Source organism: Eretmochelys imbricata, chromosome 18 (assembly GCF_965152235.1).
Source record: "Eretmochelys imbricata isolate rEreImb1 chromosome 18, rEreImb1.hap1, whole genome shotgun sequence".
Taxonomy (NCBI): domain Eukaryota; kingdom Metazoa; phylum Chordata; order Testudines; family Cheloniidae; genus Eretmochelys; species Eretmochelys imbricata.
In genome coordinates this window covers 2,095,508-2,165,582 of record NC_135589.1, presented here as the reverse complement: position 1 = coordinate 2,165,582, position 70,075 = coordinate 2,095,508, and the positions used below count along the sequence as shown (strand labels likewise).

General features: G+C 53.6%; 1 protein-coding gene across 1 annotated transcript; it reads left to right on the top strand.

The window, feature by feature from the left end:
* The first annotated feature begins 23,857 nt into the window (after positions 1 to 23,857).
* Positions 23,858 to 69,230, top strand: TRIM62 (tripartite motif containing 62). Its single transcript, XM_077837470.1, has 5 exons — positions 23,858 to 24,265; positions 44,255 to 44,350; positions 64,318 to 64,574; positions 65,125 to 65,240; positions 68,680 to 69,230. Exons 1-5 carry the CDS (start codon positions 23,858 to 23,860, stop codon positions 69,228 to 69,230), a joined length of 1,428 nt encoding a protein of 475 aa, XP_077693596.1.
* The last annotated feature ends 845 nt before the right edge of the window (positions 69,231 to 70,075 follow it).

Here is a 70,075-nt window from a genome sequence, read left to right as displayed (position 1 = left end):
CCCAGCATCACTCGCTGGGGTATGCGGGGAAGGGAGATGAACCCAGGCAGCAGCCCAGGCCCACCATCATCTGCTTTCCTGGACCCCATCCTCCCCCTCCTTGCTTGCAGCTTCCCCGACCCTGCCCAGCCTCTGCTTCTTCCCTCCCCATCTCCATTCTCCCCGGCCTTCATGTGTCTCATTCCCCCTCCCCCCCACCCCCTGGCCAGGCAGGGTACCCCAGGCCACACCCAGCATTGTGGCACACACGCTGCCCTGGGGGGGCCAGCCTGACATTCCGGGGCCTGACCCAGCAGATTCGTCACTTGTCTCTCCCCAGCGTGCAGGGAAATGGGGGACGCTCGCACCCACAGCTGGTCAAGGGATGCTTCAGGCCCGGATTGAGCCTCGGAGGGGATAGATGAAGGTAGGGTGACCAGATGTCCCGATTTTATAGGGGCAGTCCCGATTTTTGTGTCTTTTTTCACATAGGGACCTATTACCCCCCACCTCCTGTCCCGATTTTTGACACTTGCTGTCTGGTCAGCCTCGATGAAGGGGCTGGCCCCAGGGGAGTGTTAGCAGCGCACCGACTCCTTGCAATCTCCCCCGGGCCAATTCTGCAGGCAGGAGCTGCTCCAATCAGCCCTCGCCACCGCAGGCACCGGCCCTGCTGGGGAGCCAGAGCTGTGAATAGCAATTTGCCTTCAACAAATTAAACACCAAAAGCATATGTTCCCGGTCACCCTGTTACCTCCGCTCTGCCACAAATCGTCTGCCAAGCCCTTTGCTCTCTGGAGAGCTGCCCGCGATCACAGTGATCCGTGCCACGCGCCCTCTGCACAGCACAGGCAGCTGGCGCAGCTGGCAGCATTCGAAGTCGCAGCTTCCGACACCAGTAACTGCCAGCCCCAGGGACCCGGCCGGCCGGCCCTGAGGAGCCATTAGAGGGGAGCAATTCTGGCATATTCCAGTAGAAGGCCGTGGGACATACACATTAGAGACCATTATCCCTCAGGAGTGGGGTCACAGCATGGTGCACAGGCTTCACGCACCACCAACCCCACCAGAAATACTCCACGAGTCAGCCAGAGATTCCCACTAGGATCTGAACTCCGCACCATGCCCTCCAACCACACAGGCTCTCAAGTCAGGAGAGCTAAAGCAGCCAGGGCAGGCTGGGGCCCTGTGGAAGTCAGCGGGTGCGACTGACACACAGCTCGGCCTTGCAGCAGGTAAGGATTATTTTGTACCACAACAGGGTAGGCACCAACCCCACTGCCTGTGGGAAGGGTCAGCCCTGCCTGAGCTCAGCAAGCAGTGGGAGCTGGTGTATTCAGCAGCAGGCCCTGGACTGGATTTGAGTTCCTTGTGTCAGCTGCAGGGCGGGGGCGGGTGCGGCTCAGACGTTGTTCCCACTATGCAGCAGGTGTTCGGGACACTGAGCCCAGCCAGTGCTGGCCCTCATGTTGCCAGGACTGGTACAGCTGTCCCACTGCTGGAATGTGGGCACTGATTTGGCTACAGGGCAGTGCCCAGGTACCCGCCCAGGGATCTAGTCTGCTGACTATTGTGTAGTCACTGTGGGGTTTCCATCTCAGCCTGCTGCCCCTGCCTCTGGAGTGGATTCTCCGGCCCCTCCCCTGGCATGGAAGGGATCCCAGGATGGCCCTGCCCTGCTCAGTGCTGTTTAGCCCTTGGTTTCTTAGTGCCATGGGTGGTGGGAGTCTCTGGCATGGCGCAAGTTTGTGGCCTGGGCTCTGCTGCAGAGGCCTATGGCTAATCCATCCCTATTGCTGCCTCACTCCATTCCCAGCACCCCACCAGCACACACCAGGGGGGCTGAGAAATCTGAGGGTGTGGGGTTCCCAGGCAGAACATCAGGTATTGGGCACTGTCAGAGGGAAGATGCTGGATGCTCGTTAGCCCAGTGGTTTGCTCCGGAGGGGCAGGAGATGGGACACGGCACTAGCTGGATCAGTGAGTCGGCGTCTTCATTACTCATCAATAGAGAGTGATGCTGAGAGCGTGGCTGCACCGGGGACAGCGGCAGCTCCGTGGTTATCCTGAGATACGGCAGCTGTGCGTCCCACACAAACGATCCCCCGGCCTGGCACTTGGGGCAGGAGATCCATGGAGCAGGAGATGTGTGTGTATCAGTGGTAGGGTGACCAGACAGCAAGTGTGAAAAATTGGGACGGGGTAGGAGGTAATAGGCCCCTATATAAGAAAAAGCCCCAAACATTGGGACTGTCCCTATAAAATTGGGACATCTGGTCACCCTAATCAGTGGGTCAGGTCTGTGGGGTTCCAGGGTCCTTTCCTGAGTGGAGCTGAGGCTGCAGCTCCTCTGTTCTGTTCTGTCTCGGTTCCTATACTGCGTTCGTCACCAGAGTATCTGAGCACGAAGGTGCTGAGCACAGTATAGGGGCCTAGAATCATAGAATATCAGGGTTGGAAGGGACCTCAAGAGGTCATCTAGTCCAACCCCCTGCTCCAAGCAGGACCAATCCCCAACTAAATCATCCCAGCCAGGGCTTTGTCAAGCCTGATCTTAAAAACTTCTAAGGAAGGAGCTTCTACCACCTCCCTAGGTAACGCATTCCAGTGTTTCACCACCCTCCTAGTGAAAAAGTTTTTTCCTAATATCCAACCTAAACCTCCCGCACTGCAACTTGAGACCATTACTCCTTGTTCTGTCATCAGCTACCACTGAGAACAGTCTAGATCCATCCTCTTTTGAACCCCCTTTCAGGTAGTTGAAAGCAGCTATCAAATCCCCCCTCATTCTTCTCTTCCGCAGACTAAACAATCCCAGTTCCCTCAGCATCACCTCATAAGTCATGTGTTCCAGTCCCCTAATAATTTTTGTTGCCCTCTGCTGGACATTTTCCAATTTTTCCACATCCTTCTTATAGTGTGGGGCCCAAAACTGGACACAGTACTCCAGATGAGGCCTTACCAATGTCCAATAGAGGGGAACAATCACTGGCAATGCCCCTACTTATACATCCCAAAATGCCATTGGCCTTCTTGGCAACAAGGGCACACTGTTGACTCATATCCAGCTTCTCGTCCACTGTAACCCATAGGTCCTTTTCCGCAGAACTGCTGCCGAGCCAGTCGGTCCCCAGCCTGTAGCCATGCATGGGATTCTTCCGTCCTAAGTGCAGGACTCTGCACTTGTCCTTGTTGAACCTCATCAGATTTCTTTTGGCCCAATCCTCTAATTTGTCTAGGGCCCTCTGTATCCTATCCCTACCCTCCAGCGTATCTACCTCTCCTCCCAGTTTAGTGTCATCTGCAAACTTGCTGAGAGTGCAATCCACACCATCCTCCAGATCATCTAGACACCCTCCAGTGATGCACTGAGCCTTGTGACTACACAGCTCTCAGGTGTTTGGTCTCTCTTGCTTGCCTCCAAGGAAGAAGCATGGGCAGGGCTTGGGCCCTGGCCTCTGTCTGCCAGAAGCTGGGAGTGGGCGACAGGGGACGGATCACTCAATGGCCTGGTCTGGTCGTTCCCTCTGGGGCACCTCGCATTGGCCACTGTCAGAAGACCGGAGATTGGGCTAGCTGGACCTTTGGTCTGACCCAGGGCGCTCTTATGTTCTTATGTGCAGTGGCTTGGCTTGGCTTGGCAGTGTGTGCATATAACCTTGGCTGTGTGTTTCTGTTAGCAAAGGAGGCCAAAGAAATATGCCTCACACTTGGAGTCAGGGGCACCAGAACAGGGGGAAGGGGTGGAGCGAGTGACAGGGGAGAGTAGGGTCTTGGGGGGAAGATACAGCTTGGAGCTGGGGCCTTGGGGGAAGAGAGGGTGTGGGGGCAGGGTCTTGGGGAAAGGGGCAGTGTGAGGGTGGGGGCTCAGGGAGAAGGGCAGGACCTGCTGCTCCTGCTTGAACTGGAAGGTGGGGAGGTGTGTGATGGGGGAGTTCACTGCCATGTCAGAGCAGCCCCCGAGAAGGGTCTGTCTCCCGCACAGACGAGCTTTGCTCTTGTTGAGATTCCACTGGGCCAGAAGAGCGGAGCTGTTGATTGTGGTCTTCATCCTGGATCTTGCCCCTGGCAGCACTGTGGTGGGGGATATGCACCAACTCCCCCATCCCCAGGCATTTTCACAGGGGAGGGGAACCTGGGCCCCAGAAAATCATTGCCCCTATTGAGCACACCTGGGGAGGAGTAATTGGGCGGATCAGACTCAGGTTCAGTTAAAGAGAGACCGTTAACGGCTGGGAAGCCGGGGGAGAGCACAGGTCGAGTACCCCTCCTCCACAGCCGGGCTGGAGACACGTTCCCTAGGGGAAGAACTGCGCTCTCAGGTCCAAACAAGTGCTAAGCTGGCTAAGGGAAAGCACGGGGCAGGCTAGGGTTTTACTTGACCAGCTCAGCACAAGCCAAAATGGCCTTGCCTGGTCTCTTCAGAGCAGCTTAGTGGGCGCCTTCTGACCCTGCACTGTTTCGCCCAGCCTGGGCCTGGGGCTGCCTGGCTGTGGGATCGGGGTAACTGCAGTCTAACCAAGAGGGAGTGAGCGCTTTCCCAGCAGGCGCTTGGGAGCGCTGATAATGTCAGTGTTGATCGGCAGCACTGTGAATCACAAGCAGCAGAGGCTGGACATGGAGACAGGCGAGCCTGTCCTGAGCACTGTGCCGGGCTCTGTCAGTGAACCTACCCCTCTGCATTATGGCACTAAGCTGGTCAGGAGATGGTTCTGCTCCCACACCCCTGGCGTCGGGACGTTAGAGCATGTGGCTGTGAAACAAATACATCACTTGCCACTTAGCCACAAGACCTGTGCTACGGACCCTGGCCCCAGTCCTGCCCCCAGCAAAGCCACTGGTCCCCTCTGTGTCTCCAGGCTCACCTCAGCAAGGGATCATCACTGCTTAGTCAGGGATGAGGATGCCCGAAGGGGCACTTTTAGCAGAACCCTCCTCTCGTCTCTGGGACTCCTTCCATGAGGCCCCTATGGTAAAAGCCCCCTCCCTGATGTGATCCGCTATCCCTCCATCCTCCCCGGCTCCGAGCCTCCCGCCCGCTCAGGACACCTTTCTCCCAAGAGGCCTCAACCTGACCCACCGAAGGCACCTGACAGCTGACGATGGAGCAGGTCGAGGAGGACACAGACATGGCAGACTCGAAGCGGCTGATGTCCCCTTCCTAGACGGGCGTGTCTGGAGCAGTGCCGCAATCACAGAGTCATGCAGACCTGAGGTGACCAGCAGTGGGTCCAGAACTTTTGCCTGAAGAAAACTACATATGTGGAGCTTAGTGAGCCGCTTGCCCCACCCCTCCAGCGTCACGACCCACGCATGCATGAGGCAGCCACGCTGGTCTTGACGCTGGTTGCTAGAGTCCTCTGGAAACTACCTTAGACTGTTCCGGGTCCATTGCCAACCACTCTGGGACTGGAAAATCAACTGTGGGTACAGCGGGGCGGAGGCTTCTGAGGGGATCCAGTTTGTGGGTTACCCCACAGTGGCGTGCGTTAGATATTCCGGAGGTAGCTGCTGGCTTTGAGAGAATGGGGTTTCCAAACTGGGCCGGGGTCATTGATGGGACTTGTGCCCATAGTTTGCCCTCCTCAAGGAGCACATGGGTATGTAAACTGCAGCAGGTTCCACTCCATTGGCACACAGGCCCTTGGGGACCACAGAGGCTGATTTCTGAATGACAACCTGGCTGCACTGGGAAAGATCATGGCGACAGGGTTTTCTGCTGATCAGGAATCTACGTCCAAGGACAGGCTGTGCACTATTCCCTCCAAGTGACGTTGTCTTAAATGGAGTTAGTGTCCCCACTGTTCCTCTTAGGGACCCTGCTCACCCCTTTTTGCCTTGGCTTATGGAACTGATCTCAGAAACTCTGCCAAAAGATTACACTCTCAGCAGGCATAATTAACTCAACGATGTAACAAGCTGCCTGCTAACAGTGAACTGGGGAAGGGGGGATTGAAATGGGGTCCATTTACAATTGTAGTCCATTTCAGTTCAGTGTAGTCCATCTGGTCCACAGGTGGCAAAATCTTTTGTTCGGATTAAATATGCTGGGGGGTTGAGTGCAGCCCAGAAATGTGCCGGGGGAAGGAAGGGGAGCGCCTGCAGAGTTCTGTGTGTCTCCATACAGTCATAATGGGCTGTTCTGTACACCATGGGGAGGCACCAACCCATATGGATGCTAATGCAGCATCCTGTAGTGTCCCTCATGAATTGTGACCTAATCCCAGGTGCTGAGAGCTGCAAACTTCTCCCAGAGCAGGAACTCCAGATAGGCAGTCACATTTTGGGGAAGGGCATATTTTTCAGGGCCACTTCGGTAGCTGACCAGCCCACTCCACTCACAGATGTGCTGGTCATCACCATACATCTGAATACTTTGGTGGGACACACGGCTGGCTTGCCACTGGGGAATAAACCCTTGTGTCCTTCAAGGTGTGGAATGCCTCAAATGGTAGGGGCGCCTTAGGTGGAACACCCCAGGAGCTGCCCTGCCCCGAGCCCGGACTGGTCTGCACTTCTTAGAAAAAAGCCATTGTGATTTTTAATTTCCATTCTCTGCAGTGCCCAGCACCTGGGCAAAGTCTTGGTAAAAGATGCATGATGATGGCGTGTTCCCAGAGGTGGGGTTCTCATCCCTTGCTTTGCAATGGTTGTTCTTGAGCTGCTTAATCTGCTCTCTGCATTGACAGCCTGGTCTGGGGAATTTCCAACGCTGCCAGCCACTTTGCTGTTTGCGGGTAGGTGCAGTCATTCCTTGGACTTAGTGAAAGCAAATGGTTAGTTTGTTGGCCTCACACCAGAGAGTCCCCGAAATCTGCTCGTGCCACCTGGAAGTTGTGGGTCTTGTGGGTCCTGCATTTGTCCTGTAAGGAAGGGACAGAAAACAAGGGCTGGTCGGTGGCCATTGCAAGTGCCGGAGGTTCACTCTCTTTGCAGCTCAGAGGTTAGATGCTGCGCTGTATTTGAACAAAGTGAGTTGACTGGCATCTTGTGGGATAGAGATGACAAGGAACACTGGCCAGGGGGGCTGTGGGATAGAGTTGGCACACTCTCCGGGGAAGAGTCTGTCATGGCTGCATCACGCTGCAAAATAATAGGGCTTGAACTCTGGGTCCCAGATGGACTCAGGTTTGGAACTCTCTGTGGGGTCCTTGGACCCTGAGTCTGAGCCCAAGTCTGAACGATCTGTGTGTAGACAGAAGGGGGATTCAGGATTGAGCCTGAGCCTAGGCTTACACTGCAGTGTGGACATACACTGAGGCACAGCGACTTCTCTCAGGCCTGTGGTGGAGTCAGGAATGGAGGCCTGACTCCCAATCCCCTGGGCTAGGCACTCGACTTCCCTGATGACTGGAAAGTCAGCTCTCAGGCTGAGAGTGCAGTGCTGAGAGCCGCACACTGATTGAGCTGAGCAGAGGAGAGTAGCTGTTGGAAGGTGCAGCCCCCACACAGACCAGCCCTCCGGGTTACACTGCAGTATGCCGAAAGGGTTCCGCTGAGGTCAGGGCTCCGTGGTGCTTGGAGCTGTACAAACATGCAGCCAGTGACAGTCCTGGCCCCTAGGTGAAGCTTAGCAGGCAGATACATCAAAGGAGGGGGTGAGTGGGGATTAACAAATGTGTTAGCATCAGCTAGCTGTATGGGCCACGCTTAGTCAATCAGGAGCAGCGGTCACAGCTCGCCGCCTGGCTTGCCATTTGCAGATGGTGATTTTCTGGCTGCAGAGGTGAGTTTGGAGAAGGGACTCGAATGGAGATGAAGGGGAGCTTTGTGGATTTTGGCTGAGCTTTTTTCCCCATTAGTAAGGGGCAGAAAATAAGGGCATAAATCATGGTTGGAACCAGTAAACCTCAGCCTGTAATATCAGTGGCTCTTAGTTTGCTTGTTTGTTTTTATTTTTTGTAGTGGAAGAGATTCTTAGTTCAAAATAATGCAACAAAAGTTTAAAAAAATGGTAAGTCCATTTCATATTCTTGCTGAACCCAGCCTTTCAACTCCCATGAGCCAGGCCCCCCCAGAATCAGAAAACTGGCTTAAAAATCAGGAGATTTTAAAATATAATACACATTGGAGTCTTTTTCTGTGCCTTCGGGGAGTCACGTTTTCAAACTCTTCTGTGCAACCAGGCAGGCAAGAAACTTACTTTTTTTAAAAAGAAAGCTGAGATCCTCATATACACACTTAACTGCGGGAGCTGGGGTTTCCAACAAAACACCAAGTATTGAAAGACTCATGACAAAATCACAACACTGGGTTACGTGGAAATGTTTGAAAATGTTTTCTTTTCTGATTTTTCCTCAAAAATAAAACTGAAAAATTGCTGACGTTCTGGGTCACTGCCTTTCCCTTTTTTCCCCTTTTTCAGTGGCAAAGCTGAAAAAGGGGGGAAAGAAGGAGAGAAAGGGGAAGAAATCAACACACACAGACACACACAAAAATGGAAAAATAACATTTTTAGTGGTCATATTTTTGTCGACAAACTGGAAAATTTTGAAAAATCCCCCCAGAAGTCTTTCTTTTCAGCAAAAGATCATTTTGCATTGAGAAAGAATTTGGAATGAAAAAGTTCAGCTGACTCCATGACAGGCCAAAATCTTGTGTCCCAGGGAGAATCTCAAAGCCTCTTTGAGTCTGTCTGTGCTGGACCTAGTTCTATTTCCAGATCAGGTAGAAATATCTGACTGAGCCAGCGCGCTGACGTAGGAGGCCAGCCAGGCTAACCAGCCTGAGTATGGATCAAGGGTTGCGGGTGAGATTGGGTTTCATCGAAGCAGAGATATATTGCACCAGGCTTTGAGGAGATCCCAGTGACAGTTCTAGTGTAGACAAACCCTCAGAGCGAGTTGTCGGGGCGGAAGCTGGGCTGGTGCGTTGAGACTCTCAGAGGAGAAATCTGCAGCCTTTCTATGGATTTCTGAATCCATTTCCTAAAAGAAGAATTGCAGCTGATATTCACAAGGGGATACTTTCTTCCCGACCTCTTTCGATCCTTGGATGAAAGGCCCTCTGTGCACAGTATTGTGATTTGGTTTTCTCTGCATTGTCTGCAAACACTGGTTCCTAATGGCAGGGTGGCTGGCAGGCACTGTGCACACTGACCTTTTATTGCAGAGTTCTCCTGAATTAACATAGGGCTGCGCCCACAGGTTTGTTATTGTCGGGTTGCTGAGGAGCGCTGGACTGAGAACACTGGTTTGTTATTGTAGGGTTGCTGAGGAGCGCTGGGCTGCGCACACAGGTTTGTTATTGTCGGGTTGCTGAGGAGCGCTGGGCTGCTCACACAGGTTTGTTATTGTCGGGTTGATGAGGAGCGCTGGGTTGAGCACACAGGTTTGTTATTGTGGGGTTGCTGAGGAGCGCTGGGCTGCTCACACAGGTTTGTTATTGTCGGGTTGCTGAGGAGCGCTGGGCTGCTCACACAGGTTTGTTATTGTGGGGTTGCTGAGGAGCGCTGGGCTGCTCACACAGGTTTGTTATTGTCGGGTCGATGAGGAGCGCTGGGCTTCTCACACAGGTTTGTTATTGTAGGGTTGCTGAGGAGCGCTGGGCTGCGCACACAGGTTTGTTATTGTCGGGTTGCTGAGGAGCGCTGGGCTGAGCACACAGGTTTGTTATTGTGGGGTTGATGAGGAGTGCTGGGCTGCGCACACAGGTTTGTTATTGTCGGGTTGCTGAGGAGCGCTGGGCTGCTCACACAGGTTTGTTATTGTCGGGTTGCTGAGGAGCGCTGGGCTTCTCACACAGGTTTGTTATTGTAGGGTTGCTGAGGAGCGCTGGGCTGCGCACACAGGTTTGTTATTGTCGGGTTGCTGAGGAGCGCTGGGTTGAGCACACAGGTTTGTTATTGTCGGGTCGATGAGGAGCGCTGGGCTTCTCACACAGGTTTGTTATTGTAGGGTTGCTGAGGAGCGCTGGGCTGCGCACACAGGTTTGTTATTGTCGGGTTGCTGAGGAGCGCTGGGCTGAGCACACAGGTTTGTTATTGTGGGGTTGATGAGGAGTGCTGGGCTGAGCACACAGGTTTGTTATTGTGGGGTTGATGAGGAGTGCTGGGCTGCTCACACAGGTTTGTTATTGTCGGGTTGCTGAGGAGCGCTGGGCTGCTCACACAGGTTTGTTATTGTGGGGTTGCTGAGGAGCGCTGGGCTGCGCACACAGGTTTGTTATTGTCGGGTTGCTGAGGAGCGCTGGGTTGAGCACACAGGTTTGTTATTGTCGGGTTGCTGAGGAGCGCTGGGTTGAGCACACAGGTTTGTTATTGTCGGGTCGATGAGGAGCGCTGGGCTGCTCACACAGGTTTGTTATTGTAGGGTTGCTGAGGAGCGCTGGGCTGCGCACACAGGTTTGTTATTGTCGGGTTGCTGAGGAGCGCTGGGTTGAGCACACAGGTTTGTTATTGTGGGGTTGCTGAGGAGCGCTGGGCTGAGCACACAGGTTTGTTATTGTCGGGTTGCTGAGGAGAGCTGGACTGAGAACACAGGTTTGTTATTGTCGGGTTGCTGAGGAGCGCTGGGCTGCGCACACAGGTTTGTTATTGTCGGGTTGATGAGGAGCGCTGGGCTGAGCACACAGGTTTGTTATTGTAGGGTTGCTGAGGAGCGCTGGGCTGCGCACACAGGTTTGTTATTGTGGGGTTGCTGAGGAGCGCTGGGCTGAGCACACAGGTTTGTTATTGTAGGGTTGCTGAGGAGCGCTGGGCTGCGCACACAGGTTTGTTATTGTGGGGTTGCTGAGGAGCGCTGGGCTGAGCACACAGGTTTGTTATTGTGGGGTTGCTGAGGAGCGCTGGGCTGAGCACACAGGTTTGTTATTGTAGGGTTGCTGAGGAGCGCTGGGCTGCGCACACAGGTTTGTTATTGTGGGGTTGCTGAGGAGCGCTGGGCTGAGCACACAGGTTTGTTATTGTGGGGTTGCTGAGGAGCGCTGGGCTGAGCACACAGGTTTGTTATTGTGGGGTTGCTGAGGAGCGCTGGGCTGAGCACACAGGTTTGTTATTGTCGGGTTGCTGAGGAGAGCTGGACTGAGCACACAGGTTTGTTATTGTGGGGTTGCTGAGGAGCGCTGGGCTGCTCACACAGGTTTGTTATTGTCGGGTTGCTGAGGAGCGCTGGGCTGAGCACACAGGTTTGTTATTGTCGGGTTGCTGAGGAGCGCTGGGCTGAGCACACAGGTTTGTTATTGTGGGGTTGATGAGGAGTGCTGGGCTGAGCACACAGGTTTGTTATTGTGGGGTTGATGAGGAGCGCTGGGCTGAGCACACAGGTTTGTTATTGTGGGGTTGATGAGGAGTGCTGGGCTGAGCACACAGGTTTGTTATTGTGGGGTTGATGAGGAGCGCTGGGCTGCTCACACAGGTTTGTTATTGTGGGGTTGCTGAGGAGTGCTGGGCTGAGCACACAGGTTTGTTATTGTCGGGTTGCTGAGGAGCGCTGGGCTGCTCACACAGGTTTGTTATTGTGGGGTTGCTGAGGAGTGCTGGGCTGAGCACACAGGTTTGTTATTGTGGGGTTGCTGAGGAGCGCTGGGCTGCTCACACAGGTTTGTTATTGTGGGGTTGCTGAGGAGCGCTGGGCTGCTCACACAGGTTTGTTATTGTGGGGTTGAAGAGTAGCGCTGGGCTGAGCACACAGGTTTGTTATTGTGGGGTTGCTGAGGAGCGCTGGGCTGCGCACACAGGTTTGTTATTGTCGGGTTGCTGAGGAGCGCTGGGCTGAGCACACAGGTTTGTTATTGTCGGGTTGCTGAGGAGCGCTGGGCTGAGCACACAGGTTTGTTATTGTGGGGTTGCTGAGGAGCGCTGGGCTGAGCACACAGGTTTGTTATTGTCGGGTTGCTGAGGAGTGCTGGGCTGAGCACACAGGTTTGTTATTGTCGGGTTGCTGAGGAGCGCTGGGCTGAGCACACAGGTTTGTTATTGTGGGGTTGCTGAGGAGCGCTGGGCTGCGCACACAGGTTTGTTATTGTGGGGTTGCTGAGGAGCGCTGGGCTGAGCACACAGGTTTGTTATTGTGGGGTTGCTGAGGAGCGCTGGGCTGAGCACACAGGTTTGTTATTGTCGGGTTGCTGAGGAGTGCTGGGCTGAGCACACAGGTTTGTTATTGTCGGGTTGCTGAGGAGCGCTGGGCTGAGCACACAGGTTTGTTATTGTGGGGTTGCTGAGGAGCGCTGGGCTGAGCACACAGGTTTGTTATTGTCGGGTTGCTGAGGAGCGCTGGGCTGAGCACACAGGTTTGTTATTGTGGGGTTGAAGAGGAGCGCTGGGCTGAGCACACAGGTTTGTTATTGTAGGGTTGCAGACAGTGACAAAAGGGCAGCTGACTGATGTTTTTTTAAACCAGAAAAAAACGGCACAGAAATGTTTGCTTTAAGAAAAAATCACAAGATGAAGAACAGCCTGAAACTTACGAATTTTGGATCAGACAGCTGGGGGGAGGGGGCGCGGGATTTTAAACGAATCCCCTCCCCCACCCCACCCCCAGCACTCTTCCAGCATCCACAAGACTAGTGAGAAGCGACACATGCTCCCGGGGCTACTGCTCACCCAGCCGACAGCCTGTGCAGCACACAATTCTGACACCCCACCTTAAATCGGAGCAAATTCCGTCTTTCTGCGAGGATGGCTCGCTCATTGCCAATCTAAACACGCAGGGAGGTTGGCTGCTGGCCAGGGCTGTGAGGGCCCCGCAAAGAGCCCCGGGGGAGCGTCTGTGCAGTGCTGTTATTGCTCTGCCAGGAATGGGCTGCTCCCTGGCCTCACAATGCTGCCTCACAGCTTGCTGGGGCAGCTCCAGCACCAGGCTTGCAGACCAAGCCGTATGGCGCTGCAGGCTCTGCAGGGTGGCCGAAGCCCAGAGGAGTGCACCCCTTTCTCCCTGCCCCGAATGCCCTGGGGCAGCCTCAGCAGACACCCAGCTACGAAACCCTCTGACTGAATCCCAAGGAGAATCCAAACCGGAGTCCATCTCATCCAGCATCCTGCCTGAGAGCAACCAGCACCTTTCAGACCAAGGTGCAAGAAACCCCCTGGTGAAGCACTAAGGAATAACCTACCCGTAGGTTTCAGCCTAATCCAGTGAGGGTCAATCACTGCCAGCTGAGAGCGATTTTAGCCCTTCTAAGAATCTATATTTCCTATTTACGGGGGTTCTCACTAGCCATTTAAATGTCCACTCCCTATTTTAACCCTGCCGAGCTCCTCACCTATCTATCATAGGTATTTGCCTGGCCTCTGATAACCTCCAAATCTTTAATGTTTTTATCCTTACCACTGTTATGGAGGGGCTATTCTCCCCATGGGAAAATGAGGCACACAGAAACTGAAATGACTTGTCTAAGGTCACACAGGAAGTCTATGGGGAGCAGGGAATTGAAGCCAGGTGTCCCAAGTGGCTAAGCCACTGCCCTGATCATCCTCCCTCTCTCAGAGATATCTTCTGGCAGTGAGTTCCACAGGTTAAGTACATAGTTTGTAAAACAATGTTTCCTTTTTCTGTGTTCAATTGGCTGCCTTTCATTGCCAGTGTGTTGGTTTTGGATTATGAGAAATGGTCAACGGGAGAATCTGGGCCATTCAGTGTCATATCCCCGCTTATTCATCTTCTCTCTAAACTAAACAGTCCCAATCTTCGCAGTCACCTTTTCTGTAGAAGTCTCGCTAGGCCTCTAACCATTTTCAGTGTCCATCTCTGAACCCCTCTGGATCTGCTATATCTTGCTGAGAAGGGGTCTGCACACACTATTCCTAGCGGATGTATAGAATGGCATTCGAACGTTTGCTGTGTTATTCTCTCTCCCACTCTTTTGGCATCCCAGTATCAAGTTTCCATTTCTGACAGTCGCTGTGCAAAGGGTCTGAAAACATTTTACAAACTATTTGCCCAACATTTTCAGATGCAGCCCTGAAATTACAGGTGCCTCAATTTTGGAGGGATCACACTAAGACACCCCAATAGTGAGACATCCAAACCTCAGCAGCCACTTGCGAAAATGTTGGCCTATATCTGTCAGGATGGCTTCACCCACCACTGGAATGCAGCCACCTCTGGGATGCTGCAGCTGTTTAACAGTATAGAGCAATGTTACAAAGCAGGTTAGGACAAGTGAAAGAGACTGTCGTATCTTCATGAAATATAGGGGAATTTAAGGATGCTGAATGTAATGAACTGCACTGGAACTTGCCTTGAAGGTGTAGACTAACAATTTGGCAGAATTTGCCACAGCATCCACATGACTGGGTTTACGAACCATTCTATAACAGGGTTATATACCATATACAAATTACAGAGTTGCTGAAGGAAAGAGATTAAGAGACAAAGGAGAAAACAGATTTGAAAGGGGATGAGGGATGGTTAAGAGGAAGAGCTGCAGAAAGGCTGTTCCAAGAAGAAGGCTCTTGCACCAGTAGTGACTGTATTGGGGAGAGCCCTGCTCATATGTGCTTTTCAATCTGACACAGTTGAAAGCTACATCAGATAGTTTGGATTTCAAAATGGGAAAGAGCTGATGTTCTTAATCCACAGAGTGACTGCTTCTGGGGGCTGGGGCATAAGCAGCGTGGCTTTGTCTGAACTGGGAAAAGTGGTTGAGTTTAGGTTTCGCTTCGCTAACACAAGCTAGCTCACTAAGCTCAGCCTAGGTGACAACTCAGCCGGCTAAAATTTGACTACCCTGCATCTATACTAGGAAGGAAAAGTGCCTGAGTTTAGATCAAAGTTAGCTAGGTCACGTTAGCTGTCCCAAACTAAACTCAACCCCTTCTCCTAGTGAAGATAAGGCCTGTGAATACCCAGGCTCCAAAGGTCTCTATTATTATTATCATTGCTCCTCTATCCAGCAGCTGATGGGAAGGACCTTGCAAGTTGGCTACCCAATGGAGGAGAAATTACTGACATGGAGTCTAGGTGTATTCTAAGGGTTTGTCTGTACAGGGATGAATTAAAAGTGAATTAGTTGAACTGCATTAAACCCCTGTGTGGACATTCTCATTCATAATTAAAGTGGCCTTAATTCAGTTTGTGAATTAAACTAAACTGAATTAAGGCCACATTAATTCTGAGAGTGTCCACACAGGCATATAATGCAGTTTAACTAATCCATTTTAAATTCACACCTTTAGTTAATTCAGGTTATTTTTCCTGAGTGTCTTTGTGCAGACAAGTTCTAAGTGTAACTTGTGTTATTTACACATATACTCCAGTCCTGGAGCAGTGGTGTTCACAAACAGCAGGCAGGAAAATCCCCAGGAATCTCAGCCCAATACTAATATCCAGTTCTCAGAGAGCAATTCTGCCTCAAACAGTGACTCTAATCAGAGCTCATGGCAGAGAGCAAATGCTCCTGCTGCTCACACAGCTCCCGCTAGCCAGAACCCTTGCATAACAAAACTAACATCATATAGCATTTCTTCCCAAGACTGCACATTTGCTCGCACACTAGAAAAAGGTCTTGGAGAACTCTATGTAACAGCACCACCTGGTGTTAGTTATATTCCAGGATGTTACACCAGTTGATAGCATGCCCTGTATGGAGCAACAGCATCACATGAGTGGGTGAAGAGGAACGCAATACCTGCATTCCAAGCACAGTAGGCTGTGCAGAGGCAAGAAGCCAGGGGGCAATGCAAGTAGAGGGGAGTCTTCCAAAGAGCCCACTCCCCTGTGACTAGGTAAAGGAAGGGCGGAGCAAAGGTAGGGTCATGCTCCATGAGGCTCAACACTCTAGTTTTGAGGCTCCAGAAGAGTCAGGCTCCCCAAAGAGGCTTTCGCTCTGTGGGCTCTTGTCTTCCTCCCAGATCTGAGCCCTTCCTCTTTAGAGCCGGGGGTGGGGAGGGGTGTGTGTGTGGAATTTTGACTAAAACTTTTTTCAGACAAAAATGCAGATTCAAGTAAACAGAAATATTGTGTGATTTTAGGTTAGTTTTGGCTAATTGTTTTGGTCGGGGAAAAAAACTAAAAAAAAATTCTGAAAAAATCAAAACACTTGGTTCTGACAAGTTTTCGATGAAATGCTTTGACTTTTCAATTCAAAATGGCTTTTTGTTTAGAAATTAGCCCTTGGAATTTAACGTTTTTAATGTAAAAATGAAAAAAAGCTCAACACTGAAAGGAAACAAAACATTTTGTCTGACCTGAAATTAATTTTTTCCCCAATTTTTCAATTCACCAAAAATTTCAAAAACAATTGTTTCCAGTTTGTCACAAAACTATTTTGTTGTTGTTTTGGAATGGCCAGTGAACTGAACCATCCATTACTCACACAGATCTCTTCATCTCCCTCCCAAGTGGTCCAGCCCAGCCCAGCCCAGCCCAGAAGGAGTCTGTCCAGCCAGCAGTGACTTTCTGGGCCCTGCACTGCCAGTTGCTGGTCTGCCCCAAGGCTGCAACGAGGCTCCCTCTGATCATAGGACCCAGATCCCATTGATCCTACGCAGCGGATGGTGGAAAGCAATAGAGAAGACAAAGATGAGGAAGGTGGATATGCACCCGGAGGATGAAGAAAGGAGGCAGCCAACCTATCCAGTTGCTTATGTAGCTTGGGGCAGGGACTGTGCTCTCACGGATGTTTGATGCCAGGCTGAGCATGATGCTAGTGCTCAACAAATATTGATAATCACGATCAGCTCTGACCGCTTCTGAGCAGTGGTCATCACCCTGGGGCTAGAACAGGAATCACAGGAATCACAATCAGCTCTCAGAGTAGCAGCCGTGTTAGTCTGTATCTGCAAAAAGAAAAGGAGGACTTGCGGCACCTTAGAGACTAACCAATTTATTTGAGCATAAGCTTCCGTGAGCTACAGCTCACTTCATCGGATGCATGCAGTGGAAAATACAGTGGGGAGTTTTCTATACACAGAGAACCTGAAACAATGGGTGTTACCATACACACTGTAACAAGAGTGATCAGGTAAGGTGAGCTATTACCAGCAGGAGAGTGGCGGCGGGGGGGGGGGGGGGGGAACTGGTGTAGTGATAATTAAGGTGGGCCATTTCCAGCAGTTCACAAGAACGTGTGAGGAACAGTGGGGGAGGGGGGGAAATAAACATGGGGAAATAGTTTTACTTTGTGTAATGACACATCCACTCCCAGTCTTTATTCAAGCCTAAGGTAATTGTATTCAGTTTGCAAATTAATTCCAATTCAACAGTCTCTCGTTGGAGTCTGTTTCTGAAGTTTTTTTGTTGTAATATTGCGACTTTTAGATCTGTAATCAAGTGACCAGAGAGATTGAAGTGTTCTCCCACTGGTTTTTGAATGTCCCCTGAATAGATATGTGGACACAGTTGGCAACAGGCTTTGTTGCAAGGATAGGTTCCTGGGTTAGTGGTTTTGTTGTGTTGTGTGTGGTTGCTGGTGAGTACTTGCTTCAGGTTGGGGGACTGTCTAGAAGCAAGGACTGGCCTGTCTCCCAAGATCTGTGAGAGTGATGGGTCGTCCTTCAGGATAGGTTGTAGATCCTTGATGATGCGTTGGAGAGGTTTTAGTTGGGGGCTGAAGGTGACGGCTAGTGGCGTTCTGTTATTCTCTTTGTTAGGCCTGTCCTGTAGTAGGTAACTTCTGGGTACTCTTCTGGCTCTGTCAATCTGTTTCTTCACTTCCGCAGGTGGGTATTGTAGTTGTAAGAATGCTTGATAGAGATCTTGTAGGTGTTTGTCTCTGTCTGAGGGGTTGGAGCAAATGCAGTTGTATCGTAGAGCTTGGCTGTAGACAATGGATCGTGTGGTATGGTCAGGGTGAAAGCGGGAGGCATGTAGGTAGGAATAGCGGTCAGTAGGTTTCCCATATAGAGTGGTGTTTATGTGACCATCGCTTATTAGCAGAGTAGTGTCCAGGAAGTGGATCTCTTGTGTGGACTGGACTAGGCTGAGGTTGGTGGTGGGATGGAAATTGCTGAAATCCTGGTGGAATTCCTCAAGGGCTTCTTTTCCATGGGTCCAGATGATGAAGATGTCGTCAATATAGCACAAGTAGAGTAGGGGCGTTAGGGGACGAGAGCTGAGGAAGCGTTGTTCTAAATCAGCCATAAAAATGTTGGCATACTGTGGGGTCATGCGGGTACCCATAGCAGTGCCGCTGATTTGAAGGTATACATTGTCCCCAAATGTGAAATAGGTATGGGTGAGGACAAAGCTCTGACTGCCTGTGAGCAGTGGTTATCACCCTGGGCTAGAACAGCTGTGGGGAATTTGCCACACCTCCCAATGTGCAGTCTCAAGAACTATTGACACCAGAGCAGTATTTTAGTGCTGTTGACCTCAGATACCATCACTGGACTCTGAGCAGCAGCAGGTAATTGTAGGGACCAGTTGGTCTTGGAGGAGCAATCAAGAAATGGGTGTATGTGAGAGAGAAGCATATCGTGGGCCTGGAGCAATGAGCTTGTTTCCTTCCCCTCCCCTGGGATCAGCTCTGAAATGGCTTTGCCCCTGCAGCATTCCCCTCAACTCAGTGCTGCTCATCTAGCCTGGGTAATAAAATTGCTGGTAAGTCATCACCTACAGGGACTGAACCTATGCCCTGGGGACCTCAAACCCAGAGTCTCTAGTGCCTGAGCTGAAGGGCAAGGCCCCCTGCAGGCAGCAGCAGACTCATCGAAGAGCCGCACTGTGGAAGTGCTGCGGGTGTGGTGGCAGCAGAGAGCGTGCCTGTCAGGCTTCCCTCCCCACTCTGAACTCTGGGGTACAGATGTGGGGACCCGCATGAAAGACCCCCTACGCTTATTTCTACCAGCTTAGGTTAAAACTTCCCCAAGGCACAAATTCCTTGCCCTTGGAGGGTACGCTGCCACAACCAAGTGATTTAACAAAGAATCAGGGAAAGGACCACTTGGAGTTCCTATTCCCCCAAAATATCCCATCAAGCCCTTACACCCCCTTTCCTGGGAGGCTTGAGAATAATATCCTAACCAATTGGTTACAAAGTGATCACAGAACCAAACCCCTGAGTCTTAGGACAATAGAAAAATCAGTCAGGTTCTAAAAGGAAGGATTTTATTTTTTTAAAATAAAGGTAAAAATCACCTCTGTAAAATCAGGATGGAAAATATTTTTACAGGGTAACAAAAGCACACCGACAGGTTTCAGAGTAACAGCCGTGTTAGTCTGTATTTGCAAAAAGAAAAGGAGTACTTGTGGCACCTTAGAGACTAACCAATTTATTTGAGCATGAGCTTTCGTGAGCTATAGCTCACTTCATCGGATGTATATATCGGATGCTATAGCTCACGAAAGCTCATGCTCAAATAAATTGGTTAGTCTCTAAGGTGCCACAAGTACTCCTTTTCTTTTTGCAAAAGCACACCAGGACTTCCTCTAGGCTTAGTTTCAAAGTTATAAAAAACAGGAATAAACCTCCCCCCAGCAAAGGAAAAATTCACAAGCAGAACAAAAGATAACCTAACATGCCTTGCCTGGCTTTTACTTTCAATTTTTGTAATATGAGAGACTTTTAGGATGGTTTATATGAGAAGGAGTTTTCTGACCTGATGCTTCTCAGCTTCCCAAGAAAACACACAACACAGAGCACAAAAAGTCTCCCCTGTCCCCCAGATCTGAAAGTCACACAACACAGAGCACAAAAAGTCTCCCCCGCCCCCCAGATCTGAAAGTATCTTCTTTCCCCATTGGTCCTTTTGATCAGGTGCCAACCAGGTTATTTGAGCTTCTTAACCCCTTACAGGTAAGGAGGAATTTTAGGCTACCCTAGGCTGTATGGTTATGACAGGGCCCAATCAGCACAGGGGCATTGCTGCCAGGAGAACAGAGGTGGGCAAACTGTGGCCCACGCCGGGGAGGCTAGCCCAGGCCCCTCCTCCGCTGTCCCCCCTCCCCCGCAGCCACACCGCCACATGGGCAGCATGGTTTGCACCCGCCCACTTCCCAGGCTTTCCAATAAGCCTGTCCTGCCACTCTGAGCAGCATGGTAAGGGGGCAGGGGGAGGAGGGGGGGTTGGATAAGGGGCAGGAGGTCATGGGGGGCAGTCAGGGAAGAGGGGGTGGTTGGATGAGGTGGAAGTTCGGGGTGGGGTTCTGGGGGGGGAGGCAGTTAGGTACGGGGATCCCGGGAGGTGGCGGTCAGGGGACAAGGAGTGGAGGTTGGATGGGTTGGGGGCCTGTTGGGGGAAGGGTGTGGATAGGGGTCGGGGCGGTCAGGGAGCAGGGGGGGTTGGATAGGGGGTGGGGTCCCGGGGAGGGCAGTTAGGGACAAGGAGTGGGGGGGGTTGGATGGGTTGGGAGTTCTGAGGGGGGCAGTCAGGGGGCAGGAAGTGGGAGGATGTCGTTATCCTCACTAAAACAAAAGGAGGACTTGTGGCACCTTAGAGACTAAAATTTGTTTGAGCATAAGCTTTCGTGAGCTACAGCTCACTTCTTCAGATGCATTCTGGATGCATTCATCGGATGCATTCACTGGAGCTTGAAAGGCCTGTGATTGATGTTTCCCCTGAAGTGGAGACCAGCTGGGCTACATCTCTCTAGGGAGCTGCTGAAGGAGACCGGGCCTGCTGCAGATCCTGCCAGCATTCAGAAAGGGCACAGCCTTCCCAGCTGTGAACTCAGTGGCTTTCCTCCCAGAGGACCAGCCTCTCTCATTCACACAGCTGCACCCCCAGCAGCTCTTCTCTTGTGTCTCTGGCTCAGAAGTCACAGCTCCCTTTCAAAATTTGTATTCCTGGTGCCATCAGTGGGGAAACAATGTCTTACGATGCGCTCCATACTTCATTTCCCATTATTTGCATGCAGACTACGTGCTGAGCATCTCCATCTGGAGTCAGAGACGCATCCGGTGCATGTTAGGTGATTCTGGTCTGATTACACTGTCATTAGGCATGGATATCAGTAATACGCTTTTTGGATTTGGATTTCCAGCCTTAAATTGCTCAGTGTTTGTTGTCATAATAAGAACGTGGCATCTGTAAAGTAAGGAACAAGAGTCTTTTTAGGGACCTTTGAGGATGCAAATCGTTGTGAGATTTCAAACTGTCAAGCGAGGGGATAGGTGAGGGGTCTGGAAGAGGGGCGAGACAGATGTGCGGGAGGAAGATAGACAGCTAATTAGATTCACAACAATGGCACTGTACACATACTGTAAAAAATAATAGATAGGTCAGGACAAAGATGTGAGGTCACCTGAGATTAGATTAGATAGATAGTGGGCTGTATAGGGATAGATAAATGGATAGAGAGAGGGGCTGTTTTGGGACAGATAGATAGATATGAGGGGCTTGAAATAAAGCATATGGTAGAGAGAAGCAAAGATACAGTGTGGGAAATGGGTTGAAGGGATAGGGATAAAACAAAGAAGAACACTGTTTTTTAAAATGAAGTATAACATTAAATACTGTCCCCTCCTACCCACTGAAATGTCCCTCCGTTAAGGCTCTAAATCCAGCTCAGGCTGTGGTCTCATGCTCTGTAGCATCAGCCTTGTGTGGTGTACAGAGTGGGCTCTAGTCATTAGAGCTGAGAAGCAGAAGTCAGGACTCCAGGGTTCTGCTCCCAGTTGTGGGAAGGACTGTGATCTGGGTTCATGCCCTGGTTCCACCACTGCTATTGGGCAAGTCATCTCAGTAGCTGAGTAGCCCCGCTGATGAAATTGAGACAATTATAATTACCTTGGGAGGCTGGGGGAGGCTTTAAAGCTTAGAAGGACAATTTTAAAATCACTCCTTGGTCTGAAAATGTATTTGCTGTTACAAGTAACATGTAAGGTGACTAGAACAGCCAGAGAGCAGAGTGGTTTTTTCCAAAGCAACTGATTGATTTAGGAGCACAAGCCCAGTTGTCAATGGGACATGTGCTGTTGATTGCAATGGGAGGTTAGGAGCCTAAATACCTTTACAGATCTAGGCCCTAGAGCTTTCAGGATCCCACCTGCATTTGAGCCAAGGCAGTTTGCTGCTTCCCCCTGTTCATTGGGACCTCAGGCCCAGCGATATGGCAGGGACAGAAGGTACAAATGCCTACTTTCTAGTTGCAGGGATTTTGACCTTTGCTGTAGTAAATCAATCACAGCAGAAGCTTCAGCCCTAAGGGATTTCCAGCCCCGCCCTGGAGAAACCCCCTCTGTTCCTCATCCTCCCTTGAAAAGCAACCCATCAGAGTTACTGCAGGAGGCATGCAGCACTCTCCCCCCTTCCCTCAGGAACCAGAGGAGTTTTGGGTAGGGGAGGAGGGAGAGGAGCAGCCCTTCCTTCCCTGGAGAGGCTGGTAAAGAGCCCTGGAGCTGCCCCCACCCAGGCATGGGACAGGGGAGACGAGGAAGCCATTGTGGTGTCCTAGACCTTGAGGAGGCCTCAAGGGCCCCACAGCTGCAGGTGGGGCAGAGCTGGGAATGGAACTGGGAGTATGGTGTAACTGGGACCCAACTGCCCTCACTTCGGATGGGGGAAAGGGGGCTGGCAGAGCCGTAACTGCCCCAGCACTGTGCAGGGGGGGGGGGAGGGGGGGCTGGCAGAGCCGTAACTGCCCCAGCACTGTGCGGGGGGGCTTGCAGAGCCGTAACTGCCCCAGCACTGTGCATGGGGAGGGGGGCTGGCAGAGCTGTAACTGCCTACACCCTATGCAATGGGGGGTTGGGGAGTGTGGGGAAAAAAACAGAATCATCTTATTAAAACCATCTGATGATTTTGGGGGATCTGAGTCATGATTTTTGACCTTTTAGGGTTGGCAGCAGGGCGGATGCGCCCGCTAAGCCACAGATGGTGGCAGGGTCTCAGGCCAGGGGAAGCCCCTGACTAGAGCTGGACCCCGTCCTTCCCTTTCAGGGGGTTCCAGTGTCAGAATGTGGTTTGGGTCCGATTTGAAACCAAGCCCCGAAGTTCTAAAGTCTCCGGGGGGACAGAGCCCCGGCTGCAGGGCAGGGCACTGCGCCCGGCTAGCACCCAGCCACCTGCCTGGCGGGCTGTCCAGGAGCCGGGCGGGGAAACCCGCCTGATTTCTGCGGGAGTTTGGGCGAAATGGAGCCCGTCCCACGACTTCGCCAAATCAGCAAATTCCAACCAAACATTTTCCTCCTGGAATTCCCCCCGCCAGCTCTTGTAGTGAGCCCGGACGCGTGCGGGTTGGGCCGAGATGGGGGGAGGGCACGGCCCATGTAGGGGACACTGAGCCCGGCTGGGCACAACCTGCTCCTCCCGCCCGAGCCCCACGCCCAGAGCCAGCCAGCCAGCCGGGTGCTGCGGCCGGGCCCCATGCAACCCCGCAGCGGGGTGCAACTCCGAGCTCCCCGGGCGGCGGCGCCCTGCAGCCGGGGCTTGCGGGCTGCTGCGGGCTCCGCGGACCGCGGGCAGGAGCGCGCCGCGCGGGGCTCCATGCCGGCGGGCGGAGCGCCCCCAGCCCGCCCCGGCTGCCGGGATCCCTGCGCCTCCAGCCCCCGCCCCGCCAGTGCGCAGAACCGGGAGGAAATTCCCCGGCCGCCCCTGACGCGGCGCGGGGAGCAGGCGCGGGGCCCCGCGGGCTCCCTTTGTCCTGGCAGCTGCGCCGGGAGGGGCGGGGAGGCCAGACTCGACCCGAGCGCCCAGCGAGCCGGGCGCGGCTCGTTCCGTGCTCGCGGCTGCCGGCGCCGCTCTGCCGCCGCTTCCGGAGCGGGAGCCGCGGGACAAGGCGGGCCCGAGCCCCCCCGGCAGCGTCCCCCGCCCGGGCCGGCCGCGGGGCAGCTCGCCGAGGGGGTGTGGACGCGCAGTGCCGGCGGCCGGCCGGCTCCGCGGAGGCAGGGGCACAAAGGCCGGGCGTGTGCGCGCTGCGCAGGGAGGCGCCTCGCCCGGAGCCGGGGCCGGGCTGCCCGGGGGGCGGGCGGCTGAAGCCGCCGGGAGCCAGCGGCGGGGGCAGAGCCGCTTTCGGGCCCCGCGGGCCATCGCGGCCGGGGGAGGCGGCGCCCGCCCGCCATGGCCTGCAGCCTGAAAGACGAGCTGCTCTGCTCCATCTGCCTGAGCATCTACCAGGACCCGGTGAGCTTCGGCTGCGAGCACCACTTCTGCCGGAGATGCATCACGGAGCACTGGGTGCGGCAGGAGCACCAGGGCGCCCGCGACTGCCCCGAGTGCCGCCGCACCTTCGCCGAGCCCGCGCTGGCGCCGAGCCTCAAGCTCGCCAACATCGTGGAGCGCTACGCGGCCTTCCCGCTGGACGCCATCCTGAGCGCGCGGCGCCGCTCCGCGCCCTGCAAGGACCACGAGAAGGTGAAACTCTTCTGCCTCACGGACCGCGCCGTGGTCTGCTTCTTCTGCGACGAGCCCGCCGTGCACGAGCAGCACCAGGTCACCAACGTGGACGACGCCTTCGAGGAGCTGCAGGTGGGCGCCCCGGCTGCAGGCGGGATGGGCCCTGCCCCCGGCCGAGCCTCGCGGGAGGGGCCGGTGCTGGGGAGCCCTGCCTGGCAGGGCCGCGCCCCGCTCGCTGCCTCAGGGGTGAATAAAAACAAGGGGGAGTCCGGTGGCACGGCAGAGACGAACAGATTGATTTGGGCAGAAGCTGTGGTGGGTAAAACGCCCTTTCTTCCCGCCAGGCATCTGAGGAAGTGGGTCCAAATCTGATCGCCTTTAAGGTGCCACCGGACTCCTCGTAGTTTCTGTGGCTACGGACGGACACGGCGACCCCCGGCACTCAGCTGTGACTGTAAAAAGCCCTGGCACCCCTTTCGTGACACACCGAGCTCTGCCGAGGAGGTGCCCACGGGCTACAGCCCTGCGCTCAGCCTGGCTGGCCAGCTGCTGCTCCGCCCAGAGCTAGGCTCTCATTCCTCCGGCCGGCCATGCCTGCCCCCAGCCCGGCGCTGGGTCGCTCCGGAGCCCTGAACCTGCCTGGCTCAGGCAGTAGCTCTCTCCTGGGGCAGCGGACAAGAGCCCAGAGCCTCTGCCCTGTGCCGGGGGAGGGAGGGAGCGCTGTGTGGCAGGTCTGGCCTTAGCGCATCAGCCCTATGCCGAGCTCCTGGAGAGAGCTTCTGCTGAGGGTACAGATGGTGCCACCCGCCCCCCTTCTGTCCCTTCCCCAGAGGCGGCAGCCTCTTCTCATCCTCTACCCTCCCCTTGTTTCCTTAACCACCGTTCTTGTTTTTGGGGTTTCTGACTGGAGCCAGCCCCCCAGGAGGGCCTGTTCCCCAGGCAGGGCGTGCTGTGCTCCATCTGCTTCACAAGGAGGGGTGGTGAACCCCTCATTTAATAAAAGGAGCAGCCAGCCCCTTTCTGAGCCGTTTAGCAGGGATCATGCCCCCACAACAACCCTCAGCGAACTGCACCTCCTCTTGATTCCATCCCCTACCCGTAGTTCTCTTCTCACCCCCATCCTGCCTGCTTTGCTTCTCTGTGCATCTGTCTGAGCATGCGCCTCGGCATCTCAGCTCCCCGGTACCGTCCAGTGATTCAAATGGTGCTTGACTTGAGTAACATTGTAAGTGACATGGGCTGGCTGTATACTACCTCCCAGGATCCTGCGGTCCACGGAGCTAGAAATACCCACAAGGAAGATGCCAAAGACCAAATGGTGCAGAAAGACCGATAGACCTGTGGAATGGATCCACTTCCTTCTGCTGGGGAGTAATATGGTGTTCCTTCTATCCTGAGTGCTGCTGAAAGGGATAGCAAGGTAAACAGCTTTCTCTCCAGTCTGCAGCGTACCATGCTTTGGGGGTGAGCAGCAGAGGTTGAGATTTAAGATAGGGATGATTGAATGCCATGCTTTGCAGGGTCAGGAAGGAACTGTGTCCCTCCTGTGCAGCAGTGCACAATTGGCCTGGGACATCATGGGGCTTTTCTTTCCCCTTCCTCTTGGAGCCTCAGGTGCCAGGATACAGGACATGATGGACCTCCTCTGTGTGACGCTTTGCTGCGGAGGTTTATTTGGGTGGATGTGAGTGGTGGGTGTCTACATCTCTCTCTGCTCTCAGTGACAAAGCTTGCTTGCCTCCAGGGCAAGAGATTGAGCTGAGATTCCCAAACTTGAGACCTCCATGAGCCTGTCTCCTGCATTTCCAGTGGGTCACGTAGCTGGGCACAGCGCAGTGGATGATTTACAGCGCATGCTCTGCCGGTATCATTGGAGGCATCGTGTTGGGCAGGAAGCTGGTAACCACGTGTCTGTTTTAATTTTTGGATTAATAATCTAGCAAGAGGGAGGCTGGGGGCCTGGTCTCAGTCTCCTGCTGCTTAGTACCCTTTGGGATTTTTAAAGCAAATTTCCTCTTTCTCTGTGAATTGGACTTTAACCAGGGGAGCTGGGGTTTTTTATGGCTATGAAGTGAAACTGGCTAAGATCTCTGCACTGGGTAGGAGCCAGACACTGGCCTCAGACCCACCAACTAATTGCTTCCCAGTTGATAACAGCATTTATTGCCTTATTAAGGATACATCTGGCTGGTATCAGGGTGGCACGCAGCCTGAGATCTCAGCGATAGGGTACAGTTATTACTCTTCCACTCCAGAGTGGTATCGGAGCTGGCTTTAGGATCTTTGGGTCCCAGAACTATTGGTGGGGAAGGGGATAGGGATGGTGGGGTGTTGGTGAAGATAAAAGGGGTAGCCTGTAAATTGCCAAAAAAATCACAGGGCCTCAGAGTTTGTGTGTGCTTTGGATTGTCCTAGGATGCCTGCGGAGTGGGAGATATATCTAGTTGGGCTATGAGGCAAGGGGTGGTTCAGGAGGGAGACTAGTGTGTGGGGTTCTCCAGTGGGGAATGCTGATTATTTGGGTGTGGCCAAAGTACCCCAGCGTGAAGTTCCTGGGCTCGTTCATGATTCAAAATTGTTCCCAAATTCCTCCTCTGAATTATTCTCTCCCTATGGGTTGTTTGCCCACTGAGTCTGTGAAATCAGGTTCTTTATTGGTTAGCAATAGAAGTCACATAGTATTGTTCCTGCTTGGGTGACTTATGCAGCTAACCAGCAACTGCCATGGATTTTGAAATCATTTCAGAGATCAAATTTGAAAATTCCCTTAGTGCTGATTCTGCTTTGCACTGAGGGACCCCAGACTGAAAAGTCTCTTAGGAACACCGGCATTGCCTGGCCAAATCAGAACAGGGACCTGTCTAGCCTGGTATCCTGACTCTGACATGGCCAGTACTAGTTGCTTCAGGGAAAGGTGCAAAGAGCCTTCAGTTATGGAATAACCTGCCCACAAGGGATGTTTTTACCTAACCCCTGTTACTCAGTGGTTGGCTGATGCATGGAGCAGGAGGATTTATAGCCCTCATCCATATAAACCTCTCATTCTTTTTGTTTAGGTCTCCTAATAAGTTCTTGAACTATGTGATATCTTGTGGTTCCAGAGGTCAATACTGCGCTGTGTAGAGAAATATTTGTTAGGATCCGTTTTAGGTTTTTCTGGCTTTCAACTTTGAGCTGCCTCCCTGTTCTTAGGAAGGGTGACTGGAGCTCCTCTTTCCAGGGAATTGAATGCGAGAGGATCACAAGGTGTTCACGCTGGCGTTGGTGTATGCTGCTTTGCTAGGCGCACTCTGCTCAGCCTGTGACAGGCAAATTGGCCTGATTTCAGAAGATATGTATTTTGCAAACATAAGTAGCTTCTGTCACTCAGTGAATCTCTAACGGGCTGGTCATCATGGGAACAACTCCATGACTGGTGACTATGATCTTACCTCAGGCTCTATCTTGCTGCATTTGAAAGCTGTTGGTATTTAGTAGCAGGACTGGGGTTAGGGCTTTTGGTTGGGACGGCAGGTGCTCTGGGAGACTATGGGAATCTGAGCCCTGGTCTATGCTACGAGTTTAGATTGAATTTAGCAGCGTTAGATCGATTTAACCCTGCACTTGTCCACACAACGAAGCCATTTTTGTCGACTTAATGGGCTCTTAAAATCGATTTCTGTACTCCTCCACGACGAGGGGATTAGCGCTGAAATCGACATCGCCGAGTCGAATTTGGGTTAGTGTGGACGCAATTCGACAGTACTGAATGGGAGGTACTCGTTCTGATCGCTGTATGGGGAGACGAATCCGTTCTATCAGAACTCCGTTCCAAAAGACAAAATGCCAAAATATTTGAAAAAATCTCCAAGGGCACGAAGGACAGAGGCTATAACAGGGACCCACAGCAGTGCCGTGTGAAAATTAAGGAGCTCAGGCAAGCCTACCAAAAAAACAGGCAAATGCCCACTCAGGGTCAGAGCCCCAAACATGCCGCTTCTATGATGAGCTGCGTGCCATTCTAGGAGGTGCCCCTACCACTGCCCCACCCTGTCCGTGGACTCCTGCAAGGGGGGAGTCTCACGCAACAGGGATGAGGATTTTGGGGATGAGGAAGATGATAGCGCACACCAGGCCAGTGGAGAAACTGTTCTCCCTGACAGCCAGGGACTGTTTATCACCCTGGAGCCAATACCCTCCCAACCCGGGCTCCTGGACCTTGAAGGCGGAGAAGGCACCTCTGGTGAGTGTACCTTTGTAAATATAATACACAGTTTAAAAGCAAGCATGTTTAATGATTAATTTGCCCTGAAGACTTTGGATGCATTCGTGGCCAGTACGGCTACTGGAAAAGTCTGTTAATGTGTCCGGGGATGGGGCAGAAATCCTCCAGGGACATCTTAGTGAAGCTGTCTTGGAGTACTCCCAAAGCCTTTGCAAAAGGTTTCTGGGGAGGGCAGCCTTATTGTGTCCTCCATGGTAGGACACTTTACCACGGCAGGCCAGTAGCACATAGTCTGGAATCCATTGCATAAGAAAGCATGGCAGCGTGTGGTCCCGGTGTTTGCTGGCATTCAGAGACTTTACTTCTCTGTGTTATCCTCAGGAGAGTAATATCATTCATGGTCACCTGGTTGAAATAGTGGAATTTTATTAAGGGGACATCAGAGGTGGCCATTCCTGCTAGGCTGTTTGCCTGTATCTGAAAAAAACCATCCCCGCTGTTAGCCATGCGGTCGGGGGAGGGGTGAAGCAATCATCCCAGATAATTGGGGTGTGTGTGTGGGGGGGGGGTTAGTTGGGTTTGTGCTGGATGTTAACCCGAAAACATCAGCCCCTCCTTTCAAATGGCCAATGTGTCTTTTTCAATTTTAACCTCCCTTTTTTTCCTCCCACAGCTGCAAATGTTTCAACACTGCGACTAGCATCTCCATCCCAGAGGCTAGTGCAGATAAGAAGGTGAAAAAAACACACTCGCAATGAAATGTTCTCTGAGCTCATGCAGTCCACCCAAACTGAAAGAGCCCAGCAGAATGCGTGGAGGCAGACAATGGCAGAGTCCAGGAAAGCACAAAATGAATGTGAGGACAGAGGCAGGATGCAATGCTGAGGCCACTGGAGGATCAAACTGATATGCTCCGGCGTATGGTTTAGCTGCAGGAAAGGCAGCAGGAGCACAGACTGCCACTGCAGCCCCTGTGTAACCAACCGCCCTCCTCCCCAAGTTCCCTAGCCTCCTCACCCAGACGCCAAAGAATGCGGTGGGTTGGGGGGGCCCTCCGGGCACCCAACTACTCCACCCCAGAGGACTGCCCAAGCAACAGAAGGCTGGCATTCAATAACTTTTGAAGTGCAGTGTGGCCTTGTCCTTCCCTCTTCCCCTCATCCACCACCCCACCCTGTGCTTCCCTCCTTCCCCACCCCCCCGGGTACCTTGGCAGTTATCCCCCTATTTGTTTGACGAATTAATAAAGAATGCATGAATTTGAAACAACAATGACTTTATTGCCTCTGCAAGCGGTGATTGAAGGGGGGAGGGGAGGGGAGGGTGGTTGGCTAACAGGGAAGTAGAGTGAACCAAGGGGGTGGGTTTTCATCAAGGAGAAACAAACAGAAATGTTACACTGTAGCCTGGTCAGCCATGAAACTGGTTTTCAAAGCTTCTCTGATGCGCACCGCGCCCTGCTCTCTGGCTGTGTGTAATCAGTGGACAGGCAATTTGCCTCAATTTCCCACCCTGCCATAAATGTCTTCCCCCTTAGTCTCACAGATATCGTGGAGCACACAGCAAGCAGTAATAACAATGGGAACATTGCTTTCGCTGAGGTCTGAACGAGTCAGTAAACTGCGCCAGCGCACTTTTAAACATCCAAATGCACATTCTATCACCATTCTGCACTTGCTCAGCCTATAGTTGAACAGCTCCTGACTACTGTCCAGGCTGCCTGTGTATGGCTTCATGAGCCATGGCATTAAGAGGTAGGCTGGGTCCCCAAGGATAACTATAGGCATTTCAACATCCCCAACGGTTATTTTCTGGTCTGGGAAGTAAGTCCCTTCCTGCAGCTTTTGAAACAGACCAGAGTTCCTGAAGATGCGAGCATCATGAACCTTTCCCGGCCATCCCACGTTGATGTTGGTCCCTTGTGATCCACCAGTGCTTGCAGCACCATTGAAAAGTACCCCTTGCAGTTTATGTACTGGTTGCCTTGGTGGTCCGGTCCCAAGATAGGGATATGTGTTCCGTCTATCACCCCACCCCAGTTAGGGAATCCCATTGCAGCAAAGCCATCCACTATGACCTGCACGTTTCCCAGAGTCACTACCCTTGATAGCAGCAGCTCAGTGACTGCGTTGGCTACTTGGATCACAGCAGCCCCCACAGTAGATTTGCCCACTTCAAATTGATTCTCAACTGACCGGTAGCTGTCTGGAGTTGCAAGCTTCCAAAGGGCTATCGCTGCTCACTTGTGAACTGTGAGGGCCGCTCTCATCTTGGTATTCTGGCGCTTCAGGGCAGGGGAAAGCAAGTCACAAAGTTCCATGAAAGTGCCCTTATGCATGCGAAAGTTTTGCAGCCGCTGGGAACCGTCCCAGACCCGCAACACTATGCGGTCCCAGCAGTCTCTGCTTGTTTCCCGGGCCCAGAATCGGCATTCCAGAGCATGAGTCTGCCCCTTTACCGCCAGGATGTCCAAATTGCCAGGGCCCGTGGTTTGAGAGAAGTCTGTGTCCATGTCCTCATCACTCTCGTCACCGCGCTGCCATCGCCTCCTCGCCTGCTTTTGCAGATACTGTATAATAATGTGTGAGGTGTTTACAGTGCTCATAACTGCTGTGGTGATCTGAGCAGGCTTCATGCTTGCTGTGGTATGGCGTCTGCAGGAGAGCAGGGTTGCAGGGGAAGCGGTGGTTGGATGACCAGTTTTGCAGACTTACTGCACCGTCTGCTGCCAGGACACAACAGCTGAGCGGCCTGCATGCTTGCTGTGGTATGGCGAGACAAGAGCAGCTGAGCAGAGTTGCAGTGGAAGGCGCCCTGCGAGACCACCAGGAGAGCAGAGAGCCAGCGGAAGCGGTGGATGACGACGGTCATAGAGGACCTGCGAGGTGAATTCATAGCATCAGGAGAGCGGAGTGGATGACGATGATGACGATGAGCAGTCCTACTGCACCGTCTGCTGAAAGCAGTATGGCGCCCGCACGGAAAAAAGGTGCAAAACGATTGTCTGCCGTTGCTTTCACAGAGGGAGGTGGTGACTGACGACATGTACCGAAAACCACCCGCGACAATGTTTTTGCCCCATCAGGCACTGGGAGCTTAACCCAGAATTCCAATGGGCTGCGGAGACTGCGAGAACTGTGGGATAGCTACCCACAGTGCAATGCTCTGAAAGTCGATGCTAGCCTCGGCCCAGTGGATGCACTCCGCCGACTTAATGCGTTTAGTGCATTAGTGTGGGGGGACACACAATCAACGGTATAAAATCGCTTTCTAAAAATCGACTTCTATAAATTCGACCTAATTTCGTAGTGTAGACATACCCTGAGATTGATTGTGGGCTGATTGGAGCTGGGAGGGGTTTGCCAGGCTTGCTGATCCTCTCTGAATCTGGTTGCCTTGCTCTCTGCTAGGTCAGGAATCCTGTGCCATCCCAGCACATGATGGTAGCTGTGCCTGGTTGAGCAGCTTCCTCCACTGCCTATGCTAGATTCAGCGGTTGCTTTGCATGGCCAGGAACAGCGACCTCTCCTGCTTGGAGAATCCGGATGAGGCTCCGGACATTTCTCCTCTTCCCATAGTGGTGTGTTGGCACTCGTCGCATTGGCTGCGAAATGGCTGGGGGACTTGGCTGCTCAGAACTCGTATTGTATCTTAGGATTTTATCCTGCCACTCATCATGATAGTATCTGGACACCTTCAGTGTAAAATCCTTAGCAATAGTGCAGTCCCTAGTAGAGGTCTCTGGCATTTCTCCATATTCAGGACCCAAACTCTGGCTGGGGTAGGTTTTTTCTTTTTTGCTGGTAGGGGCTTGAGGCAGAGGGGATGTCGTGCTGTGCGTTTCATTCTTGTGGTGGAAAGGGCTTCTCAGAAAGGAAAGTTTTGCAGCGTTTCCTAAAGATGGTCCGATTCAGGATTCCCCCATTCGGCTTGGAAGATTGCTTTGTCCCCTACTCCTGCGTGCTTTGTCCTGGGCTTAGCGCTCCACATTGTCCCCGAAAAGCGCAGCTGTTACAGTAGTTCATGGATCAGAATTCAGTCGTTGATGTAGCTGCGGGTTGGGCTATAAATTGCTTTTAAAATTAGGACCAAGGCATTAAATTGGCACTGAAAGCAACTGGGAGCCGTGGAGGGGCTGTCCCATGGCCTGATGTGCTCCTGGCAGCCTGAGCTGTGGAGAAGGGGTGCAGCTGTATTCTGTTCCAGCAGGGATCGCTGACTGTCCCGAAGGAATCAGCAGTGTCTGTAGCCCCCCAGTGTGTACTGCTTCTGCTCCACCCACACTGTCCACCCAGTGCGAGATGCAGCGCTGCCATTGGCTAGCGACCCCCTTGGTGCGGTAGCTCACATCTAGCATACATGCTGCAAGGCCAGGTAGCAGAGTTAGTCTTCGTTACTTGCATCGCATGGTAATTGTGCATGGCACGTTGTGAACACAGTCATGCCAGGGCCCTGCCCCAAAGAGCTTGCTGATGTCATATAGACAGTGAAGGGTGGCAACAGTGAGATCAGGGCTCTAGCAGTGGGATCTAATGAGAGATTTAATTGGGGAGAGGGAGGCTGCTAAGGGATCTGTATGGTGTTTGCAGGAGAAAATGGTCATTTCCATCAGAAATTTTCCCCTTGTTTCACCCAGGTGGTCCAGGTACAGTCAGGGGAAAGCGTTTAACTCTCCTTGTGCAGTAGAGCGTGCAGCGCCATCACCTGGGGGTGGGAGGATGTTCTCTGCCTGGCCCCAGAAGCAGTTTCTCAGCTGCTCCTTTGATTGCTGTGGACTTGAGCTGAAAGGCCCTTGTTCCTCCTCAATAAGGGCCCTTCCTGTGTCTTTATAGGACTGTATAAACCGGTGCATCTCAACCCATGGGACCTGTAGGCTGCAGTATGTGGAGGGCTGGGAGTGGGGTTGGGCTGCTGGAATAAGGTTGGCTATAGGTCAGGAGGGTCCAATCTAGGGCCGCACTGGTAACTTCCTCGGAGACATGCATGGTGCCACAGACTGCAGCCGCTCTCCCTTGGGATGCTGGTGTAGTCCCAGAGGCCTCCCAGCCTGCAGTGTGGCTTGGCTGCTTGGGTCAAGGTGGATTGTCGCATGCTGGCACCACTGAACTTTGGGCCTGACAGCCACACTGGCCGTTGCCCATCTGCAGGCGACCTGGGCGATTTAGCCATCTAATGAGATTAGGCAGGTGCTTAGAAGGGCAGGTGGCCTCTATCTCTGCCCAGCTGTCTTCCTGAAGCCTCCTCTTAGGCTGCTGAGCAGAGTTCACCTTGGGGAGCTGCAGCTCCGCCCCTCGGTCCCAGGTTTACCCAACCCCTGCAGCACTTGCATCTCATCCATTGCAGTAGGGTGCTAGAGGATAACCCAAAGGGAAATGCATTTGCATACAAAGTGTGATCAGTAGCCCAGGATGGGGAACGCCAGCTGCAGAGCGTGACCCTGCAAGTAGGTTGCCCAGACTGCCTGGCCCCACCTGGAAGTGGGGAGGAGCCGGAGTGGGTTGGCACTGGCTGTTGGAACACAGGAGTGGGGATTAGGGATGGCTTAGCACCTCTGTTGAGCGCCAGCGGCCAGCTCCCCAGCCTTGCTGTTGCGTGATAATCTTCCTGACAATTAGCAGAATCCCGCAGAGGCCAGTGCTAAAGGGAAGTGGCTACCAGCCAGGCCTGTGCTGTTCTACCAATGGGACACGTCAACGGAGGCATGCTTCCTTTTTTGGGGGGGTCAGTGCACCTGGAATAGCCCCCTGGCCCTTGAGGGAGTCTGTGCTTTAGCCTGGCACAGTGCAGAATCGGCCTAATAGTGCCCTCCTGGGGGCTGTCCTGGAGCCCTGGGTGACAGACACCCCAGAGCCGGCGCACAGCAAGCGCTCCCGTGTTAAGGAGAACAAGCAGGGTAGGGCCTCATCTGCCTTGGCTTAGAAACTGAGCCCCCCATTGCTGGCTCTGCTGTGGCTCCTTTGTAGCCGCTCAGCCGCTGTCAGGGGCCCCCAGAGTCGGCTTAACCCGCCTCCAGGGCATAGCCCCAGGCCGGGGGAGGCATACCTGGCTCTTCGGCAACCCCCATCATGCAGTTGCTCGCAGGGGTCCTGAGTTACAGAGCAGTCCATTGGTGGCTGTGGAAGCTGCTATGAATTAGAGCAAGGCTTGGGGCTGCTCTGACGTACACCACAGGCCAGCCCCGCCCTGCAGCCCCCTCTACCTAACCTCCTAGACTGGCGGTGAGACCCACCCTGGTCCCACCGAAATCCAGGCTGCCATTGCCTGCCGGGGAAGCAGATCCCTACCTAGCACTCTTTAAACCTGGCTTGTCCCCGCAGTGCAGGCCAGCCTTGGAGACCAGCACAGGCATCCAGTGCAGGCCACGCCTGTGGTTAGCTTGGCTCTGAGCTGCAGGCTGGCTGGGAGCGTGAGGCGTGAAAGCACTTTGCCTGGAGAGTTTAATCTCTGTGAAGGGTATCTAAGCCAGAGGCCTAGCAAACTCATTATCTGTGTGAGTGCCTAGACTGATGGAGTCATAGAGACCAGCCCTCAGGAAATCTTGGGCTTACAGTCTTCAGTCAAATGCAGTGACTCATGATGGGGCCTAGCCGCACTGTGGTGCCGGGTGGGGGAGATGGGAAGGGGCCAGCATCGGCTGGGTGGGGCTCTGGCCTGACTGAATTAACCAGGGTGAGTGGGAATCTTGAAAGCGGCCAGTGAGAAGCGTCCCTCCAGCAGCTGGGGCCTGCCGCTACCTCCACCTCCATAGGGACCCTTGTCTCACAGCAGCAGGAGTGATCCCATGCCCTGAAGTGCCCGTCCCACCGCCACTGATTCCCTGGGTGCTGCTGGTGAGAATGAGCATCCTTCAGGTACGGGGGCTTTCTGCAAGATCTCCCTGCTTGCTGGCTCTCAGCTGACCTGGGACCTCCAGGGAGACAGGATGATGTGTCGTTAGCAGGCGACTGGGGGGTCCTGGTTGCCCACCCCGCAAACCCACTTCTGCTAGGCCGGCTTCAGCTTCCTTCCCTCTGCCCCGGGGGAGGGGCTTGCGAATCAGCTGCCTCTCGCTGATTGCTTCCCACACTGCCGTGGAGGCAGAGCACTCTCTGCACAGCCCTCCCTGAGCTGCCAGGAGGATGAGACGTTGATGGGCCTCGCTCTGCAGGCGGTGTGAACAGGGATGCTGACATATGTCAGGGGCGCTTGAGGCAGGGAGGTGGAGCACGGCGCGGGAACAAAAGGGCTTGTTGCTCCTGTACGCCTTGGTGGGAACATGAGAGCAAGCGGCGTGAACACGCACGGGGGAGGTGGCCCTAGGAGCCGGTTGCTTGCTCAGCCAGATTCAGCCCCATGGCGAGTGACCACACTGCTTCCAGCACCAGCTTTGGTCATGGCCACCTTGCCGTGTACAGCTGATGGAAGCTGTCCACGTGCGCCTGCTGCAGCCGGGAAGAGCGATTAGAGAGAGGAGAGGCCTCCCTCGCTGGCCAGGATCCCAGCTCCTGGCTTTTCCATTGCACCCCTCAGTCCCCTGCCTTCTCCAGAAACCAGGCCAAGCATAACACTTCATGCATACCTTGTCTCTTTCACCCTGAATTCCTGTATAAATCCTCCATAGAGGAATTGCCTCATGTACTGCTTAACAGCAACTACTTCTGGGGTGGGGCGCTGCAGCCGTACACAACAGCACTGCCCAGCAGTTCCAGACTTGCAAATACTGTACGAGCGGACGTCAGGGAGGCAAGTAATAATAATCCTGGGTTATTGGGCCAGCTATTGCGGGGCAGGAAGTTCCGTAGGATCTGTTCTGAGGACAGATACTCAGGGCCTCAGTTTTGTGTCCCATCCTAAAGCCTGCATCTCCCTACCTGCCATTGCATTGGCTCGCTGTCAAGCCAGAGGAAGAGCGATAGCTCCTGAATGCAGCACCTTGGGTTGTTCTGGAGGTCTCCCACCCGAGCGCCGATGAAGGCTGTGACCTTACCTGGCTGATGAAGCTAGTGCACAGGCTGAGGCTACAAGCCATCTACGCTGCTTTTCCTTCTGGCTGAAGTCACCTTCTCTGGTCACTACGTGAACATGGCCTCCTGCCTCTGTCTGCAATTCCCTCTTGGCTCCCTTGGCTTTTAGGGGCTGTTCCAGGACTGGCAAATCTCTTGGCAGAATAAAGAATGGTCTTCTTTGCTATGTACCAGGGCAGGGGTGCCCAGGAAAGGCTGTGAGCCTGTCGCAGTATATCTGGCTAGTCCCGGGCAGAGATGGGATGGTCCTATGGGGAGGCAAAGAGCTTTTGTCTCTTCCTCTGACACAAGTCCTGCAGGATCGCACTGAACCTGTTGCTAAGTAGTAGCTGTACAAGTCTAATACTGCTTCAAGGGCAGCGTTACAGTAATTGCACTTTTCACTCTCGCTTTCAGAGCACTGTACAGAGGAGGTGAGGGTCATTATCTTCATCGTACAGATGGAGAAACGGTGGCACACAGCAGCAAAGTGACTTGCCCAAGGTCATCCAGCAGGCCAGTGGCAGATCTGGGAGTAGAACCCAGCTCTCATGGGTGCCAGGTCAGTGCCCTGGCCATTAGGCCTCACTGCTTCTAAATAGTTCTGTTGCATTATAGCTATATTGTTTAAATAATTAACTTTCACCATCTCCCCCTTTCTTTGCTAGTTTATTTCCCTCCTTCTGCTGCACATCTTGCTTTGAAGGCTTCCTCCCTTCCCTTCACTGCACCCTCCCTCTCTGATCTCTCTTTACGTGATGACAATGCTTCCCTCGTCTCCTCTCTTGTTTTCACAAACCATGGCTGTGCACATGCAGGGGCTATGGTCCTTGGCAGGGACCAAATCGGTGACCTCAAGCCCCTGTTCCTGGAGCTAACAAGCAACTCGGTCCGCTGCTGCCAGTAGCAGGCTGTCAGTCAGAGGGGGCAGCCCTAGCGGGAGACATGCTCTAACAGCTAAGCCAGGGTGGTGCATTATTGCCCAAGCAGATGACGATGCGGCGTGCAGAGCCCTCCGGCGACCGAGGTGCCTGCACGTAGGGCCATGGTGTGATACGTTATAGTTTCCTTTCAGCTTTTCTCCCGAGACCCCCGAATCCACAAGGTTGAGCATGTGGAAACCCTGTTCCTGGCTCTGGCGTTTGTCTCTCTGCTCTCACTGCCACACCTCTCAGTATCACAACAGTGCTATGCCAGAGAGTGTTAGCTGCAGGGATTAAGACAGGATGGTGCTTGCGATGAAGGCGTAGAGATTCCTGCAGCCTCAAACCCTCACTGTGTTCACTTGAGCCCAAGTCCCATCCTCAGCTCTCATGGCACCTGTTCCGGCATGCAAACCACTCAGCAGCAGGTCCGTTCGTAGCCTGACACGGGAAATTCCCAACACACGCTGGCTGCCCTCTGGGGCCATGAGCTTCTTTTCCCTGCCAGCTTGGGACTCCAGAACCCTGCCTTGTTGAGCCAGACATGCTAGCCTGATGCAACACAGACCCAGATCTGGTCCACGCCCCCAAAGCTGCAGACTTCAACTAAAAATTGCTCAGCAAGTAATTTCAGCATGTCATAGAATCATAGAATATCAGGGTTGGAAGGGACCTCAGGAGGTCATCTAGTCCAACCCCCTGCTCAAAGCAGGACCAATCCCCAACTAAATCATCCCAGCCAGGGCTTTGTCAAGCCTGACCTTAAAAATATCTAAGGAAGGAGATTCTACCACCTCCCTAGGTAACGCATTCCAGTGTTTCACCACCCTCCTAGTGAAAAAGTTTTTCCTAATATCCAACCTAAACCTCCCCCACTGCAACTTGAGACCATTATTCCTTGTTCTGTCATCAGCTACCACTGAGAACAGTCTAGAGCCATCCTCTTTGGAACCCCCCTTCAGGTAGTTGAAAGCAGCTATCAAATCCCCCCTCATTCTTCTCTTCTGCAGACTAAACAATCCCAGTTCCCTCAGCCCCTCATCATAAGTCATGTGTTCCAGTCCCCTCATCATTTTTGTTGCTGTCCACTGGACTCTTTCCAATTTTTCCACATCCTTCTTGTAGTGTGGGCCCAAAACTGGACACACTACTCCAGATGAGGCCTCACCAATGTCGAATAGAGGGGGACGATCACGTCCCTCGATCTGCTCGCTATGCCCCTACTTATACATCCCAAAATGCCATTGGCCTTCTTGGCAACAAGGGCACACTGCTGACTCATATCCAGCTTCTCGTCCACTGTCACCCCTAGGTCCTATTCTGCAGAACTGCTGCCTAGCCATTCGGTCCCTAGTCTGTAGCGGTGCATGGGATTCTTCCGTCCTAAGTGCAGGACTCTGCACTTGTCCTTGTTGAACCTCATCAGATTTCTTTTGGCCCAATCCTCTAATTTGTCTAGGGCCCTCTGTATCCTATCCCTACCCTCCAGCATATCTAACTCTCCTCCCAGTTTAGTGTCATCTGCAAACTTGCTGAGGGTGCAATCCACACCATCCTCCAGATCATTAAAGAAGATATTGAACAAAACCGGCCCCAGGACCGACCCTTGGGGCACTCCACTTGATACCGGCTGCCAACTAGATATGGAGCCATTGATCACTACCCGTTGAGCCCAACAATCTAGCCAGCTTTCTATCCACCTTATCGTCCATTCATCCAGCCCATGCTTCTTTAACTTGCTGGCAAGAATACTGTGGGAGACGGTGTCAAAAGCTCTGCTAAAGTCAAGGAACAACACGTCTACTGCTTTCCCCTCATCCACAGAGCCAGTTATCTTGTCATAGAAGGCAATTAGATTAGTCAGGCAGGACTTGCCCTTGGTGAATCCATGCTGACTGTTCCTGATCACTTTCCTCTCCTCTAAGTGCTTCAGAAGTGATTCCTTGAGGACCTGCTCCATGATTTTTCCAGGCACTGAGGTGAGGCTGACTAGCCTGTAGTTCCCAGGATCCTCCTTCTTCCCTTTTTTAAAGATGGGCACTACATTAGCCTTTTTCCAGTCGTCCGGGATATCCCCCGATCGCCATGAGTTTTCAAAGATAATGGCCAATGGCTCTGCAGTCACATCTGCCAACTCCTTTAGCACTCTTGGATGCAGCGCATCCGGCCCCATGGACTTGTGCTCATCCAGCTTTTCTAAATAGTCCGGAACCATTTCTTTCTCCACAGAGTGCTGGTCACCTCCTCCTCATGCTCTCCTGGACTCCTTTCCCCCTCATGTTACTCTCCCAGGGGATCCTGCCCATCAGTTCCCTGAGGGAGTCAAAGTCTGCTTTTCTGAAGTCCAGGGTCCGTATTCTGCTGCTCTCCTTTCTTCCCTGTGTCAGGATCCTGAACTCGACCATCTCATGGTCACTGCCTCCCAGGTTCCCATCCACTTTTGCTTCCCCTACTAATTCTTCCCAGTTTGTGAGCAGCAGGTCAAGAAGAGCTCTGCCCCTAGTTGGTTCCTCCAGTACTTGCACCAGGAAAGTGTCCCCTCCACTTTCCAAAAACTTCCTAGATTGTCTGTGCACCGCTCTATTGCTCTCCCAGAAGATATCAATGTGATTGAAGTCGCCCATGAGAACCAGGGCCTGCAATCTAATAACTTCTGTTAGTTGCCGGAAGAAAGCCTCGTCCACCTCATCCCCCTGGTCCGGTGGTCTCTAGCAGACTCCCACCACGACATCACCCTTGTTGCTCATGCTTCTAAACTTAATCCAGAGACACTCAGGTTTTTCTGCAGTTTCATACCGGAGCTCTGAGCAGTCATACTGCTCTCTTACATACAGTGCAACTCCCCCACCTTTTCTGCCCTGCCTGTCTTTCCTGAACAGTTTATATCCATCCATGACAGTCTCCAGTCATGTGAGTTATCCCACCAAGTCTCCGTTATTCCAATCACATCATAATTCCTTGACTGTGCCAGGACTTCCAGTTCTCCCTGCTTGTCTCCCAGGCTTCTTGCATTTGCGTATAGGCACTTGAGATAACTTGCTGTTTGTCCTGCTTTCTTAGTATGAGGCAGGAGCCCTCCCCTTTCGTGTTCTCCTGCTCGTGCTTCCTCCCGGTATCCCACGTCCCCACTTACCTCAGGGCTTTGGTCTCCTTCCCCCGGTGAACCTAGTTTGAAGCCCTCCTCACTAGGTTAGCCAGCCTGCTTGCGAAGATGCTCTTCCCTCTCTTCATTAGGTGGAGCCCGTCTCTTCCTAACACTCCTCCTTCTTGGAACACCATCCCTTGGTCAAAGAATCCAAAGCCTTCTCTCCGACACCACCTGCGTAGCCATTCGTTGACTTCCACGATTCAACGGTCTCTGCCCAGGCCTTTTCCTTCCACGGGGAGGATGGACGAGAATACCACTTGCGCCTCAAACTCCTTTATCCTTCTTCCCAGAGCCACGTAGTCTGCAGTGATCCGCTCAAGGTCATTCTTGGCAGTATCGTTGGTGTCCACGTGGAGAAGCAGGAAGGGGTAGCAATCCGAGGGCTTGATGTGTCTCGGCAGTCTCTCTGTCACATCGTGAATCCTAGCTCCTGGCAAGCAGCAGACTTCTCGGTTTTCCCAGTCAGGGGGGCAGATAGATGACAGGCTTGACAAAGCCATGGCTGGGATGATTTAGTTGGGGATTGGTCCTGCTTTGAGCAGGGGGTTGGACTAGATGACCTCCTGAGGTCCCTTCCAACCCTGATATTCTATGATTCTATGACTCAGTCCCCCTGAGGAGAGAGTCCCCGACCACCACCACCCACAGCCTCCTCTTGGGAGCGATGGTCGTGGAACCCCCGTCCCTGGGACAGTGCATCTCATGCCTTCCAATCGGCGGAGTCTCCTTCTGCTCCCTTCCCTCAGATGTATCATCTGGTCCACTCTCCGCATTAGTACCTGTGGAGAGAACATGAAAACGGTTGCTTACCTGTATCTGCGTTGCTGGTACATGGATGCTCCCCTTTCTTCTTTTGGAGGTCACATGCTGCCAAATTTCTTCCCCATCCTCCTGTCCCCGCTGCGCAGCCTTCTCTGAATCTTCAGAATGTTGTGCCCTTAGAAGCATTTCCTGACGTCTGTCCAGGAAATCTTCCGTTTCTCTTATGCAACACAGGGTAGATACCTGTTGCTCCAGACCTTGAACCTTCTCTTCCAATATGGAGACCAGCTTGCACTTTGTACAGACAAAGTCACTTCTGTCCTGTGGAAGAAAGACAAACATGGCACATCCAATGCAGGTCACAACAGCTGAACACCCCCCATCCATGTTACCTTCCTTCTACGAGCTTCCTCAGGAGTTGTAGTAACTACTCAGAGAAGCCGGCAAGATGTAAGCCTCAGTGGGCTCTCCCCGGACGAACTCCCAGGCAAACTCCCTCTGTTAGCTGCTCTGCTGGTCGCTGGTTCGCAGCTGACTGGCTTTTTATAACAGTCAGGCCCACTCAAGGCTCACCTGGAACAAAGCACACCCAATTTACACTTTTCAAACAAACAACTAATCAAGCACATGGTCAAACTGTCCCCAGAACAGACACTCAGATACTCACCAATACAGCCTCCCTAATGCAGCCCTTACCGTACCTCCTCTCAGGCAGATCCCAGGCAAACTCCTTCTGTTAGCCTCTCTGCTGTTCACCACTCAGCTGGTTCGCATGTCAGGTGACAGTTCCAAGGGGGTCTCTTTGACCGAACCCGTCACACCCCTTTCCTGTGGGAGTTTTGCTAATGGCCCAGCTGCCCTTTAGCTAATGTATGGGGATGGGATTGGCTGCTGTCCTAGAACCCCAAAGTGTCACCTGACCTGGCTGTGGGAAGTGTGTCATTGACTGGAACTGACTGTGCAGAACAGGGGTCCCTTCAGGACAGCTGAGAGGTTAAGGCCAGGTCAATGTATACCTCTGCTTTAACCCAGGTGATACTGCCCCATTTCTCAGGGGAGCAGGGAGGCTAAATTCATCGATGCTTGGCAAGCACTTTGAGCTCCCCAGAGGAAGGGCATTGGGAAAGGGCAAAGTGTTATGACATCTTTTTGATACAACCTTCATTCCCCCCTGCAGCTACAGGGAGATGTGCAAAAGCTGGGAAATCAGAGGCCTGTACGTTTGGTAGAGCGGGCCTGATTCTAGGGATCACTGCCTGGCTCTGCAGACTTACCAGCACTAGGAGGGCTTTGGGCATCCTGGGTGTGGTGTCCTGTGCTGTGCTGGCTGGCGGCACCTTGCCATTGTCTGCCATGGCCAGACATAAGCACACTTCAGTTCTGGGGTCGTCTGAGCATCAGGGCTGGAGTAACCCGGAAAGTATTTAGCAGGCTCCTTTTACAGGACATAGAGTTGTTTGTATTAACTGTAAACTTTCTGATGGGAGTGTGTGTGCTGGGTGTCGGGGGGGGGGATGTTGAGGGGTTGTGTATTTGTGGGGGTGGGGAAGTGTGTGTGTTAAGGGGGAACTTAGGGGTGTGTTTGGGGGGGGTCTGTAGGGAGGATGTAGGGAGTATTGGGGTGGCAGCTCCTGGCCCCTGCACTTCTCTCTGTTCTGAACTCTGTCCCTACTGTGCCATCACACTCCGTTTCCCCAGGGCCCGGCCAAGTCTCCCCATTAGATGTTACAGAGCGGGCGTGAGTGATGGTGGCAGAGCGCACAGAGCTGAATTCCCTCCTGCACTGAATGGGACCACACGCAGCCCAGTACCGACTGCCAGGCTGGAGGCCTGTCGCAGGCAATACGGTCCCTTCTGTGACAAGTGCCTGAGCATCACATTGCAGCAGGCGGGGCCAGCCCAGGGTGGAGCAGCCCTCTCCTGGCTCGGATGGTGCTGTGGGGAGAGGGGCTAATGCCTTAATATCCTCGCTAGCCCTTTGGCTTCTCCCCTTTGGCACCGAGCACATCTGTTGGCTCCTCCAAAACCAAAAGCTGTAGTGGCTGAAATGGACCAGATCCAGCCCGGGGGGTGCCCCTCCATCCTCACTGCAGCTTACTGCATCCTCACTGCCCCCAGGAGTGGTCTCTCCAGTGCATGGCGCTGTCTGCTGGGGAGAAGCGGGAGGTGCTCTGGCATCTGGGCTTGGCATGTCCTGCACTGATGCCTAGTGAGGGGGTCAGCTATGTGGCAGCCAGAGAGGGGTGCTTGTCATGGCTGCTTCTCCCTGAGTGCAGGATGGGTGGCTACTCCTCCATCACGCTCTGGCTGAGATTTCCATCGCTGCCATGGGGATCTGGACTGGACACAACATTCCCAGGGCCCGCGGGCTGCTTTGAAGATCACAGCCTGTCCAGCACTGGTGAGCCGAGTGTGCACAGGGTGGGTCGTGACGGACTGGATTGTGGGTGCCAGCATCGCACACCCCAGCAATGGAGGCTCTTCCTCGCTCCCCCATGCATTCTCTCTGGCTCTAAATCTCCCATCCATAAACCTTTGCCCAGACAGTGGGTCACTCGGATGGGGTGAGGGTCCATCACATCAAGTTGGTCACCTGTGAGCCTGGAAGTCTGAGCTTGTGGGGAGTGAGGGGATGGGCTAGGAGAGAGGACAGCTGTAAGCACAGCAGGGCAGTGTGATCTATTGGTGTGAGCACTGGCCTGGCTGCCCAGAGCTCGTGGGTTCTAGCCTTGGCTCTGACGTGGCCTTGGACAAACTGCTTCCTCTCTGTAGGACAGGGCTCGTGATCCCTACTCAGCCCCAGGGGTGGTTGGGCAGAAGGCTGGCAAGCCTGTGCTGAGATCTGTCTGGGTAAAAGTCCCTCTGATTTATTAAAATGCTCTGGATCCAGATCAGCACCCGAACAGTCTCTGTGTCCCTTACTGCCGTGAAAGGTGCTCTGGGCAATGGCACCCGAGGTCACCTCTCTCCTGAGGCGCCCTGGGTCCTCTGCTTAGGTGCTGCATCATAGCTCAGAGAACCCACCCTGCTCGGAGCAATGAGGCTGAACGGCTCTGGCCCTGCCTGACTGCTCTTTGTCTGTCTCCTTGCCTTGTGTTTCAGAGAGAACTGAAGGAGCAGCTCCAGGCACTGCAGGACAGCGAGTGCGGCCACACTGAGGCCCTGCACCTGCTCAAACGCCAGCTAGCCGAGACCAAGGTAACTGACTCAGCTGCAGAGCCCCCACTGGTTGGGGGGTGGATCATGACCGCCCAGCTGTGGCCTGTGGAGATGAAGGTCTCAGTGAGCTTGGGTGTCTCAGACTGGGAGGAGCTGCAGTCCGTGGATGGGGCGACAGACCTTTCTCAGCCTCATTCTCCCCAACCCCCGCCGTATCCAGTCCCCGTCGGCCTCCAGAAAAAAGCCCAGCTCCCTCCAAACCGGGAGGCTTGTGTAGCGGTGGCTGTGGTGTGTACTCCCAGGAACTGCAGACTAGAGGTTCTAGGGCCAGATCATCAAAGGTATTCAGATGCCAAACTCCTACTGAAGTCAATGGGATGGTGGTGCCTAAATACCTTTACCTGGTCCCTAGAGACCGAGCAGACCTGTTAGGTCCCATCGGCTGCCCGACGCAGGCCTGTTCCTGTCGGACCATTTTCTCATGCTGCGCTTGCCTTGTTCCCGGTGTCCCAGCAGTAGGACCTTCCCTTGGGCCGGTGACGCCACGGCCCAGCGGGCCATGACAAATCTAGACAGCCATCTGCTGTGGTCGGGCATCACTGCCCCAGGCTGCCATGGCCTGAGGTGTGTCCGGGCCGGGGGCAGCTCGGGAGGGCAGCCAGAGGCTTTGCATCAAGTGCGGACGCAGCAGAGGTTTGCTCTTCCCTGGCCTGCGGCCCTTGGGCTCCTGGTGCCGTCTGTGCCTCGCAGTCCAGAGGAAAGCGCCCTTGTTACCTCCCATTGAGCACCTCTCATGGATCCCTTTTGTGTGTTACAGGAGACCCTCGAGGCCCTGGCTGAGATCAGGGCCCCATGGTGCTAGGGGCTGCCCCAAAAAGCTTAGGCCAGCTCCACAATTCTAGTTTGGGTCCTACCGCTATCTGAAATCAGTAGAGGTGAGGAGCCTAAATGCTGGTGTGGCTCTGACCTTGCTGTGTAAGCAATTGAGGCAGACAGCGGGTGGGAGAAGGGGGGTGCTATGACCCCATGTACATATGGGGAGTCAAGGCCCGGAAAGATTAATGGCAGAGGATCATGTGCCCCCACCCAGCAGCTCCTCTTCTTCTCAGGGTGATGTCGTGGTGGGAGTCTGCTAGAGACCACCAGACAAGGGGGATGAGGTGGACAAGGATTTCTTACGGCAACTAACAGAAGTTACTAGATCACAGGCCCTGGTTCTCATGGGAGACTTCAATCACCCTGATATCTGCTGGGAGAGCAATACAGCGGTGCACAGACAATCTAGGAAGTTCTTGGAAAGTGTAGGGGACACTTTCCTGGTGCAAGTACTGGAGGAACCAACTAGGTGCAGAGCTCTTCTTAACCTGTTGCTCACAAACCGGGAAGAATTAGTAGGGGAAGCAAAAGTGGATGGGAACCTGGGAGGCAGTGACCATAAGATGGTCAAGTTCAGGATCCTGACACAAGGAAGAAAGGAGAGCAGCAGAATATGGACCCTGGACTTCAGAAAAGCAGACTTTGACTCCCTCAAGGAACTGATGGGCAGGATCCCCTGGGAGAGTAACGTGAGGGGGAAAGGAGTGCAGGACAGCTGGCTGTATTTTAAAGAATCCTTATTGAGGGTACAGGGACAAACCATCCCAATGTGCAGAAAGAATAGTAAATATGGCAGGCGACCAGCTTGGCTTCACAGTGAAATCCTTGCTGATCTTAAACACAAAAAAGAAGCTTACAAGAAGTGGAAGTTTGGACAAATGACCAGGGAAGAGTATAAAAATATTTCTCAGGCATGCAGGAGTGAAATCAGGAAGGCCAAATCACACCTGGAGTTGCAGCTAGCAAGAGATGTTAAGAGTAACAAGAAGGGTTTCTTCAGGTATGTTAGCAACAACAAGAAAGTCAAGAAAAGTGTGGGCCCCTTACTGAATGAGGGAGGCAACCTAGTGACAGAGAATGTGGAAAAAGCTAATGTACTCAATTAAATGTACTCAATGCTTTTTTTGCCTCTGATTTCACGAACAAGGTCAGCTCCCAGACTACTGCACTGGGCAGCACAGCATGGGGAGGAGGTGACCAGCCCTCTGTGGAGAAAGAAGTGGTTCGGGACTATTTAGAAAAGCTGGACGAGCACAAGTCCATGGGGCCGGATGCGCTGCATCCGAGACTGTTAAAGGAGTTGGCGGATGTGATTGCAGAGCCATTGGCCATTATCTTTGAAAACTCATGGCAATCGGGGGAGGTCCCAGAACACTGGAAAAAGGCTAATGTAGTGCCCATCTTTAAAAAAGGGAAGGAGGAGGATCCTGGGAAGTACAGGCCAGTCAGCCTCACCTCAGTGCCTGGAAAAATCATGGAGCAGGTCCTCAAGGAATCAATTCTGAAGCACTTAGAGGAGAGGAAAGTGATCAGGAACAGTCAGCATGGATTCACCAAGGGCAAGTCATGCTTGACTAATCTAATTGCCTTCTATGACGAGATAACTGGCTCTGTGGATGTGGGGAAAGCAGTGGACGTGTTCTGTGCTTTTTCAGGGAGTTTCTTGAGCAAAGGTGTAGTTTCTTTTGGTAACCCTCAGTGGGATCAGAGAGTAATGGCTTGTAGAAAGTGGTGTTGGAGAGCAGCCTAGCAGCCTCTTGTTCATATTCCGGCCTATTCATGATAAAAGAATAAATGGACACAAATCAGACGTCAAGAATTATAACATTCAAAAACCAATCGGAGAACACTTCAGTCTCTTTGGTCACTTGATTACAGACCTAAAAGTGGCAATTCTTCAACAAAAAAAACTTCAAAAACAGAGTCCAATGAGATACTGCTGAACTGGAATTAATTTGCAACCTGGATACAATTAATTTAGGCTTGAATAGAGACTGGGAGTGGAAGGGTCATTACACAAAGTAAAACTATTTCCCCATGTTTATTCCCACCTCACCCCCCACTGTTCCTCAGGCTTCTTGTCAACTGCTGGAAATGGCCCACCTTGATTATCACTACAAAACACCCCCACCCCCCCGCTCTCCTGCTGGTAATAGCTCACCTTAAGTGATCACTCTGGTTACAGTGTATATGGTAACACTCATTGTTTCATGTTCTCTATGTATATAAATCGCCCCACTGTATTTTCCACGGAATGCATCCGATGAAGTGAGCTGTAGCTCACGAAAGCTTATGCTCAAATAAATTGGTTAGTCTCTAAGGTGCCACAAGTCCTCCTTTTCTTTTTGTGGATACAGACTAACACGGCTGCTACTCTGACACCTTTATTTTTAATGAAAGCCAAGATTCTCATATAATAATGTGACTCCAGAAGCTGGGGCTTTAACCAAAATACCAAATATTGTGAGAGGCACAAGGTGAGTGAGATGCTATCTTTTATTGGACCAGCTTCTATTGGTGAGAGAGACAAGCTTTCATCCAGTGAAAGATATTACCTCACCCACCTTGTCTCTAATACCTTGGAACTGACGAGGCTACACAAGACAGCATACAAATATTGAGAGACTTGGAGTAAAATCTTACAAGTTGACAACACCAGGGAACAATCCCAACCGGGGGAAGTCTGACCTTGGCTCATACCAGGAGCGTTGTGTTCTTGGAACAGATGTGGGTTCCCTTTTCTGAATTTGGAACTTGCTGTCCAAATTGTTTGCCTGTTCTCAGTCACCCTGGGTGTGGCTGATCCCAGGCCCTTAGCTAGTGGAATGCTAGGCTGAGAGGCTAAGGGTATGTTTACACTGCAGTCAAAGGTGTGACTGCAGCATATGTAGACAAACCCCAGCTAGCTTTGATCCCAGTAGCTGCAATAATAATAGCAGTGAAGCTGCATCAGCAGCCACGCGAATACACACCCAGGGTCCTGGGCAGCCTTATGCAGTCCATGTTGCCGCTGTTCCTGTTCATGCTGGCTAGGTCAGAGTTAGCTGGGGTCATGCTGCAGTCACACCTCTGACTGTAGTGCAGACATACCCTTAGAAGCACAGATCAGAACTCATAGCCCAGGGCAGGGAGGCTAAGGTAGCTTTGTCACCTTTATGCCATCCCAGTTCTTGGCTGATCCATGATCCTGGCCCGGGCTGCCTGTGCGCTGCAAAGTGGGACAGAATCTCCTCTGTGCTGCAGCCTTGCCATGCCACACTCCTGCCCCCAGCCCCTGCAGCAGGGCTTCTGTGGGGGTCCCCAGAGGGCGGCCTCGCTGCTATCTTCCGCAGTGCCTGCTGTAGGCGCATCTTCCCCCAGCTGGATCTGGGGCCTTTACAGCCCCTTTACTTTTCTCCAGCCCTTTTACCTGGTGTAAAGGGGCTGGAGTGGGGGTGATGATCTCACCCTCCGTCATCGGTGGTGAAACCACTTCTCAGGCTGTATCAGCCACGGTGGCACGGTTGGGTCTTGCCTCTTTCAGATGCCATGTTTAACAGGCTGCTTTTTCTTGCAGTTTGTGAATGAATTTAGGGCTTATGAAAGTGAGGGATTGGCAGCTGAACCCCGGCATCCTGTGCCATTGCCCACGCAGCCTGCCCACACCCAACTCTGCCAGGGCACTTTGATCCTGACCTGCACATCCTGCTGCTATTTCAGTCCTGGGCTTCTCACACAAAGCTCTGTTGGTACAATTTCCTCCTCACCTGCACCCCACTCTGCCCTACAGTTCCAGTCCTGGGGCTCCACTGCTTTCCCACAGCTCCTCAGTCCCTACCTACAACCCCCTGCTATTCCAGCCCTGGGGTCTCCGCTCACCCAGCTCTGCTGATGCCCTTCGCTTCTACTCCCATGCCCCCCTTAGTCTAGTTCTGGACCTCTCCTCTGCAGGGACTGGCAAGAATTGTGGGGGGGTTTGGGGATGTGGATTCCTTAGAGCCTAAGGGGAATCTCCAGAACTCTCCTCACACATGAACTTAAAAGGATTGAACTCACCTCTCCACAATTACAGTCCCGGTGCATTGGGATAAAGTGCTACCTAAACTCTCTGAATTATGTTTCACCAGCCAGGCTCCTTGTAACTCACCTGGAGTGAGGTGCCATGTTCACTTCCCAGGACATTTGTTTTTTAAAACAAATAAAACGTAACAACTGCACTATAAGGTGGGTAGAAAGTTGGCTAGATTGTCGGGCTCAACAGGTAGTGATCAATGGCTCCATGTCTAGTTGGCAGCTGGTGTCAAGTGGAGTGCCCCAGGGGTCAGTCCTGGGGCCGGTTTTGTTCAATATCTTCATAAATGATCTGGAGGATGGTGTGGATTGCACTCTCAGCAAATTTGCAGATGATACTAAACTGGGAGGAGTGGTAGATATGCTGGAGGGCAGGGCTAGGATACAGAGGGACCTAGACAAATTGGAGGATTGGGCCAAAAGAAATCTGATGAGGTTCAATAAGGATAAGTGCAGGGTCCTGCACTTAGGACGGAAGAACCCAATGCACAGCTACAGACTAGGGACCGAATGGCTCGGCAGCAGTTCTGCAGAAAAGGACCTAGGAGTGACAGTGGACGAGAAGCTGGATATGAGTCAGCAGTGTGCCCTTGTTGCCAAGAAGGCCAATGGCATTTTGGGATGTATAAGTAGGGGCATAGCGAGCAGATCGAGGGACGTGATCATCGCCCTCTATTCAACATTGGTGAGGCCTCATCTGGAGTAGTGTGTCCAGTTTTGGGCCCCACACTACAAGAAGGATGTGGATAAATTGGAGAGAGTCCAGTGAAGGGCAACAAAAATGATTAGGGGTCTGGAACACATGAGTTATGAGGAGAGGCTGAGGGAACTGGGATTGTTTAGTCTGCAGAAGAGAAGAATGAGGGGGGATTTGATAGCTGCTTTCAACTACCTGAGAGGTGGTTCCAGGGAGGATGGTTCTAGACTATTCTCAGTGGTAGAAGAGGACAGGACAAGGAGTAATGGTCTCAAGTTGCAGTGGGGGAGGTTTAGGTTGGATATTAGGAAAAAACTTTTTCACTAGGAGGGTGGTGAAACACTGGAATGCGCTACCTAGGGAGGTGGTAGAATCTCCTTCCTTAGAAGTTTTTAAGGTCAGGCTTGACAAAGCCCTGGCTGGGATGGTTTAGTTGGGGATTGGTCCTGCTTTGAGCAGGGGGTTGGACTAGATGACCTCCTGAGGTCCCTTCCAACCCTGATATTCTATGATTCTATGATTCTATGAACTGTAAATTACCGTTAGATGATGGGAGGTCACCAGAACTGGGATTGTTGCTGAGACAGGACAGCGTAATGTGCCATGATATTTTTTTTATACAAAGGCCTGCACCAGAGAGGAAATTAAAATGGAATGTGTGGTTTAAATCAGATCATTTGGAGATATTCTGAATTCAGAGAATTACGCCATCCAATATCCCATTTCAGATATTCAGATTCCTTTGCTTAAAATTACCCTATCAAGATAAAAAAAATCATATTTAAAAAGATGATTTTTGCAGGGCTGCCCTAAAATGCCTCAGATTGTGGAAGCGGAAAGAACTGTAAACCTTGGATTTACTTTTCACTGCTTTGTACAATCTAGCCTTCACATTTTGTACTGCAAGGAGACTTGTCAATTTCATTTTGTTTCTAGTCAGTTTCATTTCTTGTTTCTGATCTTGTTTCCTTCCCTACATTCCAGGACAGTTTGGTATTGCCAGACCCCTGCTTCCTAAAATCATGAGCCAGGCCCTAAAAATGCATGATAGACTTACAATTCCTGAAATGAAATAAACTATTAATAAATACTTATTATAAAATTGTAAACAATAATAAATAACACTGAGGTACTTTTTCTTTTGCTTTCTGTTTCTTGAACCTTTAGGGGTCCCCTTTTTAAGCTTTTCTAATAAACCAGGAGGACTAGAAACTTAGGGCTTGATCCCCAAAGGTACTTAGCCACCTAAGTCCAGTTTCTAGGTGCCACTCTGGGATCACAGAACTCCCCTTGGCTACCACCTAACTCTGTAGGGTAAACTCACTTACGTTTCTGCAGTAAAAGTTCCTTAGGTGCCAATGTTTCTGCCTCCAACCATGCACACTGCTGGACATCTAGGGGCTGATCTTCCATCCGAGCTCCAGAGAACTTCATGAACTGGGGGAAGATAGGCATTCGGCCACCCAACTCTTCTGAGGGGCCTGCTCTGGTAGGCATGCTCAGAGGCCGCCTAACTTCCAATAAGGTGGTGGAAGATGTCCCTTTAACCCAGTGGTTGGGTCACTTACCTGGGATGTGGGAGACCCTCAGTTCAAGTACCCCCTATGTCTAATGAGGAGAAGGGATTTAAACAGAGATCTGATCCCTTTCACGTGCGTGTGCAAACTATTGGACTATAAAGGAAGAGATAGGTATAGTTAGGAAGAGACAGGTAATAGTTATGGGGGATTCGATCATTAGAAACACAGATAGCTGGGTTTGCGATGAGCAGGAGAACCGCAGGGTGACTCGCCTGCCTGGTGTGAAGGTTGCAGATCTCTCAAGACATCTAGATAGATTTCTGTGTAATGCTCGGGAGGAGCCGGTGGTTGTTGTACATGTAGGTACCAATGACATAGGGAAGGATAGGAGAGAGGTCCTGGGGACCGAATTTAGGCTGGTGTAGGTAAGAGATTGAAGTCCAGGACCTCCATGGTAGCATTCTCTGAAATGCTTCCAGTTCCACGTGCAGGGCCAGGTGGAACTGCAGGGTCTCAATGCGTGAATGAGACGATGGTGTAGGGAGGAGGGGTTTAGATTTATTAGGAACTGGGTAGACTTTTGGGAAAGGGGGAACCTATACAGGAAGGATGGGCTCCACCTAAACCGAAATGGAACCAGATTGCTGGCACTTCACTTTAAAAAGGTCGTAGAACAGTTTTTAAACTAAGGGCTGGGGGAAAGCTGACAGGTGCGGAAGAGCATGTGGTTCGGACAGAAACACCTCTTAGGGGAGGATCGATTAATGGAGATTCTAGTAAGGAGGAGAGGATGAAAGATGATAAAATACAGGTAGGATCTGATGAGAAACAGTCAAATCATAGAATCATAGATGAAAAAGAGTCTCATTCAATTACATCATGTAATGGCAGACAGCTAAAAGTTTCCATTTTTTAAAGTGCTTGTACACAAATGCTAGAAGTCTAAATAATAAGATGGGTGAACTAGAGTGCATTGTGTTAAAGGAGGATATTGACATAATAGGTATCACAGAAACCTGGTGGAGTGAGGACAATCAACGGGACAATTATTCCAGGGTACAAAATATATCGGAAGGACAGAACAGGTCGTGGGGGTGAGGGGGGGAGTGGCACTATATGTGAAAGAAAATGTAGAATCAAATGAAATAAAAATCTTAAATGAATCCACATGTTCCACAGAATCTCTATAGATAGTAATTCCATGCTCTAATAATAAGAATATAGCAGTAGAGATATGCTACTGACCACCTGACCAGGATGGTGATAATGATTGTGAAATGCTCAGGGAGATTAGAGAGGCTATTAAAATAAAAAAACCTCAATAATAATGGGGGATTTCAACTATCCCATATTGACTGGGTACATGTCACCTCAGGATGGGATGAAGAGATAAAGTTTCTTGACACCTTAAATGACTGCTTCTTGGAGCAGCTAGTCCTGGAACCCACAAGAGGAGAGGCAATTCTTGATTTTGTTCAATATCTTCATTAATAATCTGGAGGATGGCGTGGATTGCACCCTCAGCAAGTTTGCAGATGACACTAAACTGGAAGAAGAGGTAGATACACTGGAGGGTAGGTATAGGATACAGAGGAACCTAGACAAATTAGAGGATTGGGCCAAAAGAAATCTGATGAGGTTCAACAAGGACAAGTGCAGAGTCCTGCACTTAGGATGGAAGAATCCCATGCCCTGCTACAGACTAGGGACCGAGTGGCTAGGCAGCAGTTCTGCAGAAAAGGACCTAGGGGTGACAGTGGACGAGAAGCTGGATATGAGTCAACAGTGTGCCCTTGTTACCAAGAAGGCTAACAGCATTTTGAGCTGTATAAGTAGGAGCATTGCCAGCAGATCGAGGGACGTGATCATTTCCCTCTATCTGGCATTGGTGATGCCTCATCTGGAGTACTGTGTCCAGTTTTGGGCCCCACAGTACAAGAAGGATGTGGACAAATTGTAGAGAGTCCAGCAGAGGGCAACAAAAATTATTAGGGGACGGGAACACATGACTTATGAGGAGAGGCTGAGGGAACTGGGATTGTTTAGTCTGTGGAAGAGAAGAATGAGGGGGGATTTGATAGCTGCTTTCAGCTACCTGAAAGGGGGTTCCAAAGAGGATGGATCTAGACTGTTCTCAGTGGTAGCAGAAGACAGAACGAGGAGTAATGGTCTCAAGTTGCAGTGCAGGAGGTTTAGGTTGGATATTAGGAAAAACTTTTTCACTAGGAGGGTGGTGAAGCACTGGAATGCGTTACCTAGGGAGGTGGTGGAATCTCCTTCCTTTGAGGTTTTTAAGGTCAGGCTTGACAAAGCCCTGGCTGGGATGATTTAGTTGAGGCTTGGTCCTGCTTTGAGCAGGGGGTTGGACTAGATGACCTCCAGAGGTCCCTTCCAACCCTGATATTCTATGATTTAGGCCTAAGTGGAGAACAAGATCTGGTTCAAGAGGTGAATATAGCTGGACAGCTCGGTAATAGTGACCGTAACATAATTAAATTTAAAATCCTTGTGGCGGTAAAAACACCAGAGCAGCACAGCACTGTAGCATTTAATTTCAGAAAGGGGAGCTACACAAAAATGAGGAAGCTAGTTAAACAGAAATTAAAAGGTATGGCACCAAAAGTGAAATCCCTGAAAGCTGCATGGAAAATTTTTAAACACACCATGATAGAGGCTCAACTTAAGTGTATACCCCAAATTAAAAAAACATAGAGAACCAAAAAAGTGCCACCGTGGCTAAACAACAAAGTACAAGAAGCAGTGAGAGGCAAAAAGGCATCCTTTAAAAGTGGAAGTTAAATCCTAGTGAGGAAAATAGAAAGGAGCATAAACACTGGCAAATGAAGTGTAAAAATACAATTAGGAAGGCCAAAAAAGAAATTGAAGGACAGCTAGCCAAAGACTCAGAAAGTAATAGCAAATTTTTTCGAAGTACATCAGAAGCAGGAAGCCTGCTGAACAGTTAGTGGGGCCACTGGACGATCGAGATGTTTTAGCAGGACGCTCAAGGACGATAACGCCATTTTGGAGAAACTAAACGAATTCTTTGCATCGGCCTTCACAGCTGAAGATGTGAGGGAGATTCCCAAACCCGAGCCATTCTTTTTAGATGACAAATCTGAGGAACTGTCCCAGACTGAGGTGTCATTAGAGGAGGTTTTGGAACAAATTGATAAACTAAACTGTAATAAGTCACCAGGACCAGATGGCATTCACCCAAGAGTTCTGAAGGGACTCAAATGTGAAATTGCAGAACTGCAAACTGTAGTCTGTAACCTATCATTTAAATCAGCTTCTGTACCCGATGACTGGAGGATAGCTAATGTGATGCCAATTTTTAAAAAGGACTCCAGAGGTGATGCTGGCAATTACAGGCTGGTAAACCTGACTTCAGTGCCGGGCAAACTGGTTGAAACTATAGTAAAGAACAAAATTGTCAGACACATAGCTGAACATAATTTGTTGGTGAAGAGTCAGTATGGTTTTGGAAAGGGTAATGATGCCTCACCAATCTACTAGAATTCTTTGAGGGGGTCAACAAGCATGTTGTCAAGAGTGATACAGTGGATATAGTATACTTGGTCTTTCAGAAAGCCTTTGACAAGGTCCCTCACCAAGAGCTCTTAGGCAAAGGAAGCTGTCATGGGATAAGAGGGAAAGTCCTCTCATGGATCGGTAGCTGGTGAAAAGATAGGAAACAAAGGGTATGAATAAATGGTCAGTTTTCAGAATGTAGAGAGGTAAATAGTGGTGTCCCTAGGGGTCTATACTGGGCCCAGTCCTATTCAACATATTCATAAATGATCTGGAAAAAGGGGTAAACAGTGAGGTGGCAAAATTTTCAGATGATACAAAACTTCTCAAGATAGTTAAGTCCCAGGCAGACTGCGAAGAGCTGCAAAAGGATTCCTCAAAACTGGGTGACTGGGCAATAAAATGGCAGATTAAATTCAATGTTGATAAATGCAAAGTAATGCACATTGGAAAACATAATCCCAACTATACGTATAAAATGATGGGGTCTAAGTTAGCTGTTACCACTCAGAAAGAGATCTTGGAGTCATTGTGGAGAGTTCTCTGAAAACATCCACTCAATGTGCAGCAGCAGTCAAAAAAGCAAACAGAACATTGGGAATCATTAAGAAAGGGATAAATAGTAAGACAGAAAATACCATATTGCCTCTATATAAATCCATGGTATGCCCACATCTTGAATACTGTGTGCAGATGTGGTCGTCCCATCTTAAAAATGATATATTGCAATTGGAAAAGGTCCAGAAAAGGGCAACAAAAATTATTAGGGGTATGGAACGGCTGCAATATGAGGAGAGATTAATAAGACTGGGACTTTTCATCTTGGAAAAGAGATGACTGGGGGATATGATAGAGGTCTATAAAATCATAACTGGTGTAGAGAAAGAAAATCATCCTTCTTGTAGTGTGGGGCCCAAAACTGGACACACTACTCCAGATGAGGCCTCACCAATGTCGAATAGAGGGGAACGATCACGTCCCTCGATCTGCTGGCAATGCCCCATACATTCCAAAATGCCATTGGGCTTCTTGGCAACATAGGGAAATGTTATTTACTCCTCCTCATAACACAAGAACTAGGGGTCACCAAATGAAATTAATATGCGGTAGGTTTAAAACAAACAAAAGGAAGTATTTTTTCACACAATGCACCATCAACCTGTGGAACTCCTTGCCAGAGGATGTTGTGAAGGCTAAGGCTATAATAGGGTTAAAAAAAAACTAGGTAAGTTCATGGAGGATAGGTCCACCAATTACTGTTAGCCAGGATGGGCAGGGAGGGTGTCCCTAGCCTCTGTTTGCCAGAAGCTGGGAATTGGCAATGGGATGGATCACTTGATGGTTACCTGTTCCTTCTGGAGCACCTGGCATTGGCCACTGTTGGCAGACAGGGTACTGGGCTAGATGGACCTTTGGTCTGACCCAGTACAGCCATTCTTATGTTCTTAAAGTGATTTTTGACACAGTCCCACAGGACACTCTCTTAAGGAAACTAGGGAATTGTGGCCGAGATGAGATTAGGCCACTATAAGGTGGGTGCACAGCTGGTTGAAAGAACGTACTCAAAGAGCTGTTATCAATGGTTTGCTATTAAACTGTGGAGAGGGGCACATATAGTGGGCTCCTGCAAGGGTCAGTCCTTAGTCTGGTACTATGCAATATTTTCATTAATGACCTGGTTAATGGAGCAGAGAGTATGCTTATAAAATTTGGAGATGACACCGAGCTGGGAGCGATTGCAAGCACTTTGGAGGACAGGATTAGAATTCAAAATGACCTTGACAAAGTGATGAGTTGGTCTGAAATCAACAAGATGAAATTTAATAAAGATAAGTGCAAAGTACTGCATTTAGGAAAGAAAAATCAAATGTACAACTACAAAATGGGGAATAACTGGCACGGTGGTTGTACTGATGGAAAGGATTTGGGGATTAGAGTGGATCACAAATTGAATATGAGTCAACAGTGTGATGCTGTTGTGAAAAGGCTGATATCATTGTGGGCTGTATTTACAGATGTAAAGATATTGAAGGGAGTCCAGAGGAGAGCAACAAAAATGAGAAATGGTTTAGAAAACCTGACCTATGAGGAAAAGTTAAAAAAAGAACTGGGATCGTTTAGTCTTGAGGAAAGATGACAGAGGGGGGACCTGATAACAGTCACCAAATATGTTAAGGGCTGTTATAAAGAGGATGGGGTTCAATTGTTCTCCATGTCCACTGAAAGTAGGACAAAAAGTGATGATCTTAATCTGCAGCAAGGGAGAGTCAGGTTAGATATTAGGAAAAACTTTCTGAGTATAAAGAAAAGGAGGACCTGTGGCACCTTAGAGACTAACAAATTTATTTGAACATAAGCTTTCGTGAGCTACAGCTCACTTCATCGGTTGCATCCGAAGAAGTGAGCTGTAGCTCACGAAAGCTTGTGCTCAAATAAATTGGTTAGTCTCTAAGGTGCCACAGGTACTCCTTTTCTTTTTGCGAATACAGACTAACACGGCTGTTACTCTGAAACCTTTCTAAGTATATTGGTAGTTAAATGCTGGAACAGGCTTCCCAGAGAGGTTATGGAATCCCCGTCATTGGAGGTTTTTAAGAGCAGGTTGGATAAACCCCTCTCAAGGATGGTCTAGGTTTACTTGGTCCTGCCTCAGTGTAGGTTGCTGGACTAGATGACTTCTCAAGGTCCCTTCCAGCCTGACATTTCTATTATTCTCACTCTTTTTCTGGCCCAAATAATACTAAATTATTCAATTAAACTGGAACTACTTCAACAGGAGAAGTTGAGGGAGACCCCACTCAGAATAGCCCCTAGCCCTCATTGAAAGGTGGCAGATCCCTGTTCAGATTCCTTCTCCCCGAGAGGGGACATGACCCAAACATCTCCCACAGCCTGAGCGAGTACCTGAACCACTGGGCTAAAGCCTATAAGGTGGGCCTCTCTTTTTTCCTCCTCCTCCTCCATCTGTTTTGTGTGATCTAGGCAGCCTCTGAAACGCCTGCCAGACTGAGCCCTGCGTGCAAGTTAGGTAGAGGAATGACTGTGTTGCCCCAGTTTGTGGATCACAGTCTAGGACACCTGGCTCTCTCCGTTCACTGTGTAGGGAGCCTAAGCAGCAGATTCAGCGTTATGGATCCCAGTATTGTTCCTGAGATTTTCTAGGCACCTTTAAAACTTTGGCGCCATGATGTTTGGCATCACAGTGCCCAAGACCTTTGTGGATCCAGCCTTCCTTACTTCCTTTAAATGAAAGCTGAGAGTCCCACTTAGTCACATGATTGCAGGAGCTTTAAGAAAACCTGCAAGTATCACTGGACTTGCAATAAAATTACAAGAGTTGGCCATGCTGAAAAAGCCGTTTGTTTTCATTGAAATTAAAAATAAAACATAGCCCTATTCCTAGTCAGAATTATGTCTCCTAAGAGCCCTTTTCTATTACATCAAACTGTTGGGCCTGAATTAACAGGAACAGCCTCACTTGAAAACCATGCTGTACCTGAAAACGTTGTGCCTGTGCTTACAAGTCACGTGGTCGGCCCATCCCGTCTCAAAACTCCTTTGCTGAGATGCTTACAAGAGCTTGTCAGTAGTTAGGCAACTAGGTCCATAGCCCAATGTGCTGGCCAGTATTGTCTCGTCCATCTGCTGTCTCTTGTCTCGGACTTGGACTGTGAGCTCCGGGGAGCAGGGGCCATCTCTTTGTTCTGTGTTTGTGCAGCACTAGAGCCATGGGGTCCTAGCCAGGTGCTCTCACAATACCAGTCATAAATCACCAGAATTCCTACATCTGATAGCACGCTGGGCCAGATTTTCCAAAGAGCCCCAAGCAAGATTTCCAAGGGCTCAGCCCTTACAGCTGGGGCCAGATGTTCCAAAGACCTCAGCTCCCATTGGATGAGGTCCGAGTTTGCACAAGCACTTTGCTTCCAGCAGCCCCTGTTCTGACACTTATGGCTGGGCTGGCAAAAGTGCCCTGCACCCAGCATGCCAAGTCCCTGAGCATCCTAAGTGGAAACAGCTCTTTGGAAAACATGTTGGTGTATAGTTGGTTCCCCTCTTTCTCTTTTACAGTCAGTTTCACTGCTTCTCCTGGGTGTCCTCAGTAAGTCACTCCACCCATCCCCCCCAGTCTGCAAGGATCTTTTGACAGTGATAGGCGAGAGAACATTTTTTTTTTAAACAATGGGGAAATGTGATTGCACAAGGGGAGGGAGGCAAACACACCTGACCCTCCCATTTTAAACCGACCAGATTTCAAGCTGACCAGATTTCAAGCTGACTGCGTCCCTTGGGAAAAAAATCTCATTAACAGGGTTTGCAGTAGCAGTGCGATTCTGAAATAGTGGATTCTGGAGCAAAGTGTCACATGGGTGTTGGAGGCAGGCTGAGGTTGCTCTCAGGGGGAGGACAGCATGATTCCACAGGAGGGAGGAGTGGAGTGGTGTGTGGTGAAGGGAAGTAAGCTGGGAGTTAAGGGCAGCGAAGGTGCTGTTAAATAGCCTTAACGTTCTTTCCACAGGCAAGCAACTGGGAGGGAGGGGGAAGGTCAGCGGTGCTGGGTGCTGTAGGGAGGAGAGACTGAGTCAACTGTGGGGTGAGGTGCCAGGGGCTCCCCAGCTGTAACACTGACCAGCCTTGCAGAGTGACTAGGCGTAGTGCCATGAAGACGCAGGGCACAGCGTCAGTGCCTGGCACTGCCAGAGAGCAAGGCTGGGTGCTATAGTGAGGGCGTAATGGCCAGAGCAGGGAGGTGTGTGGGGAGCCCAGGGCTGGAATACTTCTGGGGATACAGGTCTGGAGAAGGGGTCTCAGCAAACCTGTAGAGATGATTCATAGATTCCACTCCAGGAGAGCTTGGTAATTGTTGAGTCTGAGCTACTGGGCAGTTCCTGGAGCCGAACTTTCAGAACCCAGCCAGTCTGCAGAGCACCTCTCGAATTCGGAATGAGAGAGATGAGCCCTGAAAATAGAGTGGAAGGGCTGCACGTCTGGAGCCAGGGGCCCTGGCAGAGCTGGGTGTGGGGAGCTCAGGGCCGGACGGGCTGTGGGTCAGGAGTGGGGGGCCCTGGCAGAGCTGGGTGTGGGGAGCTCAGGGCCAGGCAGGCTGTGGGTGAGGCGTGGGGGGCTCTGGCAGAGCTGGGTGTGGGGAGCTCAGGGCCAGGTGGGCTGTGGCTGAGGCGTGGGGACTCTGGCAGAGCGGGGTGTGGGGAGCTCAGGGCCGGGCGGGCTGTGGGGGAAGCGTGGGGGGCTCTGGCAGAGTGGGTGTGGGGAGCTCAGGGCCGGGCGGGCTGTGGGTGAGGCGTGGGGGGCTCTGGCAGAGATGGGTGTGGGGAGCTCAGGGCCGGGCGGGCTGTGGGTGAGGTGTGGGGAGCTCAGGGCCAGGCGGGCTGTGGGTGAGGCGTGGGGGGCTCTGGCAGAGCTGGGTGTGGGGAGCTCAGGGCCGGGCGGGCTGTGGGTGAGGCGTGGGGGGCTCTGGCAGAGCTGGGTGTGGGGAGCTCAGGGCCGGGCGGGCTGTGGGTGAGGCGTGGGGGGCTCTGGCAGAGCTGGGTGTGGGGAGCTCAGGGCCGGGCGGGCTGTGGGTCAGGCGTGGGGGGCTCTGGCAGAGCTGGGTGTGGGGAGCTCAGGGCCGGGCGGGCTGTGGCTGAGGCGTGGGGGGCTCTGGCAGAGCTGGGTGTGGGGAGCTCAGGGCCGGGCGGGCTGTGGGTGAGGCGTGGGGGGCTCTGGCAGAGCTGGGTGTGGGGAGCTCAGGGCCAGGCGGGCTGTGGGTGAGGCGTGGGGGGCAATGGCAGAGCTGGGTGTGGGGAGCTCAGGGCCTTGCGGGCTGTGGGGGAGGCGTGGGGGGCTCTGGCAGAGCTGGGTGTGGGGAGCTCAGGGCCGGGCGGGCTGTGGCTGAGGCGTGGGGGGCTCTGGTAGAGCGGGGTGTGGGGAGCTCAGGGCCGGGCGGGCTGTGGGGGAGGCGTGGGGGGCAGTGGCAGAGCTGGGTGTGGGGAGCTCAGGGCCGGGCGGGCTGTGGCTGAGGCGTGGGGGGCTCTGGCAGAGGTGGGTGTGGGGAGCTCAGGGCCGGGCGGGCTGTGGCTGAGGCGTGGGGGACTCTGGCAGAGCTGGGTGTGGGGAGCTCAGGGCCGGGCGGGCTGTGGCTGAGGCGTGGGGGGCTCTGGCAGAGCTGGGTGTGGGGAGCTCAGGGCCGGGCGGGCTGTGGCTGAGGCGTGGGGACTCTGGCAGAGCGGGGTGTGGGGAGCTCAGGGCCGGGCGGGCTGTGGGGGAGGCGTGGGGGGCTCTGGCAGAGGTGGGTGTGGGGAGCTCAGGGCCGAGCGGGCTGTGGGTCAGGCGTGGGGGGCTCTGGCAGAGCTGGGTGTGGGGAGCTCAGGGCCGGGCGGGCTGTGGCTGAGGCGTGGGGGGCAGTGGCAGAGCTGGGTGTGGGCAGCTCAGGGCCGGGCGGGCTGTGGGTGAGGCGTGGAGGGCTCTGGCAGAGCTGGGTGTGGGGAGCTCAGGGCCGGGCGGGCTGTGGGGGAGGCGTGGGGGGCAGTGGCAGAGCTGGGTGTGTGGAGCTCAGGGCCGGGCAGGCTGTGGGTCAGGCGTGGGGGGCTCTGGCAGAGCGGGGTGTGGGGAGCTCAGGGCCGGGCGGGCTGTGGCTGAGGCGTGGGGACTCTGGCAGAGCGGGGTGTGGGGAGCTCAGGGCCGGGCGGGCTGTGGGGGAGGCGTGGGGGGCTCTGGCAGAGCGGGGTGTGGGGAGCTTAGGGCCGGGCGGGCTGTGGGGGAGGCGTGGGGCGCAGTGGCAGAGCTGGGTGTGGGGAGCTCAGGGCCGGGCGGGCTGTGGCTGAGGCTTGGGGGACTCTCGCAGAGCTGGGTGTGGGGAGCTCAGGGCCGGGCGGGCTGTGGGTGAGGCGTGGGGGGCTCTGGCAGAGCGGGGTGTGGGGAGCTCAGGGCCGGGCGGGCTGTGGGGGAGGCGTGGGTGTCAGTGGCAGAGCTGGGTGTGGGGAGCTCAGGGCCGGGCGGGCTGTGGCTGAGGCGTGGGGACTCTGGCAGAGCGGGGTGTGGGGAGCTCAGGGCCGGGCGGGCTGTGGGTCAGGCGTGGGGGGCTCTGGCAGAGCGGGGTGTGGGGAGCTCAGGGCCGGGCGGGCTGTGGGTCAGGCGTGGGGGGCTCTGGCAGAGCGGGGTGTGGGGAGCTCAGGGCCGGGCGGGCTGTGGGTGAGGCGTGGGGGGCAATGGCAGAGCTGGGTGTGGGGAGCTCAGGGCCGGGCGGGCTGTGGGGGAGGCGTGGGGGGCTCTGGCAGAGCGGGGTGTGGGGAGCTCAGGGCCGGGCGGGCTGTGGGTGAGGCGTGGGGGACTCTGGCAGAGCGGGGTGTGGGGAGCTCAGGGCCGGGCGGGCTGTGGCTGAGGCGTGGGGACTCTGGCAGAGCGGGGTGTGGGGAGCTCAGGGCCGGGCGGGCTGTGGCTGAGGCGTGGGGACTCTGGCAGAGCGGGGTGTGGGGAGCTTAGGGCCGGGCGGGCTGTGGGGGAGGCGTGGGGGGCTCTGGCAGAGCGGGGTGTGGGGAGCTTAGGGCCGGGCGGGCTGTGGGGGAGGCGTGGGGCGCAGTGGCAGAGCTGGGTGTGGGGAGCTCAGGGCCGGGCGGGCTGTGGCTGAGGCTTGGGGGACTCTGGCAGAGCTGGGTGTGGGGAGCTCAGGGCCGGGCGGGCTGTGGGTGAGGCGTGGGGGGCTCTGGCAGAGCGGGGTGTGGGGAGCTCAGGGCCGGGCGGGCTCTGGGTGAGGCGTGGGGGGCTCTGGCAGAGCGGGGTGTGGGGAGCTCAGGGCCGGGCGGGCTGTGGGGGAGGCGTGGGGGTCAGTGGCAGAGCTGGGTGTGGGGAGCTCAGGGCCGGGCGGGCTGTGGCTGAGGCGTGGGGACTCTGGCAGAGCGGGGTGTGGGGAGCTCAGGGCCGGGCGGGCTGTGGGTCAGGCGTGGGGGGCTCTGGCAGAGCGGGGTGTGGGGAGCTCAGGGCCGGGCGGGCTGTGGGTCAGGCGTGGGGGGCTCTGGCAGAGCGGGGTGTGGGGAGCTCAGGGCCGGGCGGGCTGTGGGTGAGGCGTGGGGGGCAATGGCAGAGCTGGGTGTGGGGAGCTCAGGGCCGGGCGGGCTGTGGGGGAGGCGTGTGGGGCTCTGGCAGAGCTGGGTGTGGGGAGCTCAGGGCCGGGCGGGCTGTGGGTGAGGCGTGGGGGACTCTGGCAGAGCGGGGTGTGGGGAGCTCAGGGCCGGGCGGGCTGTGGCTGAGGCGTGGGGACTCTGGCAGAGCGGGGTGTGGGGAGCTCAGGGCCGGGCGGGCTGTGGCTGAGGCGTGGGGGACTCTGGCAGAGGTGGGTGTGGGGAGCTCAGGGCCGGGCGGGCTGTGGGGGAGGCGTGGGGGGCTCTGGCAGAGCGGGGTGTGGGGAGCTCAGGGCCGGGCGGGCTGTGGGTCAGGCGTGGGGGGCTCTGGCAGAGCGGGGTGTGGGGAGCTCAGGGCCGGGCGGCCTGTGGGGGAGGCGTGGGGGGCTCTGGCAGAGGTGGGTGTGGGGAGCTCAGGGCCGGGTGGGCTGTGGGGGAGGCGTGGGGGGCTCTGGCAGAGCGGGGTGTGGGGAGCTCAGGGCCGGGCGGGCTGTGGGTCAGGAGTGGGGGGCAGAGCTGGGTGTGGGGAGCTCTGGGCCAGGCGGGCTGTGGGGGAGGCGTGGGGGGCTCTGGCAGAGCAGGGTGTGGGGAGCTCAGGGCCGGGCGGGCTGTGGGTCAGGCGTGGGGGGCTCTGGCAGAGCGGGGTGTGGGGAGCTCAGGGCCGGGCGGGCTGTGGGGGAGGCGTGGGGGGCTCTGGCAGAGGTGGGTGTGGGGAGCTCAGGGCAGGGCGGGCTGTGGGTCAGGCGTGGGGGGCTCTGGCAGAGCGGGGTGTGGGGAGCTCAGGGCCGGGCGGGCTGTGGGTGAGGCGTGGGGGGCTCTGGCAGAGCTGGGTGTGGGGAGCTCAGGGCCGGGCGGGCTGTGGGGGAGGCGTGGGGGGCTCTGGCAGAGCAGGGTGTGGGGAGCTCTGGGCCAGGCGGGCTGTGGGGGAGGCGTGGGGGGCTCTGGCAGAGCAGGGTGTGGGGAGCTCAGGGCCGGGCGGGCTGTGGGGGAGGCGTGGGGGGCTCTGGCAGAGCAGGGTGTGGGGAGCTCAGGGCCGGGCGGGCTGTGGGGGAGGCGTGGGGGGCTCTGGCAGAGGTGGGTGTGGGGAGCTCAGGGCAGGGCGGGCTGTGGGTCAGGCGTGGGGGGCTCTGGCAGAGCGGGGTGGTGCTGTCGGGAAGGAATGAGGGTGGCGTGTGGCTCTGTTGTGACTCTTCTCTGCTTGTCTGTCCTGCGCAGTCCTCTGCCAAGAGCCTGCGAGCCACCATTGGGGAGGCCTTTGAGCGGCTGCACCGGCTCCTGCGTGAGCGCCAGAAGGCCATGCTGGAGGAGCTGGAGGCCGACACCGCCAGGACTCTGACCGACATCGAGCAGAAGATCCAGCGCTACAGCCAGCAGCTGCGCAAAGTGCAGGAGGGCAGCCAGATCCTGCAGGAGCGGCTGGCTGAGACGGACAGGCATGCCTTCCTGGCCGGCATCGCCTCGCTCTCGGAGAGGTACTGGGGGGAGGGGGGCATCACCTGGCTCTCAGAGGGGTGCATATGGCCTTTGCAGCCCAGCACTGTCTCAGTGCATCTCCCTGGACAACAGCTTTTCCCTCTCGTCAGCACCCAGCCCAGACTGGCCCAGCCCAGCCCAGGACAAAGCCCTTCCTGTTATGGCTCCCTCCCATCCATTCCTAGTCCCTGATCATCCTGAAGGCCTGCTTAGCCCCACCCCCACGGAAGGGTTTAGTAGGTGAGGACAGGACCTTTCTAGTCCACAGCAGCTCCCCAAACCCGCCCTGGCACCAACGGGACACTGCCAGGGTGTGCATACCGACTGGCCTCACTCAGCGCTCCCATGGTGTATGCACCCCAGGGCCCACGTGGCTGTGACCCAAGAGGCAGTGTCCTATGCTCCTGCCAGAGCTCCTGCCTCTAGGCCAGGCCCTCACTCAATTGACCCCCTACCCCTGTAACCTCTCCCCTTCCTCACCAGCAAACCCCACATTGCAGTAGGGGAACTGCAGGGGCTCCGTGCTAACCAGCTTGACTCTCCAACCAGGCTCAAGGGAAAGATCCATGAAACAAACCTCACGTATGAAGACTTTCCTACCTCCAAATACATGGGCCCCCTGCAGTACACGATCTGGAAATCGCTCTTCCAGGACATCCATCCAGGTATGGTTCCCCAGCCCAGGGAGAGCAGCCTGCCCCCTCTAACATACTACAGGCCTTTCCTGGCATAATGTGGCAGCTGGGGCCTCTGGCGTGATTATCAGAAGTGCTGAGCACCCACAAGTCTACTGGTCTGGGGGCGGTGACGCTCAGCCTCCCTGCAAATCCTGCCGTGTGGGGAGAGTCGCCTTAGCTAGGTAAATACAGGCTGCTGGGCCCAGCCTTTGTGATAGGAGGGATTAAACTGCAGACAGATGGCCGCGGTGGCCTCCTCAGGGCACTGTGGTCTGACGCCGGCAGGAAAACCCTGCACGTAGGGCCAGATTCTGAACTGGAAGTCACAGGGCTGCAGAAAGAAAAGGAGTACTTGTGGCACCTTAGAGACTAACCAATTTATTTGAGCATAAGCTTTCGTGAGCTACAGCGCACTTCATCAGATGCATTCAGGGCTGCAGGACTCAGCACGACAGCTGGGGACGAGCAGCAGCAGACTGTATGTGACATGCCAGTGCCTGCTGGGCAGCAGTGCCTGGGATCCAGCACCTGGCATGTCCATGATGGACCTCCGTCAAAGGGGCCCCAGCTGTGTGGTGTGATGTTTCTCCTGTTCTAAGGCTCTGCGGGAGTGCAAGTGGCAGACTGGTGAGGGGACAGAATCCTTTGCCTCCAGGTCACTGGTTCAAATGCCGCCCCCTCCAGTAGTTGCATGTGGCTGCTCCGTGACCCAGGCAAAATCCGAATGGGCAGAAGGCTGAGCACCGAGGCAGCAAAGCACCCATTGACTGCAGTGGGGGTGAGAGTGCCTTGGGGAGAACACCCTGTGTCTGGGGGGTCCTGAGATCCTGCAGGGACGGGGCCCAGAGCCTATGCACCACCCTCCCCTTCCCTCCCCCCTCCCCGCCCAACCGCTGCTGCTGTTCCCCCAGCCAGGGCCATGCATGCCCCAGTGTGCAGCCCAGACACCAGCTCCTGTTCCTGGCAGAAGGGAGAATGCATCAGAGGCTGACAAAGGCCCTTTCCGCAGGGCTGCTCCCACTGCTATGGTAACGGGAGCTTGGGGGTCTGCAGTGCAAGGATACGGCCCCAGATGGAGCTGGCCTGGAGACTGGCTGGGGAGTGAGGGGTTAATCCAAGGAGGTGGGGGTTAATTCCATTTCTAGCTGGGTTTCTCGTCACTGAGCTCAGTGTCTGATACAGACATTCGCAACCCATGTTTATTAATTAGCCGATCCATCCCCTGGGGCATGGAGTGTTCTGCTGAGACACAGTGACCTGTAAGAGAGCTTGCTCCCGGCCTGCTAGCCTTTCTGCTCTTGTTTATTCGGGCCCCACCCTCTGTCCTGCCTGGGCATAAGGTCTGCCGAGTACAATTACACTTGCCTGGATGCGGCTAAAACTGCTCTGTGCCACCTCTGCCATTGTTCTTTGCACTCAGCACAGCAGCAGCCCCGCTTGAGCTGTCACGCTGCTGCGGCCCCAGTGGGCACAAGCTCCTTTGATGGGCTGGCGGGATCTGGGTTGCAAAGAGCCAGGCTCCGAGTGGTGCCCGCCCATTGTGCCTGTGGGTTTCCCTTTTAGACCAGGTTTTCTCCCCCTGCCCCCTCCCCCATCCACAAAATAAGTCAGATTGGCCTTGGAATTGGTAGGTTAGACCTGGTGCCATGGTCAAATTTGTCTACAAATTTTGAAGTGACTTGGACAAGGGCTTCCTGAGTTATGACTGTCTAATCATGGAGGCATTCCACACCATTCCAAAAGCGCCTGTGGGGGGTGGAGTTTACCACTCTGCAGCAAAACCAAAAGAAAGGAGAGGGATGAAATCACCATGCCTGGCTCCCCTCACTGAGCTCGAGTGCCTGGCACCAGCCTTTCACTGATGAATGTGAAGTTACCAATGGTGTTAATTAATATCGCTGGGCAGCATCAGCTCTTTCAAGCCCAGCGCGGGGCATCTGTGAGCGCTGGGGACCTGAGCTTCCATAGAGGAGGCTGTGGGCCTTTCCCCACAGGGAGCCCCTTGCTAGGGGCTGGGCAGTGGTGGGAAGAGAGAACTGCTTGTCCAAAGCTTGTGAGGGAGCCAGAGTCTCTATGGATCCTGGGGCCCCCAGCAAGGCGTCCCAGGAATCTACTGCCCCTGCCAGCCTGGAGCTGACCTTGTACTCCTGCCCTGTGGCTCCGAGCAGCGTGGGGCCCCTCTTGCCAAACCCCAGGAGGTCTGTTAGATGGAGCAGGCAGGGAGCTCTGGTGCTTCCCACCAGCCACCCCACCTTCTCCTTCTCCAGTGCCCTACTCCCCCTTGCAGCAAGATTCCTGCCCTCTCGGGGCTCCTGGCTCCACTCTCCCCTTTTCCCCCTATATCCATAGACCCATCCTCATCAAAGATTTCTTGAGGCAGGGTTGGGGCAGGGGCTGTCACCCTCTGTAGCTCGCTGCGGGGATCCCACCACAGACACCAAGGAAGCTGCTGCTTGTGCTGGAGCATCCCACATTGAGGCTACATCTGCACTGGCCCTGGAGTGTAATTTCGAGACGTACCCACACTAGCTCTGATCGAGCTAGAACGCTGCAAATAACGCTGCAGCCACAGCTGCACAGATGGGGGAGGGTTAGCCGCCCTGCGTCCGCACCTAGGGTCTCAGGGAGGTTGTATGTGGGGCGGCTGGCCTCTGGTGCCACCGTGGCTACCTATCTATTTTTAGTGTGCTCGCTCACTCAGAGCTAGTCTGGGTACATCTCGAGCTGGGAGCCCAGCAGAGCCGAGCCCTGTGACACACCTGGTTGGAGTGTTTGTTATCCCACCCCAGATCAGCTCACCCAGGGCGTTGATCTATGTGTCTAACTCCCACCACTGGGTGAGCTCTCAGAGATGTAGCCGTGGTGTGGGGTCCCCCAGAAAGGCCCCAAAGCATCAGCCCCCATCTCCGAGGCCCTGGCACATCTGTGCATATGGTCTGTACTCTGGCAAGAGCACTCCCTACCTCTTCGCATCTTCCTGCTCCTAAAGGAAGCTTCAGTGCCAAAGGGATTGCTAAGCAGTGTCACGGGTGCGATTTTAAATGCCGCCGAGGCACTGGTAGAGCCTAGCTAGCTATATTGCCTCTCCCGTGCTACAGGGCCGCAAGAAGGTCCCTCCAACAGCTTTCCCCGCCTGTGGGGCCAGTCCCTGCGCGGAGCACAAGGGCAGATGGGGAGTTACAGGGGGCTGGCTGCCGAGCCACCTGACTGACCCCATCACACGTCCCTCAGCACAGCCCCCTCTGGTGTCCCTGCGGCTCTTTGTGAAGTGCTGTCTGTGTGAGGGGTGGCTGGGTGGGTGCTTGTAGGCCCCTATTTTGGGGGCATTTACATTCCCGTTGCATAAGCAAGTGCTTTGCCTGTAATTGACTAGCCGTGTGGGGTGTGGCTAGGTTCTGAGCCCCTTCCTGTCCCTCTGCTTTCCCAGTGCCAGAAGCCCTCACACTGGACCCCGTCACAGCTCACCAGCGTCTCATCCTGTCGGATGACTGCACCATCGTGGCCTACGGCAACTTGCACCCGCAGCCGCTGCAGGATTCACCCAAGCGCTTTGACGTGGAAGTGTCGGTGCTGGGCTCAGAGGCCTTCGGCAGCGGCGTGCACTACTGGGAGGTCATCGTCTCAGAGAAGACCCAGTGGATGATCGGGCTGGCACACGAGGCTGTCACCCGCAAGGGGAGCATTCAGATCCAGCCCAGCCGCGGCTTTTACTGCATCGTCATGCACGACGGCAACCAGTACAGCGCCTGCACCCAGCCCTGGACCCGGCTCAATGTTAAGAGCAAGCTAGAGAAAGTCGGCGTCTTCTTGGACTATGACAAAGGCCTCCTGATCTTCTACAATGCTGATGACATGTCGTGGCTGTACACCTTCCGGGAGAAGTTCCCCGGCAAGCTCTGCTCATACTTTAGTCCTGGCCAGAGCCATGCCAATGGCAAGAATGTGCAGCCACTCCGCATAAACACCGTCCGGATCTAGGAGGGAGCAGAGAAGGGAGCCTGGAGCTGTATAGAGCCTCCTGGCCGGCAGGCTGAGTCCAGAGTCCCTGCTAAGACAGTTCCCACCTACTCCTTTCTGCAGGCTCCAGGGCTGTGCCATTCCTAGCTCTGACATCCTGGCATTATCCGGGTGCAGGAGGGTGCAGGGCTGGGGCTGGGGGGTTGTGGGGATGGAGGGAGGCCATGGAACTGTTGGTATTTCAGGGTGAGAGGATGCAGCATTCCTGCCTCCCTGTCTGCATCAGCTTCCAGACTAACCCAAGGATTCGGGCTGAGTGTGGACATCCAGCTGGCTATCCCTGGCATGACCCCGGCATTGCCATGGGCACTCTGCCAGGATGGATGCAGGTGGGACCCTGTGCTGTTGGAGCCTCCTGCTGGCATGGAGCAGAGCTGCTGCTGAACCGCTGCTTGGTATCTCAGCTCACCTGTGAGCTCCTAGCTGGGTTTGCTCTTACGGACAGAGCATGAGCCATCCTGCACAGGGCTAGTGACCTGGCAGCATCTGCACTTCGTATGTGTTACATTGGCACTCAGGGGGCCCCCGGCACCAAGGGGTCAGGATCCCGTGCTGCTAGGACCTCTGCAAAGAAGTGGGTGGCAGCCTCTTTCCCAGAGAGCTGCAGTCTAGGTTTATGACAAGGTGCAACTAAGGGGGAGAGGGTGGGGAAGGACAAGGGGGAGGGTTAGATGAGCATGTTTTGCATAGTGGGCTGCAGTCTGGGCTTGCCAGCTGGGCTTGCAGTTCCTTTTAGCAGCAGCTGGAGGCTGAGGCAGCCTTGCCCTGTGCCGCCCTAAGAACAGAGGGCTCAGATTGCCAGAGGT

Bases quoted from the DNA above. Each gene is read 5' to 3' on its own strand.
- TRIM62 (XM_077837470.1), top strand. From the start codon at position 23,858: ATGGCCTGCAGCCTGAAAGACGAGCTGCTCTGCTCCATCTGCCTGAGC. The intron at 44,351-64,317 runs GTAACTGACTCA...TGTCCTGCGCAG, and splicing joins GCCAGCTAGCCGAGACCAAG to TCCTCTGCCAAGAGCCTGCG. The intron at 64,575-65,124 runs GTACTGGGGGGA...CTCTCCAACCAG, and splicing joins ATCGCCTCGCTCTCGGAGAG to GCTCAAGGGAAAGATCCATG.